The 60948-nt window shown below is 53.2% G+C and overlaps 2 protein-coding genes across 2 annotated transcripts in view; both read right to left on the reverse strand.

The window, feature by feature from the left end:
- vps51 (VPS51 subunit of GARP complex) overlaps positions 1-18195 on the reverse strand; it is a 29932-nt gene extending 11737 nt beyond the window's left edge. The window contains exons 1-7 of the mRNA XM_073031374.1: positions 17990-18195; positions 16001-16130; positions 12678-12824; positions 11142-11361; positions 9583-10312; positions 7813-8025; positions 2529-2747 (exon numbers count right to left, since the gene is read on the reverse strand). Of these exons, the coding sequence (XP_072887475.1) occupies positions 2529-2747; positions 7813-8025; positions 9583-10312; positions 11142-11361; positions 12678-12824; positions 16001-16130; positions 17990-18166 (1836 nt within the window). The 5' untranslated portion in view covers positions 18167-18195. The remainder of the gene's footprint in view (positions 1-2528; positions 2748-7812; positions 8026-9582; positions 10313-11141; positions 11362-12677; positions 12825-16000; positions 16131-17989) is intronic.
- A 9019-nt stretch (positions 18196-27214) lies between these two features.
- Positions 27215-59665, reverse strand: zfpl1 (zinc finger protein-like 1). Its single transcript, XM_073031375.1, has 7 exons — positions 59471-59665; positions 56569-56680; positions 45972-46165; positions 42301-42367; positions 40345-40500; positions 37066-37207; positions 27215-30059 (listed from the first exon to the last, which is right to left on the reverse strand). The coding sequence occupies exons 1-7, from the start codon at positions 59570-59572 to the stop codon at positions 29867-29869; spliced, it is 966 nt and encodes a 321-aa protein (XP_072887476.1). The 5' UTR covers positions 59573-59665; the 3' UTR covers positions 27215-29866.
- Between the last annotated feature and the right edge of the window lie 1283 nt (positions 59666-60948).

The raw sequence follows: 60948 nt of genomic DNA on the forward strand, positions 1-60948 counted from the left end.
CAACAGATCTTTGGTGAGACAAGCAGGCTCTGTCAGTAACCTGACTTTGTGTCTTTTTACAGGGCAGGGCACCTCTACAACCCCACACCTCCAATCTCATCTCATTGACTGGAACACCCGACTCCAAATAGCTTTTGCAGAAAGCATTACCCCTGAAGTTCACATACTTTTCTTGAGTCTAGACTGTGAATGTTTAAATGGTGTACTCAGTATTTATGAGATTTGCCTGTTGTGACTTTAGACGGATTGTGTGTGTCTTATTGTGATTTAGGGAAAGATCAGACCACATTTTATGAGTAATTAATGCAGACAACCAAGTTGTTGCAAAGGGCTCACAACTTTTTCTTGCAACTGTAACATCCGGGAATCTCATTCTTCTCCAAAGAACCTCCTTTCGTTCCCTTAAGTAATGAATCCACTACCACCACAGCTCGCTTCCCTTCTGAACGAGAGTCGGACTCAGTGCCAGGGACCTGACTGCTGGTAGGTCATTCCCCACAACAGTATCCTGATGAAGGGTCTCGGCCCGGATGCTGCCTGGCCTGCTGAGTTCTTCCAGCGTTGTGTACATATTCAGTATCCAAAGTATCCTGTTATTGAGGGGAGTGGCCACAGGGGTACTCTGCACTGGTTCTTTAACTCTTTACTCCTTGGGTGTAACTCCCTCTGTATATGTCCTATCTATCGCCCCCACCTCCCCAGCCTCCCGAATGATCCGGAGTTCATCGTTCCTTAACGAGGAACGCTAGATGCTGCAGCCGGATGCACTTCTTACAGTTGTAGCCGGCAGGGACACTGGAGGTCTCCGTGCCTTCCCACATCCCGCGAGAGAAGCATTCCACTATCCTGTCTGCCATCTCTGCCATCCTAACAGAGCAAACGTAAAGGGGGAAGGCAAAAACTCTACCTAGAGTCAGATGTGCCGGCATTGGAGTTAGTACAGAGGCACACGTGAATGAAAGGGTTAATGTACCAGGAGCGTTTGATGGCTCTGTGCCCGTACTCACCGGAGTCTCATCCAACACGTGGAACAACAATGCATCTTCCGCTGGCTGGGTGAGGTTCAGGGGAACGGTGGATATACATGCATCCGGACCCTGTGTTGGCCAGATGGCAACAGAGCAGAATTAGGCCATTCGGCCCATCGACTCTGCTCTGACATTCCATCACGGCCCATTTATTATCCCTCTCTTCCTCATTCTCCTGCCTTCTCCCTGCAAACTTTGACACCCTGACTAATCAAGAATCTATCAACCTCCCAATGACATGATCTCCACAGCCGTCTGTGGCCATGAATTCCACAGATTCACTACTCCATGGCTAAAGAAATTTCTCCGCATCTCTGTTCTAAATGGATGTCCCTCTACTCTGAGGCTGTGTACCCTGGTCCTAGACTCCCCCACTATAGGAAACATCCTCTCCACATCCACTCTATCTGTGTCCTCTGGTCCTAGACTCCCCCAGTATAGGAAACATCCTCTCCACATCCACTCTATCTGTGTCCTCTGGTCCTAGACTCCCCCACAATAGGAAACATCCTCTCCACATCCACTCTATCTGTGTCCTCTGGTCCACTTTGTCAAGGCCTTTCAATATTCGGTAGGTTTCAATGAGAGTTCCTCCCCACCCCCATTCTTCAAAACTCCAGTGTGTAGGCCCAGAGCCATTAAACTGCTCCTCAGTCCCTGCCAAGGAATTATGCACAGATCACACTGTCCTACTGCACACTTTTCTCCAGGAGACACTGTCAGGAAGTCGGGAGAATGTACAGTAGTCCTCATCAGGGGATCAGCAGAAGAGAGGGTGAGCAGATTCAAGTTTCTGCGTGTCAGCATCTCTGAAGATCTACCCGGAGCCCAACATGTCGATTAAATTATCAAGAAGGCACCATCCTTTGTCATTTAAAGTAAAGTAAAATTGGATAGGTATATGGACAGGAAAGGAATGGAGGGTTATGGGCTGAGTGTAGGTCGGTGGGACTAGGTGAGAGTAAGCGTTCGGCATGGACGAGAAGGGCCGAGATGGCCTGTTTCCGTGCTGTAATTGTTATATGATCCGGTACAGGGTGCACAGCACAGGTTCAGGAAACTGCAGAAAGTTGTAAGCTCAGTCAGCTCCATCATGGGCACCAGCCTCCCCAGTATCGAAAACATCTTCAAAAGGCGATGCCTCAGAAACCCGGCATCCATCATTAAGGACCCCCCTCACCCAGAACCTGCCCTCCTCTCATTGCTACCATCAGGGAGGAGGTACAGGAGCCTGAAGACACACACTCAATGATTATGGGACAGCTCCTTCCCCTCTGCCGTCAGATTTCTGAACGTCTATGAACGCTATAATCACTATTTGCTCTCCAGTTATTTTTAAAAATATAGTATTTTATGTATTGCACTTTACTGCTGCCACAAAACAAATTTCACGACACGTCAGTGACAATTAACCTGATTCTGATACCATAACTTGCGCTGGAGAGCCTGGTCTGCCTCTCTCCCGTCACTGTTTGGTTCCCATGGTGACCGCATCCTCACCTGCACGTCGATGGAGGTGATGTCCTCCACCACCCTCTTCATCACGGCCCGCACGTTGCGCGGTTCGATGGTGTTGATCCAGTCGCGCGTCTCCACGCTCTTGCGCAGCATCTGCGAGACGTTCAGTCCCTGCACCTTCACGTAGTGGTTCAGGAGCCGCTGGGCTGACTCACGGGCATCCGCACACAACACCGTCACCGGCGTCACGGGCGAATGGTCCTGCAAGGGGCGGAGAAGAGAGCCGGACAGAGAGTGAGGCTCCGTCCACACCGTCCCAACACTCACACAGACTCCACACCGTCCCAACACTCACACTCCCTCCACACCGTCCCATCACACATACACACTCCCTCCACACCGTCCCATCACACATACACACTCCCTCCACACCGTCCCAACACTCCCTCCACACCGTCCCATCACACACTCCCTCCACACCGTCCCATCACACATACACACTCCCTCCACACCGTCCCAACACTCCCTCCACACCGTCCCATCACACACTCCCTCCACACCGTCCCATCACACATACAAACTCCCTCCACACCGTCCCATCACACATACACACTCCCTCCACACCGTCCCAACACTCCCTCCACACCGTCCCAACACTCACACAGACTCCACACCGTCCCAACACTCACACTCCCTCCACACCGTCCCATCACACATACACACTCCCTCCACACCGTCCCAACACTCACACTCCCTCCACACCGTCCCAACACTCACACAGACTCCACACCGTCCCAACACTCACACTCCCTCCACACCGTCCCATCACACATACACACTCCCTCCACACCGTCCCAACACTCACACTCCCTCCACACCGTCCCATCACACACTCCCTCCAAACCGTCCCATCACTCACACTCCCTCCAAACCGTCCCATCACACATACACACTCCCTCCACACCGTCCCAACACTCACACTCCCTCCACACCGTCCCATCACACATACACACTCCCTCCACACCGTCCCAACACTCACACAGACTCCACACCGTCCCAACACTCACACTCCCTCCAAACCGTCCCAACACTCACACAGACTCCACACCGTCCCATCACACATACACACTCCCTCCACACCGTCCCATCACACACTCCCTCCACACCGTCCCATCACACATACACACTCCCTCCACACCGTCCCATCACACACTCCCTCCACACCGTCCCATCACACACTCCCTCCACACCGTCCCATCACACATACACACTCCCTCCACACCGTCCCATCACACACTCCCTCCACACCGTCCATCACACATTCCCTCCACACCATCCCAACACACACTCCCTCCACACCGTCCCATCACACACTCCCTCCACACCGTCCCATCACACACTCCCTCCACACCGTCCATCACACACTCCCTCCACACCGTCCCATCACACACTCCCTCCACACCGTCCATCACACACTCCCTCCACACCGTCCCATCACACACTCCCTCCACACCGTCCATCACACACTCCCTCCACACCGTCCCATCACACACTCCCTCCACACCATCCCATCACACACTCCCTCCACACCGTCCCAACACACACTCCCTCCACACCGTCCATCACACATTCCCTCCACACCGTCCCATCACACATTCCCTCCACACCGTCCCAACACTCACATTCCCTCCACACCGTCCCATCACACACTCCCTCCACACCGTCCATCACACATTCCCTCCACACCGTCGATCACACATTCCCTCCACACCGTCCATCACACATTCCCTCCACACCGTCCATCACACATTCCCTCCACACCGTCCATCACACATTCCCTCCACACCGTCCCAACACACATTCCCTCCACACCGTCCATCACACACTCCCTCCACACCGTCCCATCGCACATTCCCTCCACACCGTCCATCACACATTCCCTCCACACCGTCCATCACACATTCCCTCCACACCGTCCATCACACATTCCCTCCACACCGTCCATCACACATTCCCTCCACACCGTCCATCACACATTCCCTCCACACCGTCCATCACACATTCCCTCCACACCGTCCATCACACATTCCCTCCACACCGTCCCAACACACATTCCCTCCACACCGTCCATCACACACTCCCTCCACACCGTCCCATCGCACATTCCCTCCACACCGTCCATCACACATTCCCTCCACACCGTCCATCACACACTCCCTCCACACCATCCCATCACACACTCCCTCCACACCGTCCCATCACACACTCCCTCCACACCGTCCATCACACACTCCCTCCTACCGTCCCATCACACACTCCCTCCACACCGTCCATCACACATTCCCTCCACACCGTCCATCACACATTCCCTCCACACCGTCGATCACACACTCCCTCCACACCGTCCCATCGCACATTCCCTCCACACCGTCCATCACACATTCCCTCCACACCGTCCATCACACATTCCCTCCACACCGTCCATCACACATTCCCTCCACACCGTCCATCACACATTCCCTCCACACCGTCCATCACACATTCCCTCCACACCGTCCCATCACACACTCCCTCCACACCGTCCCATCGCACACTCCCTCCACACCGTCCCATCGCACACTCCCTCCACACCGTCCCATCACACATACACACTCCCTCCACACCGTCCCATCACACACTCCCTCCACACCGTCCCATCGCACACTCCCTCCACACCGTCCCATCGCACACTCCCTCCACACCGTCCCATCACACACTCCCTCCACACCGTCCCATCACACACTCCGTCCACACCGTCCCAACACTCACACACACTCCACACCGTCCCAACACTCACACACACTCCACACCGTCCCAACACTCACACTCCCTCCACACCGTCCCATCACACACTCCCTCCACACCGTCCCAACACTCACACACACTCCACACCGTCCCAACACTCACATTCCCTCCACACCGTCCCAACACTCACACTCCCTCCACACCGTCCCATCACACACTCCCTTCACACCGTCCCAACACTCACACTCTCTCCACACCGTCCCAACACTCACACTCCCTCCACACCGTCCCATCACACACTCCCTCCACACCGTCCCAACACTCACACTCCCAGGGTCAGACACAGAGTGAATCTCCCTCCACACCGTCCCGTCACACACTCCCGGGGTCAGACACAGAGTGAATCTCCCTCCACACTGTCCCATCACACACTCCCGGGGTCAGACACAGAGTGACGCTCTCTCTACACCGTCCCATCACACACTCCCGGTGTAATGTCTATTGTCTAGTTGTAGTGAAGTAATTGTGTTTACCACTGTTTTGTATATATTTTATAGCACCGATATTTGTAATAAAGGATTTTGTAATAAAAAAATAATTTTAAAAAAAAGGGGTCAGACACAGAGTGAAGCTCCCTCCGCACCGTCCCATCACACACTCCCGGGGTCAGACACAGAGTGAAACTCCCTCCACACCGTCCCATCACACACTCCCGGGGTCAGACACAGAGTGAAGCTCCCTCCACACCGTCCCATCACACATTCCCTCCACACCGTCCATCACACATTCCCTCCACACCGTCCATCACACATTCACTCCACACCGTCCATCACACATTCCCTCCACACCGTCCATCACACATTCCCTCCACACCGTCCATCACACATTCCCTCCACACCGTCCATCACACATTCCCTCCACACCGTCCCATCACACATTCCCTCCACACCGACCATCACACACTCCCTCCACACCGTCCCAACACACACTCCCTCCACACTGTCCCATCACACACTCCCTCCACACCGTCCCATCGCACATTCCCTCCACACCGTCCCATCACACACTCCCTCCACACCGTCCCATCGCACACTCCCTCCACACCGTCCCATCACACATACACACTCCCTCCACACCGTCCCATCACACACTCCCTCCACACCGTCCCATCACTCACTCCCTCCACACCGTCCCATCGCACACTCCCTCCACACCGTCCCATCACACACTCCCTCCACACCGTCCCATCACACACTCCGTCCACACCGTCCCAACACTCACACACACTCCACACCGTCCCAACACTCACACACACTCCACACCGTCCCAACACTCACACTCCCTCCACACCGTCCCATCACACACTCCCTCCACACCGTCCCAACACTCACACACACTCCACACCGTCCCAACACTCACATTCCCTCCACACCGTCCCAACACTCACACTCCCTCCACACCGTCCCATCACACACTCCCTTCACACCGTCCCAACACTCACACTCTCTCCACACCGTCCCAACACTCACACTCCCTCCACACCGTCCCATCACACACTCCCTCCACACCGTCCCAACACTCACACTCCCAGGGTCAGACACAGAGTGAATCTCCCTCCACACCGTCCCGTCACACACTCCCGGGGTCAGACACAGAGTGAATCTCCCTCCACACTGTCCCATCACACACTCCCGGGGTCAGACACAGAGTGACGCTCTCTCTACACCGTCCCATCACACACTCCCGGTGTAATGTCTATTGTCTAGTTGTAGTGAAGTAATTGTGTTTACCACTGTTTTGTATATATTTTATAGCACCGATATTTGTAATAAAGGATTTTGTAATAAAAAAATAATTTTAAAAAAAAGGGGTCAGACACAGAGTGAAGCTCCCTCCGCACCGTCCCATCACACACTCCCGGGGTCAGACACAGAGTGAAACTCCCTCCACACCATCCCATCACACACTCCCGGGGTCAGACACAGAGTGAAGCTCCCTCCACACCGTCCCATCACACACTCCCGGGGTCAGACACAGAGTGAAGCTCCTTCCACACCGTCCCGTCACACACTCCCGGGGTCAGACACAGAGTGAAGCTCCCTCCACACCGTCCCATCACACACTCCCGGGGTCAGACACAGAGTGAGGCTCCCTCCGCACCGTCCCGTCACACACTCCCGGGGTCAGACACAGAGTGAATCTCCCTCCGCACCGTCCCATCACACACTCCCGGGGTCAGACACAGAATTAAGCTCCCTCCGCACCGTCCCATCACACACTCCCGGGGTCAGACACAGAATTAAGCTCTCTCCACACCGTCCCATCGCACACTCCCGGGGTCAGACCCTACACACCGTCCCATCACACACTCCCGGGGTCAGACACAGAGTGACCCTCCCTCCACACTGTCCCATCACACACTCCCGGGGTCAGACACAGAGTGAATCTCCCTCTACACCGTCCCATCACACACTCCCGGGGTCAGACACAGAGTGAAGCTCTCTCCACGCTATCCAATCTGAGGAAGGTGGGTATCACCGACCTGGCCAAGGAACTGCTCGTCGGTCAGCGTGAGGATGTAGCTAATGGTGGATGTCTCGTAGTCGAGGCAGAGGCGGCTGAGCAGCAGCAGCAGGCCGGGCGGCGTTGAGCTCTTCTCGCCGGTCGTCTCGCAGAACTGCCGCGCCGTCTGGCACACGTGTCTGATGAAGGCGACGATGAGACCCTCGCGCACACCCTGGCTACAGAACTCCCCCTGCAGAGAGGGAGAGAGAGAGAGAGAGACATCAGCCCATCTCCCTGAACCTCCGACTTCCCAGAAGCTTCCAAAACCTTCCTGGTACTGCCTTCTCCCGGCACCCTCCAAATCTCAGCATGGGCCATAGGCCAGTAGGCAGGTCGGGGCAGCAAGCAGCTCCCCCTCCACACAGCCGATGAGTACAAAGGAACGGCAGAGACCGACACAGTTTGGCACCAGCATCGTCGCAGGAGTTGCCAGTCAGCGTTGAACTCAACGTAGGACTGCCTTAGAGACTCCAGCTCCGATTTTTTCCCTCGGGGTTCACTCCCAAAGCCTTCCCCGTGGGCGGGCATAGCCATAAAGCAGTGGAGGTTGGAGATCGGAGTTTTCCTTCTCCGAGATGAGCTGCCGACCAGCGCTGACGAGCCCCATCTACCCGGAGCGACTGGTTTCGAAGGGACCAGGAACCCGCCTTTGCCCCTTCTCCCGTCAGTAGAAACGGTTCCACCGGGCTTGGTAGCTAAGCCACACGTGAAGGTCAGGGGCTGGACTGGGTTGTCTGAGGCTATTTGAGACATTGGGGTATTTAATAGGCAATGTAGAAACATAGAAAACGTACAGCACAATACAGGCCCTTCGGCCCACAATGCTGTGCCAAACATGTACTTAATTTCGAGATTACCTACAATTACCCATAGCCCTCTATTTTTCTAAGCTCCATGTACCTGTCCAGGAGTCTCTTAAAAGACCCTATTGTATCTGCCTCCACCACCGTCGCCAGCAGCCCATTCCACACACTCACCACTCTCTGAGTAAAATACTTACCCCTGACATCTCCTCTGTACCTACCCCCCAGCACCTTAAACCTGTGTCCTCTTGTGGCAACCATTTCAGCCCTGGGAAAAAGCCTCTGACTATCCACACGATCAATGCCTCTCATCATCACAGTGGGAGTTCATAAGATCAGAGGACAACGGAGAAGAATTAAGCAATTCGGCCCATCGAATCTGCTCCAACCTTCCATCATGGCTGATTTATTATCCATCTCAACCTCAGTCTCCTGCCTTCTCCCTGTCGCCCTGACTAATCAAGAACCTTGAGCCTCTGCTTTAAATATACCCTTTGCCATCTGTGGCAATGAATTCCACAAATTCACCACCCTCTGGCTAAAGAAATTCATCCCCATCTCCATTCTGAAAGGGCGCCCCTCTATTCTGAAGCTGTGCCCTCTTGTCTTAGACTCCCCCCAACCAAAAGAAACGTCCGCCCCACATTCACTCTATCCAGACCTTCCACTATTCGATCAGTTTCAATGAGATCACCCCTCATTCTTCAAAACTCCAGTGAGTACAGGCCCGGAGCCATCAATCACTCCTCACGTGTTAACCCTTTCATTCCCAGAATCATTCTCGAGCACCCTCTCCAATGTCAGCACGTCAATCCTTCCTTAAGGGGCCCAAACCCCTCACCATATTCAAAGGACAATTGGGTTAGGGAGGGGCAGACAAACAGGGAGCGGGGGGAAACGGGGACTAGGATGTCAGCGTGAAGCTCCCCCTACGGTACTCTCACCTTGAAGAAGGGCTTATCGGAGAAGGTGATGTCCTTGGCGATGAAAAGGTGGACGGACGCCAGCACCGACTTGACCTGGTTGAGCAGGGAGGCAGAGAGGGTGGCGAGCAGCTCGGACAGGCCGGGTCCGTCCTTGCCCAGAACGCGGGGCGCGGCGAGCGACTGGCGCACGTCGGTCAGCGAGTCGGCCAGGAAGCCGCGCAGCGCCTCCAGGTACTGGCCAAGGCGCCCGCGGGCGGCGCGCGCCACGATCTCCGCTCCCTCGGCCCCCAGCCCCGAGCCGGGCAGCAGCCTCTCGACCGCCTGCAGCCGGCGGTGGACGCGGTCCAGGCCCCGGACCAGCAGCGAGTTGTCCGCCACGCCCCTCTCGGCCGCCACACGCCCCTCCACCAGCTCAAAGTAGCAGCCCATCAGCTGGCGGACGAAAGCCTGGAGCTTGGCGTTGGCCATGGGCGCCACATCGCTCCCGGACGCGGCCGGCCGCCGGACGAAGAGCTCCTGGTAGGAGGCGATGAGCAGGCAGGTGTCGCTGACGAAGCCGTGGCAGCCGGCGTCCACGAACTCCAGGAAGTCGGCGGAAGGGGGCGAGGACTCCAGGGCCCGCAGGTGCCCCTCCAGCCGGCTGCGGGCGTGGGACAGGAACTCGTCGCACAGCGACTCGGCCGGCTCCTCCAGACGCAGCAGCAAGTCCACGCACCCGGCCAGCTGCTGGGCGCTCGAGCCGCCCTCCCTAGGGTGGGGGTCGACAGGGACAGTGGTCAGCGGTCAGCCAGACGGACGGGGCAAGAGGGGAGAGGTTGACGGCTTGTGGGGGGACGAGGGAGGGAGCGGAGAGAGAGAGCACGACAGGCGGGGGGGGGGGGGGCAAGGGAGTACGTGAAGGACAAGAGGGAGAGGGACTGAGGGACTAGGGGAGGGAGGGAGAAAGGAAGCAATGAACTACTCCCTCACCCCCTACCCCCCAGCCCCAGCAAGTCCACACAGAGAAAGTTCTGTACTGAAGGCCATTCAACCCTTTGGGCTGTGCTGGCTTCCCTATAACCAAGCAGCACAAACCCTTTTCCAGTCGAATGACAACTACTGAGTCACTGAACGGGACGGCGCAGAAAGAGACCATTCAGCCCACTCACCCATGCTAACCCTGTGTGGAAAAACTCTTGCCTCAGATCTTCCCCCCTTAAACCTCCTTGCTCTCTCCTGCCACAGAGGGAAAAGTCTCTAACTGTCCATTAGACTTAGCAGCAGAATTAGGCCATTCAGCCCATCGAGTCTGCTCTGCCATTCCATCATGGCTGATTTATTTTCCCTCCCAACCCCATTCTGCTGCCTTCTCCCCGTAACCTTTGACGCCCTAACTAATTCAGAACTCATCAACCTCTGCCTTCGTGCGGAAACCAATTCCACAATGCACGGACGGGAGAGTTACGGGTGGCTATGGTTTGGGTGCAGGGCGATGGGTCTAGGCTACTACATCTAGTCCCTACTAGATGGGCTGCAGGCTCTATGAGTGGGAGTGGGCAGGAGGCAGGAGGAGAGGTCACGAGCGGGCGCTCCTGCACCTGAACTGGACGCGGAGCCGGTGGGCGAGGTCGGCCATGATCTTGCTGCAGTCGTTGTGGATGCCCTGGAAAGAGGGCATCAGCTGGTACTGCAGCAGAACGGAGCGAGCCTTGGTGTAGTAGCGCACCGCCTGCCCGTACGCCTCCAGCTCCACGCACTTCTTCAGCCGGGCAGGCAGCTCGAACAGGAACTGTAGCTTGCGCAGGAGAGCATGCACACCTGGAATACAAGACAATGGGGAACCGTCACTGAGCCGCTCGACCCAACCAGTCTACACCAAATGATGTTCCAATTCCCATCGGGTTCTAACACCTTCCCAAACCCCCCTCTCTTTCCTCTTCCCAGATCCTTTCCCCAAAGTCCACACCTTTCTCCCTGTAACTGTCACATAATCCCCAGCTCTCTGATCCGACTGTCCCACCTCTCCGACCCAACCGTCCAAATTCCCAATATTTTCCAAAACCTTGCTGTCACACCCCAATTTCTCCTCCTCCCAATTCCCAGCGCCTTGTAAAACTTTGTCCAGTCCAGCTCTCTCTCCTTCTAACTGCCCCAACACTTCCCCACCATCTCTCCAACCCAACCATCCCAATATTTTCTAAGACCTTCCAGTCACATCCCAATTCCTCCACTTCCCAATTCCTCCTCCTCCCAATTCCCAGCGCCTTGTAGCTTCTCTGGTCCACTCCTTTCCCCTTCTAATGGCCCCAGAGTTCCGCCCCAACCCCCATCTCCCCAACCCAACCATCCCATTTCCCAAGGGATTCCAAAACCTCACTGAAAAACCCCTCTTCCTCCACCTCCCCAACTCCCAGCATCCCCTTTCCCCTTGTAATAGCCCCACAGTTCCCAACCACCTCTCCAACCCCTAATCCCCCAGGGTTTCAAAACCTTTCCATCACACCCCACTTCCTCCAACTCTCCGCCCCACCACCGAATTTGCACTATTTGCAATCCTTTGCAGACCCCCACTGCCCTCCCCAAAACCGTCCCTGATCCTCATCCCTGATTTCCTCCAGAAACCAACCGTCCCAATTCCCATCAGCTCGTCAGTAACCTTCCTCAGGACAAAGATCTTGGTCCGAAACATCGACAGCTTACTCATTCCCGTAGACGCTGCCTGGCCTGCAGAGTTCCTCCAGCATTTGGTGAGAGTTGCTCTGGGTTTTCAGCTTCGCAGAAACGTTTTTGTTCATGGCAGATAAACCTACTCGAACCCTTCCCTCTGACATAGTCCTCCATTATTCTTTCATTCACGTGTCTCTTCAATGTCCCTGAAGTATCTGACTCGACGACCACCCCGGCTAATTCCAGCTTCTTCCCCCCTTCCTTTCCAGCCCTGATGAAGGGTCTCAGCCCGAAACATTAACTCTTTATTCCTCTCCAGAGATGTTGCCGAACCTGCTGAGCTCCTCCAGCATTTTGTACGTTCTCTGGATTTCCAGCATCTGCGGAACCTCTAGTATTAACGGCAGAGTGTATACGAGCTCCCCACACCCCCCTGACTCCACAGTTCCCCTCTCCTCCCCGAGCACCTGAGAGCTTGGTGATTTGCTGGTGCTGGTCCTGCAGAGTGTGACTGATACGGGCGCTGAACTCCGTGATGGCCGACATGTTGGTGGCCAGGCAATCCATCTCGTCCTCCATCTTCCTGAAGTCGTTCTTCATCTTCCGGATAGTGTCTGCAGGGGGGAGGAGAGAGAGGGGACATGGACGCTGGCCTCGTGATCAGACCGCACTGGGGGGAGGAGAGGGAGGGGACATGGACGCTGGCCTCGTGATCAGACCGCACTGGGGGGAGGAGAGAGAGGGGGCATGGACGCTGGGCTCGTGATCAGACCGCACCGGGGGGAGGAGAGAGAGGGGACATGGACGCTGGCCTCGTGATCAGACCGCACCGGGGGGAGGAGAGAGAGGGGGCATGGACGCTGGCCTCGTGATCAGACCGCACCGGGGGGAGGAGAGGGAGGGGGCATGGACGCTGGCCTCGTGATCAGACCGCACCGGGGGGAGGAGAGAGAGGGGACATGGACGCTGGCCTCGTGATCAGACCGCACCGGGGGGAGGAGAGAGAGGGGGCATGGACGCTGGCCTCGTGATCAGACCGCACCGGGGGGAGGAGAGGGAGGGGGCATGGACGCTGGCCTCGTGATCAGACCGCACCGGGGGGAGGAGAGGGAGGGGGCATGGACGCTGGGCTCGTGATCAGACCGCACCGGGGGGAGGAGAGGGAGGGGGCATGGACGCTGGCCCCGTGATCAGACCGCACTGGGGGGAGGAGAGGGAGGGGACATGGACGCTGGCCTCGTGATCAGACCGCACCGGGGGGAGGAGAGAGAGGGGGCATGGACGCTGGCCTCGTGATTCCAACCCTTTATGTCTTCCTCCTATCACCCTCAGCTCCTTCACCACCCCTCTCCCCCACCCACACACCTTCCCCCTCACCTGGTCTCACCTATCACCTCCCAGTGTCTCACTTCATCCCCCCTCTCCCCCACCCACCCACCTTCCCCCTCACCTGGTCTCACCTATCACCTCCCAGTAACTCTCTTCATCCCCCCTCTCCCCCACCCACCCACCTTCCCCCTCACCTGCTCTCTCCTATCACCTCCCAGTGTCTCACTTCATCCCCCCTCTCCCCCACCCACCCACCTTCCCCCTCACCTGGTCTCACCTATCACCTCCCAGTGTCTCACTTCATCCACCCTCTCCCCCACCCACCCACCTTCCCCCTCACCTGGTCTCACCTGTCACCTCCCAGTGTCTCACTTCATCCCCCCTCTCCCCCACCCACCCACCTTCCCCCTCACCTGGTCTCACCTATCACCTCCCAGTGTCTCACTCCATCCCCCCTCTCCCCCACCCACCCACCTTCCCCCTCACCTGGTCTCACCTATCACCTCCCAGTGTCTCACTTCACCCCCCCTCTCCCCCACCCACCCACCTTCCCCCTCACCTGGTCTCACCTATCACCTCCCAGTGTCTCACTTCACCCCCCCTCTCCCCCACCCACCCACCTTCCCCCTTACCTGGTCTCACCTGTCACCTCCCAGTGTCTCTCCTCATCCCCCCTCTCCCCCACTCACCCACCTTCCCCCTCACCTGTAACCTCCCAGTGTCTCACTTCATCCCCCCCTCTCCCCCACTCACCCACCTTCTTCCTCACCCGGTCTCACCCATCACCTCCCAGTGTCTCACTTCATCCCCCCTCTCCCCCATCCACCCACCTTCCCCCTCACCTGGTCTCACCTATCACCTCCCAGTGTCTCACTCCATCCCCCCTCCCCCCTCACCCATCACCTCCCAGTGTCTCACTTCATCCTCCCTCTCCCCCACCCACCCACCTTTCCCCTCACCTGGTCTCACCTATCACCTCCCAGTGTCTCACTTCATCCCCCCTCTCCCCAACCCACCCACCTTCCCCCTCACCTGGTCTCACCTATCACCTCCCAGTGTCTCACTTCATCCCCCCTCTCCCCCACCCACCCACCTTCCCCCTCACCTGGTCTCACCTATCACCTCCCAGTGTCTCACTCCATCCCCCCTCTCCCCCACCCACCCACCTTCCCCCTCACCTGGTCTCACCTATCACCTCCCAGTGTCTCACTTCACCCCCCCTCTCCCCCACCCACCCACCTTCCCCCTCACCTGGTCTCACCTATCACCTCCCAGTGTCTCACTTCACCCCCCCTCTCCCCCACCCACCCACCTTCCCCCTTACCTGGTCTCACCTGTCACCTCCCAGTGTCTCTCCTCATCCCCCCTCTCCCCCACTCACCCACCTTCCCCCTCACCTGTAACCTCCCAGTGTCTCACTTCATCCCCCCCCTCTCCCCCACTCACCCACCTTCTTCCTCACCCGGTCTCACCCATCACCTCCCAGTGTCTCACTTCATCCCCCCTCTCCCCCATCCACCCACCTTCCCCCTCACCTGGTCTCACCTATCACCTCCCAGTGTCTCACTCCATCCCCCCTCCCCCCTCACCCATCACCTCCCAGTGTCTCACTTCATCCTCCCTCTCCCCCACCCACCCACCTTTCCCCTCACCTGGTCTCACCTATCACCTCCCAGTGTCTCACTTCATCCCCCCTCTCCCCAACCCACCCACCTTCCCCCTCACCTGGTCTCACCTATCACCTCCCAGTGTCTCTCCTCATCCCCCCTATCTGTGCGAGGGGTGTATCGCTCACTCGCTGCCCGTCCCTCAGACATGCCCCTATCTGTGCGAGGGGTGTATCGCTCACTCGCTGCCCGTCCCTCAGACATGCCCCTATCTGTGCGAGGGGTGTATCGCTCACTTCGCTGCCCGTCCCTCAGACATGCCCCTATCTGTGCGAGGGGTGTATCGCTCACTCGCTGCCCGTCCCTCAGACATGCCCCTATCTGTGCGAGGGGTGTATCGCTCACTCGCTGCCCGTCCCTCAGACATGCCCCTATCTGTGCGAGGGGTGTATCGCTCACTCGCTGCCCGTCCCTCAGACATGCCCCTATCTGTGCGAGGGGTGTATCGCTCACTCGTTGCCCGTCCCTCAGACATGCCCCTATCTGTGCGAGGGGTGTATCGCTCACTCGCTGCCCGTCCCTCAGACATGCCCCTATCTGTGCGAGGGGTGTATCGCTCACTCGCTGCCCGTCCCTCAGACATGCCCCTATCTGTGCGAGGGGCGTATCGCTCACTCGCTGCCCGTCCCTCAGACATGCCCCTATCTGTGCGAGGGGCGTATCGCTCACTCGCTGCCCGTCCCTCAGACATGCCCCTATCTGTGCGTGGGGTGTATCGCTCACTCGTTGCCCGTCCCTCAGACATGCCCCTATCTGTGCGAGGGGTGTATCGCTCACTCGCTGCCCGTCCCTACCTGTAGCTGATATGAACTTGTTGTAGTTCTCGTAGACCAACGTCTGCATGTCGCTGTCGAGTGCCCGGATCTGCTTCACCATCTCAGTCTCACTGTCCATCAGCTCCGCCAGCGTGCTCTCACTCCTCAGCTGGAGGAGCCGGAGGGAAGGGTAGTGAATGAGTGTGTCTCTGTGTGTGCGCGCGCAGGGCGGTGCAGTGGAGGGTGGAGGGTTGTTGTAGGATGTTGTAAGGACTACCAGACTGGGTAACAGCTCGGACTCCGCAGACAGCCCCCCACTCTGCACCCCGGACCCCTGCAGACAGTTCCCCCCCCCCCACACCTGCAGACAGCCCCCCACTCTGCACCCCCGACCCCTCAGACAGTCCGGACCCTGCAGACAGTCCCCACCCCACACCCCCGACCCCGCAGACAGTCCCCCGCCCCTCACCCCCGACCCCGCAGACAGTCCGGACCCTGCAGACAGTCCCCCACCCCACACCCCCGACCCCACAGACAGTCCGGACCCTGCAGACAGTCCCCCACCCCACACCCCGCGACCCCGCAGACAGTCCCCCGCCCCTCACCCCCGACCCCCGCAGACAGTCCGGACCCTGCAGACAGTCCCCACCCCACACCCGCGACCCTGCAGACAGTCCCCCGCCCTCACCCCTGACCCCGCAGACAGTCCGGACCCTGCAGACAGTTCCCCCCCACACCCCCGACCCCTGCATACAGTCCCCGCCCTCACCTCCGACCCCTGCAGACAGTCCCCCCCACACCCCCGACCCCTGCAGACAGTCCCCCGCCCTCACCCCCGACCCCTGCAGACAGTCCGGACCCTGCAGACAGTCTCCCCCCCCACACCCCCCGACCCCTGCATACAGTCCCCGCCCTCACCTCCGACCCCTGCAGACAGTCCCCCCCACACCCCCGACCCCTGCAGACAGTCCCCCGCCCTCACCCCCGACCCCTGCAGACAGTCCGGACCCTGCAGACAGTCTCCCCCCCCCACACCCCCCCGACCCCTGCAGACAGTCCCCCCGCCCTCACCCCCCGACCCCTGCAGACAGTCCCCCGCCCCTCACCCCCGACCCCTGCAGACAGTCCCCCCCCCTCACCCCGGACCCCTGCAGACAGTTCCCCCCCCCCACACCCCCGACCCCGCAGACAGTCCGGACCCTGCAGACAGTCCCCACCCCACACCCCCGACCCTGCAGACAGTCCCCCGCCCCTCACCCCCGACCCCTGCAGACAGTCCCCCCCCCCTCACCCCGGACCCCTGCAGACAGTTCCCCCCCCCCCACACCCCCGACCCCGCAGACAGTCCGGACCCTGCAGACAGTCCCCACCCCACACCCCCGACCCTGCAGACAGTCCCCCGCCCCTCACCCCCGACCCCTGCAGACAGTCCCCCCCCCCTCACCCCGGACCCCTGCAGACAGTTCCCCCCCCCCCACACCCCCGACCCTGCAGACAGTCCCCCGCCCCTCACCCCCGACACCTGCAGACAGTTCCCCCCCCCACACCCCCGACCCTGCAGACAGTCCCCCCCCCTCACCCCCGACCCCTGCAGACAGTCCCCCCCCCTCACCCCGGACCCCTGCAGACTCCCCCCCCACACCCCCGACCCCTGCAGACAGTTCCCCCCCCACACCCCCGACCCCGCAGACAGTCCCCCCCCCCACACCCCCCGACCCCGCAGACAGTCCGGACCCTGCAGACAGTCCCCACCCCACACCCCCGACCCTGCAGGCAGTCCCCCGCCCCACACCCCCGACCCCGCAGACAGTCCCCACCCGCACCCCCTACCCCGCAGACAGTCCCGCCCACACCCCCGACCCCTGCAGACAGTCCCCCGCCCTCACCCCGGACCCCTGCAGACAGTCCGGACCCTGCAGACAGTCTCCCCCCGCACCCCCTACCCCGCAGACAGTCCCCCCGCCCTCACCCCCGACCCCTGCAGACAGTCCCCCGCCCTCACCCCGGACCCCAATTACTCGACCGCACCTTGTTCAGGTAAACCTCGGGATCAAAGTGGGCACCGTCGATGTCGGCGGGGTCTAGCGGGTCCCGGGAGCTCGGCTGCCGCCCGCCTCCCTCACTCAGCCCGTAGTAAAGCTTCAGCATCCCGTGGGCGCGTCGCTTCTTCCCCTCGGTCTCGGGCTCCGGCTCGGCCGCCGCCATCGGCCCGGAAAAGAGCAACGGCCGGGACAATAAAGTTACAGCGAAAGAGAAGGTCGGGAGCAATAAAGTTATATTGAGAGAGAAGGTCAGGGACAATAAAGTTACAGCGAAAGAGAAGGTCGGGAGCAATAAAGTTATATTGAGAGAGAAGGTCAGGGACAATAAAGATACAGCGAAAGAGAAGGTCGGGAGCAATAAAGTTATATTGAGAGAGAAGGTCAGGGACAATAAAGATACAGCGAAAGAGAAGGTCGGGAGCAATAAAGTTATATTGAGAGAGAAGGTCAGGGAGAATACAAACAAAGGGTTTTATTGTGGTTTACAGGAGGAATGGAGACGGGCTAACCCCTATTGACATCAATGGATCTGGGGTTGAGAGGGTGAACAGCTCTAAGTTCCTCAGCATACACATCACCGAAGATTTCATGTAGCCTGTACATACCAGCCGTGTGGTGAAAAAGGCACAACAGTACCTCTTTCACCTCAGACAGTTGAGGAAGTTTGGTATGGGCCCTCAAATCCTAAGAACTTTCTACAGGGGCACAATTGAGAGCATCCTGACTGGCTGCATCACTGCCTGGAATGGGAACTGTACCTCCCTTAATCGCAGGACTCTGTAGAGAGTGGAGCGGACAGCCCAGTACATCTGTAGATGTGAACTTCCCACTATTCAGGACATTTACAAACACAGGTGTGTAAAAAGGGCCCAAAGGATCATTGGAGACGTGAGTCACCCAACCACAAACTGTTGCAGCTGCTACCATCTGGGAAACGGTACTACAGCTCAGGGACAACTTCTTCCACCAGGCCATCAGACTGAATAATTCCAATTAAGATGGAATACAAAATTAAGCTGGCCAATAATATTAAAGAGGATACCAGAAGTTTTCTCAGGTACATCAAGTGTAAAAGAGAGGTGAGAGTGGACATTGGATCGCTGGAAAACAATGCTGGAGAGACGCTACTGGGGGACGTATTTTATGTCAGTCTCCACTGTGGAAGACACTAGAAGTATGGCGGAAATTCCAGGAGTCGGGGGCCACGAAGTGTGTGAAGTTACCATAACTAGTGAGAAGGCTCTTTCTAAACTGAGTAAGTCACTGGACCAGACGGTTCTGATCTTTCAGGAATCACTAGACTCTGGAATGGTTCTGGAAGACTGGAAAATTGGAAATGTCTCTCCACTCTTCAAGAAGGGAGGGAGGCAGAGGAAAGGGAACTATAGGACAGTTAAGTCGTCGGGAAGATGCTGGAGTCTGAATAAGGATGAGGCCTCCAGGTACTTGCAGGCACACGATAAAATAGGCCGTAGTCAGCATGGTTTCGTCAAGGGAAAAGTCTTGCCTGACAAAATTGTTAGAATTCTTAGAATAACAAGTAAGATAAACAAAGGAGAATTGGTTGATGTTGTGTACTTGGTTTTTCAGAAGGCCTTTGACAAGGTGCCAGACATAAGTCTGCTAAACAAGCTCTGAGCCCATGGTATTACTGGAAAGAGTCTACCACAGATAAAGCAGTGGCTGATTAGCAAGAGGCAAAGAGTGGGAATAAAGGGAGCCTTTTCTGGTTGGCTGCCGGTGACTAGTGGTGTTCCTCAGGGGTCTGTGTTGGGACCGATTCTTTTTGGGTTATATGTCGTTGATTTGGCTGATAGAATTGATGGCTTGGTTGCAAAGTTTGCAGACGCAGGGATGAGGTGCAGGGAAATTTGGGGGAAGTAGAGAAGCTACCAAAGGACTTGGACAGATTAGGAGAATGGGCAAAGAAATAACAAATGGAATACAGTGTCGGGAAGTGTATGGTCACGCACTTTGGTAGAAGAAATGAAAGGGTTGATTATTTTCTAAATGGAGAGAAACTTAAAAAATCTGAGGTGCAAAGGGATTTGGGAGTCCTTGTGCAGGATTCCCTAAAGGTTAATTTGCAGAGTGAGACTGTGGTGAGGAAGCCAAATGCAATATTAACATTCATTTCAAAAGGACTACAAGGATGTAATGTTGAGACTTTATAAAGCACTGGCGAGGCCTCGCTTGGAGTATTGTGAACAATTTTGGGCCCTTATCTTTAAAACGATATGCTGAAACTGGAGAGGGTTCAAAGGAGGTTCACAGAAATGATTCCAGGATTGAATGGCTTCTCATTTGATGCTCTGGGCTTGTATTCACTAGAATTCAGAAGAATGAGGGGAACTTCAATGAAACCTATCGAATGGTGAAAGACCTTGGTAGAGTGACTGTGGAGGGAGGATGTTTCCTCTGGTGGGAGAGTCTAAGACCAGAGGACACAGCCTCAGAAAAGAGGGGCGTCCTTTTAGAATGGAGAGGAGGAGTAATTTCTTTAACCAGAGGGTGGTGAATCTGTGGAATTCATTGCCACAGCTAGCTGTGGAGGCCAAGCCTTGATGTGTATTCAAGGCAGAATTTGATAGATTATTGAGTGGTCAGGGCATCAAGGGATACGGGGAGAAGGCAGGGGATTAGGGCCAAGAGGAAAATTAGATCAACCATGATGAAATGGCGAAGCAGACTCGATGGGCCAAATGGCCTAATTCTGTTCCCATATCTGATGGTCTTAAGGTCTTCATCGATGCTGTTACAGTTACTATTCCTGAGGATGCCCACAAGAAAATGAATCTCAGGGTTGTACGTGGCGACGTATCTGTACTTTGATAATGAAAATTACTTTGAACTTTGCAGCCAGAAAGTCATAGGTAGGAAAGCACATTGGCTGGTAGAAGGCCAGAGGTTTATGTTAGGAGCAATGGCAGTTTCTATCTGAAGCCATCCTGTTGTGTCTCCAGTTATATTGTTTGGAAAGGTATCAATAAAATTTTGCAGAGGTAGAATGTTATTTTTCAGTTTATTAGACACTAACGTAGACGTTAACGGTTTGCATATACTATTTACATGGAGCCGCTGTACATCGGGAGTCCTGGCGCAGATTGGGAGACGGCTTTGCTGTGGACCATCGCTCTACTTGTGGTGGGGTCTCCCGGGGTCCACCCATTTCAGTCCCACTTCCCGTCCCCATTCCAACAGGTCAGTCCGCAGCCTCCTTTGCCACGATGAGGCCCACACTCAGGTCAAAGGAGCAACACCTCGCATTCTGTTTGGGTAGCCTCCAAACTGGTGGCATCAACATCGGTTTCTTGAGCTTCTAATAATTGCTCACCCGCCCCTCGTTCACCATTCCCGTTTCCCTCTCTCACCTCATCTCCTTACCTGCCCATCACCTCCCCCTGGTGCTCCTGTGCCTTCCCTTCCTTCCATAGTCCTCACCTCTCCTGTCAGATTCCCCCTCCTCCAGCCCTTTATCTCTTTCACCAATCAACTTCCCGGCCCTTCACCTCCCCCCTCCTCCTCTCCCAGTTTCACCGATCACCTGCCACCTCGCACCTCTTCCCCACCTTCTTACCCTAAAGAAGGGTCTCGGCCCAAAACGTCGACTGTTTGCTGTTTTCCACAGATGCTGCCCGGCCTGCTGAGTTCCTCTGGCATTTTTTGCATGTGTTGCTTGGATTTCCAGCACCTGCTGATTGTCTTGAGTTCGTCTTCCTTACTTGTGTAGATTTAGTTGTGTGAACGGAACAACATGGCAACTGCTCTGAATTTAGTCGCTTTTCAGTTTCACTCCCCGTTCACTATGTGACGACACCGAGTCTGCAAGAGACCCAGGGAGCTGGGAGGTTACACACATGTCATTTTGAAACGGAGTTTGGCTGACTGTCCAGGCCCGTACAGTTACAACAGAATTAGAATTACAACTTATTTTATTTCTTGCATTCATCTCACAACATGAGGGAGTAAAGATCTCTATGTTGCGTCTCTGTCGCTGTGTACAAACTATAAGGAAGGGAGATGTGGAGGATATTGCCCAAACGCTAAGGATTGTATATATTATTGTTTGTATTCATGTATGTGATGCACCATCAATACCTCTCGGAGACGCGAGTCGAGATAGGCTTTTATTAGCTGGAAGATTATTACCGTCAGTAGCAAGAGACCACCACACAACATCCTGGAGACTGAGGGAGGAGCAGTGCCTCCAATCGCCTTTATACAGGGGTCAGTGTGAGGAGCCACAGGAGCAGTCAGCAGGGGGGGGGCGTGTCCAGACAGGTATATGTAGTTCACCACAGTATGTACAGTCAGATATGTAATCAGATCAATATTTATTGATAAACCTGATGGCCTGGTGGAAGAAGCTATCCCAGAGCCCGTTGGTCCTGGCCGTAATGCTGTGGTATTGTTTCCCAGATGGAAACAGCAGAAACAGTTTGTGGTCGGGGTGGCTGGAGTCCCTGATGATTCTTCAGGCCCTTTTTACACACCCGTCACTGTAAATGTCTTTAATAGTGGGCAGTTCACATCCAGGTCTGGTCCACTGGTTGAGATTCTAAATCGCAGAAAGGCCAATTTTGATGGTATCAGAAAGGATCTGGCTTGTTTTCCAGCAAAGGTGTACCTGGCACGTGGGAGGCCTTCAGAAACGAAATTTTGAGAGTAAAAAGCTTGTATGTGCCCGTCAAAATAAAAGGTAAAGGTAACAGGTTTAGGGAATAAAAACACAAAATGCCGGCAGAACTCAGCAGGCCAGACAGCGTCCATGGGAGGAGGTAGTGACGACGTTTCGGGCCAAAACCCTTCATCAGGAGGTTTAGGGAATCTTGGCTTTCAAGAGATAGTGAGGGCCTGGTTAAGAATCATAAAAGGAGGCGCAGAGCAGGTGTGGGCAGGTAGGAACAAATGAGGTGCTTATGGACCAAGAGGGCACTTCAGAAGGAAACGAGGAGGGTAAAAGAAGGCGTGAGTTTGCTGTAGCGACAAGGTGAAGGAGAACCCTAAGACGTTCTACAGATGTGCTAAGAGCAAAAGGATTTGCAAGGCACAGAATTGGTCCCCTGGAAGATGAGAATGGTAATGCGTGTGCGAGCCAAGAGAGACGGGGGAAATCGTAAATGCTTTCTTTGCATTTGTATTTTCTCGGGAGACAGAGACAGAGTCAACAGAAGTGAGGCAAAGCGGCATCGGCTTCGTGGACCCTGTACAGATTACAGAGGAGGAGGTGTTTGTTACCCTGAGGCAAATCAGGGTGGATAAATCCCCAGGGCCTGACAAGGTGTTCCCTCGGACCCTACAGGAGGCAACTGCAGAAATTGCCGGGATCCCAGCAGAAATATTTAAATCATCCTTTGAGACAGGTGAGGCACTGGAGGATTGGAGGACAGATAATGTTGTTCCACTGTTTAAGAAAGGCGCTAAAAATAAACCAGGACATTATAGGCTGGTGAGCCTGATGTCAGTCGTAGGAAAGTTATTGGAAGGTATTCCAAGGGACCGGGTATATGAGTACTTGGATAGACAGGGTCATAGTTGGGAGTTGAACATACTTTGTATTGAAAGGTCAGGCAGGAAATCTTGGGCTCTGTTGGTAAGAGATGGAATTACATCTTCAGAAAGAGGTGACATTGGGTCAGAAAATGCTGAATCTTTGTGGTTGGAGTTAAGAAACTGCAAGGGTTAAATACAAAACATTATGGGATTCATACGTAGGCCTCCAAAGAGTAGCCAAGATGTGGGGTTGAGATTGCGAAGGGAGCTGGAAAAGGCACGTAATAAGGGTAATGACACCATTGTAATGGGTGATCAATTTGCAGGGGGATTGGCAAAAACAGGTTGGCGTCGGATCGCAAGGGAGGGAATTTGCTGAATGCCTATGAGATGGCTTTTTAAAGCAGCTTGTGCTTGAGCCTGCTCGGGAAAGGCTGGATGTTGTGTGATAACCCAGATCATATTAGTCAGCCAAACATAAAGGAACGTTTAGGAGGCAGTGATCATAATATGATTGAATTCATACTGCAATTTGAGAGGGAGAAGCATAACTCACATGTATCAGTATCCCAATGGAATAAAGGGAATTACAGAGGCATGAGAGAGGAGCTTGCCCGGGTGGATTGGAGGAGAATACTGGTGGGGATTACAACAGAGCAGAGATACTGAAGTTTCTGAGAATAGTTCACAACACACAGGATAGATCTGTCCCACAGAGGAAGTTCTCAAAAGGCAGGGGTATGCAACCGTGGTTGACGAAGTAAGTTAAGGACTGCATTAAAGCCAAGGAAAGGGCATATAAGGTAGCAAAACTGAGTGGGAAACTGAACGACTGGGAAGCTTTTAAAATCCAACAAAAGGCAACTAAAAAGGCTATAAGGGAAAAGGTGAAATATGAGGGCAAACTAGCCGATAATATAAAGCTGAACAGTATAAGTTTTTTCAGTTATATAAAGAGTAAAAGGGAGGTGAGAGATCATTAAAAACCCCTCACACCCTCTCCATGAACTGTTTGTTCTTCTGCCATCAGGTAAACGTTACAGGAGCGCTCTAGAATTAATAAAATCCACCTCCAAAAATCTAAAAAAAGAGGGTGGCATGGCTTTACCTAACTTTCGCGTATATTACTGGGCAGCTAATATACGTTGTGCTGCCTTCTGGTCTTTCTTCCACGGCCAACCCGAGTGCCCTAACTGGGTGGCAATGGAGCTGAGCTCCACTAAAGAATTATCTATATCTGCACTCCCTAGCAGTCTGCCCAGATCAATAGCTAATCCTCTGGTTAGACACACTTTGCGTATATGGGCTCAGTTCAGGAAATGCTATGGTTTCCAGGGGTTTTCCATTTCTAGCCCTGTCGCACATAATCACCTTTTTTTACCTACCACGTTCAATTCAGCATTCCATGTTTGATACAGGAAGGGCATTAGACATTTTGAAGATCTCTTCATTGATAACCACTTCGCTTCTTTTCAACAGCTCTCTGTTAAGTTCAACCTGCCTAACGCTCACTTTTTCAGATATCTCCAAATCCGACACTTTACTGCTCCTTTAATTCCTAACTTTCCTGAAATGCCTGCGAAAAATGCTATGGACCTATTTCTCTCCATTAATCCACTAGGTAAAGGTTTAATTTCAATTATCCAAGATAAACTAGCAGCCTTACGACGGGCCCCTGTGGATAAAATTAAAATGGCCTGGGAGCAGGATTTAAATATCTCCTTATCCGAGGAGAGCTGGGACTCAGTTCTCAAATCGGTTAACTCAACCTCTCTTTGTGCTCGCCATTGTCTCTTACAGTTTAAGATTGTTCATAGAGCCCATATGTCTAAATCTAAACTATCTCGATTCTACCCTGGCATTAGTCCGTTCTGTGATAAATGCAAGAGGGGCGTGGCCTCTCTCATCCATATGTACTGGTTCTGTCCTAGTTTGGAGAAATTCTGGAAAGATGTCTTCACTACACAATCGGGTATTCTGAATCAGCACCTAGAACCTAACCCCTTAATTGCTCTGTTCGGTTTTTGGGGCGAGACAGATTTATGTCTGGGTCCGACCAAATGCCGAATACTATCCTTTGCCTCTCTCCTGGCGAGACGCTTGATCCTCCTTAGATGGAGAGATGTTGCCCCGCCCACTCTTGCGCAATGGCTTAACGACATTATGGCCTGCTTGGACCTCGAAAAAATTCATTATTCAGTTCTCAATTCGGATTTAAAGTTCCATAAGGTCTGGGGACCTTTTATCGAGTACTTTCATAACCTTCCTCTTGACTAGGGTTTTTTTCCTTCTCGGTCCCTTGCTTTCAGCTCCCTTTTTTTTTCTGGTAGTAGGCATTATTATCCTCTGTTGCTAAGTGTATTCACAGTCCGGGAGTTTGACTGTCCGGACTTATACTCTCTATATTGTGTGGTGGTTGGTCTGGAATTGTTGTTTTTTTTCTTGTGTTGTGGGGCTTGGGGAGGACACTAAGCTCACTTGTCTTTAATTTAGGTGCTTTTTTGTTAAATTCTCTTCCTTTGTAGCATATTGTTATTGTATGCTTAACCTTGCTCTGTATTAATGCTCCTCATTGGGATTTGGGGTTTTTAATTTTGTAAAATGTTTTGAAAAACTAATAAAAAAATTTAAAAAATAAAAAAAAACATTACAGGAGCATCAAAACTAAAACTCCAAGGCTACTAAACAGCTTCCTCCCACAGGCAGTCAGACTGCTAAATAGCTGCTCTACCTGACTCTGCTTTGGACACTTTTAACTTGCACTGGACACTTATAACTTGTTTTTAACCGACATGTGGCTGTTGTGTTTTACTATTTATTGTTATGTTTATTATTTAGTGTTGCGTTTGTTATGTTATGATTGCATTGCTCCCGGGAAACGCTGTCTCATTCTGCCCTGCAGAGCTGATGTACGGTTAGAATGACAATAAAGTTTTTGAATCCTGAATCTTGATTTGATATTAGACCACTGGAAAACGATGCTGGTGAGGTAGTAATGGGGGATGAAGACATGCTAGAGCAACTTAAGAAGTACTTGGCTTCAGTGTGCGGGTGAGGGACTGAAACTGTGGGTGGGTGGGGCAGGGAGGTATTTCCCTTCCCTCTGTCAGTACCGCTTTAAACCCCACCCCTCACCCCCAGGCCTTCCCCTGCCTGCCCGCCGCGTGTCGCTCTGAGGAGCCGCATCACAAACCGGGGCCCCCATGGTTGTCTCGGGGTTCCGGTCGCCATGGGGACCCTGGGTTCTACACCCGGGGGGGGGGGAGGGAAGGCAGCCCCGCGTCCACAGCATGAGGCTGACCGTCGGCCGCCGCGTGAAGAGACATGGCTTCGCCATCCTCTCCTCGGCCTCCTGCGTCCTGCAGACGGTCCTCCTCGGCCTCGACCTGGCCTCCCACTTCCTCCTTGAATCCGGCTCCAGGTCCACTTACCACTTCACCATCATCGTGCTGGTAAGTCACGGCGGCCCGGGAGGCCACTCCGCCCCTCGGAGCCTTGCTAGATCCCTTTACGGGGAATGCGGGATGGAATCTGGCCGAGCTTCTACCCACAGACACACAAAATGCTGGAGGAACTCGGCAGGCCGGGGCAGCATCTACGAACCCACACAGTTCACGAGAGAGACGCACAGAGGACACCGGAATTAAACCCCAAACGCCCTGACAACCATCGCGCCCGAGCACGGCGCAAAACGATACACTCCACCACGACAACTCTCTCAATTTCGAGGGTCAGAATCCAAGCCACACGTTGCAGCGGTGGTGACCGACCATTTATTTTCAATCGTCCACAGATAGAAAAGAAAGGGTTTTATTCGAGATTCATAAATATAAAGTTTGAGAAACTGTAAATTACACAAATTGCACTTTCTATAGAAACTCTTGAGATAAGTGTTACGTTCACGTCTTCTGATGGTGCCTCTCTCCTCCACACCACCAGCGAGTCGGGAGCACGCCTCAGGGTGTCGGGCAGGGATTGTGTGGGGGTGGTGGGGAGGGGGAGTGGGGACATTCACGTCTTCTGATGGTGTCTCTCCCCCCCACCCCCACCAGCGAGTCGGGAGCACGCCTCGGTGTCGGGCAGGGATTGTGTGGGGGTGGTGGGGAGGGGGAGTGGGGACGTTCACGTCTTCTGATGGTGTCTCTCCCCCCCACCCCCACCAGCGAGTCGGGAGCACGCCTCAGGGTGTCGGGCAGGGATTATATGGGGGAGGTGGGGAGGGATTGTGTGAGGGGGGAGTGGGGAGGTGGAGAGGGATTGTGTGGGGAGGGGGAGTGGGAAGGAGAGAAGGTTGTGAGGTGGGGAGTGGCTGTAACGGACTCCCTCCTTCCCGCACACGGCAGGTGTGGAGAGGGATTGTGTGGGGAGGGGAGAAGGTTGTGAGGTGGGGAGTGGGGAGTTGGGGAGGTTGTGAGGTGGGGAGGGGGAGTGGGAGTTGGGGAGGTTGTGAGGTGGGGAGTGGGGAGGGGGAGTGGGGAAGGTGAGAAGGTGTGAGGGGGGAGTGGGGAGGTGGGGAGGGATTGTGTGGGGAGGGGGAGTGGGGAGGGGAGAAGGTTGTGAGGTGGGGAGTGGGGAGGGGGGAGTGGGAGTTGGGGAGGTTGTGAGGTGGGGAGGGGGGAGGGGGAGTGGGAGTTGGGGAGGTTGTGAGGTGGGGAGGGGGGAGGGGGAGTGGGAAGGTGAGAAGGTGTGAGGGGGGAGTGGGGAGGTGGGGAGGGATTGTGTGGGGAGTGGGGAGGTTGTGAGGTGGGGAGGGGGAGTGGGGAGGTGAGAAGGTGTGAGGTGGGGAGTGGGGAGGGGGAGTGGGAGTGGGGAGGGGGAGTGGGAGTTGGGGAGGTTGTGAGGTGGGGAGGGGGGGAGTGGGGAGGGGGAGTGGGAGTTGGGGAGGTGAGAAGGTGTGAGGTGGGGAGTGGCTGTAACGGACTCCCTCCTTCCCGCACACGGCAGGTGTTGCACGTGACAAGTTTCCACTGGGCTCTCCTGGCCACCATGTCCTCCATGCTCCTCGGACGCCAGTCCCTGCAGGTCACCGCGTTGCTCATTGTCGGTGAGTGTGCGGGCAACGGGAGGGGCAAGTGGGACAGAGTCTGCGGGCGGGGGAGCGAGACAGAGGGGGGGAGGGGTATAGGGATAGGGGAGTGGGGAGGGGAGGGGGTAGAGGAAGGGAGTGGGAGGATAGGGTGGAGTGAGGGGTGGGATGGAGAATGGGGGTAGGGTGGAGGGGAGGGTGGAGAATGGGGGTAGGGTGGAGAGGTTGGAGGGGGGTGTGGGGTTTGGACAGGGTGAGGGTGGAGGGAGAGAGAAAGGAAGGAACGAGGCAGAGGAGATGAGATGGAGGGGAGAGGCCATCCCTCCCCCCCTTCACGCCGACTGACTCCGAGGACACCTGGGTGAATCCTCCACCTCAGCGCGGTCTGGCCAGTGAGCCTGTAGGGGTGGGTGCACGGGGCTCTCCCAGTGGGAGACCCTCTCACCGGAGGAGGACAACTGATCCCCTCCCCTGCCTGCAATGTGTCCACTCACCCCACTCTCTCTGTCCCCTTCCCTCCCCCACTCTCTCCCTCGAACCCTCTCTGCCACTCACCCGTCTCCTCCCTCATCGCTCTCCCTCCTCCTCCATCTCTCCCCCGCCCCACTGCTCATCCCTTTCCCTCTCTCTGCCCCCTCCCCTCTTCCCCGGTCTCTCCCCTCACCCGGCAGTGCTGAACATGAGCCTCTTCATCGCTCGGACCTGGTTCGAGTTGTTCATTGTGAAGTTTCGGGCGGAGAACTACTGACCCTGCTGACCCGCGACACCCTCCCGCTTCCCTGTTGTCTGGGACCTGGCAGACACCTGGAGCCCACCTCCGAATCGGCTCGGGGACTGTACCCCCCCCCCCCCCCCCCGCCGTGGGAAGGGTCACGGCGGTCGAAGTTCAGCAGGTGGAAATAAAGTGCGTTGTTTGTTACAGCTTCGTCTTCTCATTCAGAACACTTTCCCCGACTGCCGGCCGGGGAGGGGAGGGGACAGGAGTCCAGGAAATACTCCGAGACACCCGCTAGGACTCCCCGCATGCCAGGGAGGTCGGTCTATTCCACGAGGGGCGGCGTCGCGGAAAATCTCTTCCTCCCACGCACGCCAAGGGTGACAGTCTTCGCAACCGGGCCCATCCCGGAATCTCAGACCGCCTCGCTGGGAAGGGCACAATTCCGAGGGAGGGGCACCGTTTAACAGCTGGCTCGGAGGGAAATGAGTACGGGGGGGGGGGGGGGAGGGAGGCAGGGGAGAGAATTTTGGGTCCAGTTACCAGTGGAGCCAGAGAAGCAGAGTGGCTGGTGAGGAGCGCGGTCCCTCCCGCAGACTCCCATACGGACGCAGCTTGCTTCGAGGGCTCTACTCAGCCCCCACCTGGACGTGGGGGTTCTGCATGAGGTCCCAGCTGGGATCGTTCTCCACGGACGCGCGGCCGAGCCGCGACATCACCACCAGGAGCGTCAGGAAGGCCAGGACGCCCAACACCAGCACCAGCAGCAGGCGCTGCATCCGGGTCAGCGAGCGCCTCTTCGGTCCCGAGCCCGTCGCGTTCCTGCGAGAAGCAGAGGAGTGAGAGGTGTGGAGGCAGCTCCAGGGCGGAGGGAGCTTCACTCTGTCTGACCCCGGGAGTGTGTGATGGGACGGTGTGGAGGGAGCTTCACTCTGTGTCTGACCCTGGGAGTGTGTGATGGGACGGTGTGGAGGGAGCTTCACTCTGTGTCTGACCCCGGGAGTGTGTGATGGGACGGTGTGGAGGGAGTTTCACTCTGTGTCTGACCCCGGGAGTGTGTGATGGGAAAGTGTGGAGGGAGCTTCACTCTGTCTCTTACCCCGGGATGGTGTGGAGGGAGATTCACTCTGTGTCTGACCCCCGGATTGTGTGATGGGACGGTGTGGAGGGAGTTTCACTCTGTGTCTGACCCCGGGAGTGTGTGATGGGACGGTGTGGAGGGTCTGACCCCGGGAGTGTGCGATGGGACGGTGTGGAGGGAGATTCACACTGTGTCTGACACAGGGCGTGTGTGATGGGACTGTGTGGAGAGAGGGTCACTCTGTGTCTGTCCCAGGGAGTGTGTGATGCGACGGTGTGGAGGGAGATTCACTCTGTGTCTGACCCTGGGAGTGTGTGATGGGACGGTGTGGAGGGAGTTTCACTCTGTGTCTGACCCCAGGACTGTGTGATGGGACGGTGTGGAAGGTCTGACCCCGGGAGTGTGTGATGGGATGGTGTGGAGGGAGATTCACTCTGTGTCTGACCCCGGGAGTGTGTGATGGGATGGTGTGGAGGGAGCTTCACTCTGTGTCTGACCCCCTTTTTTAACAAAATCCTTTATTACAAATATCGGTGCTATACAATATATACAAAACAGTGGCGAACACAATTACTTCACTACAAATAGACAATACACCAGAATGTTCCCATCTCTATCCACGATGGCATTTACACCCCGCGGAGCCCAACGGTCTCGAAACTCCTCTAACGTCGCCGTGGACTGCGCGTGTTCTTTTTCAATATTTACTCGGGCACAAACATACCCTCTAAACATTGCCAGGCAGTCTGCCTAGGGAGATCCTCCCGCCACCCGTTTCCACGAGCCCTGAATGGCGGATTTTGCCAGCCCCAGGAGCAAGTTGACAAGGACATCCTCATCCCTCCATGCCCCCTTCCTTACTGGATGACCATATATAAACAGGGTGGGGCTAAAATGCAGCCAGAAGGCGAGAAGCAGCCCACGTAAATACGCAAAAAGGGGCTGCAGCCTCGCACACTCCATGTACGTGTGGTACACGGTCTCCTCCAGCCCGCAGAAGTGGCATGCGGGTGGGAGATCCGTGTACAAACTAAAGAACTTATTGCAGGGCACCGCTCTATGCAGCGCCCTCCAGCCGAGATCCCCCAGGTGCATGGGAAGAACCCCCTCGTAAAGGGACTTCCAGTGGGGACCCTCCTCACCTCCGGGTGGAAAGACCGACCGCCATGGCGTGTCGGGATGGTGGACAAGGGCAAGGAAGTGGAGGGTGTGGAGCAGCAGCCCGTACAAATACCTCCTACTTGCATCCCTGAATGGGACTGTGGGTATCGATGAGAGACGGCTCAAGTTGTGTGGACACGGCTCCCGGAGAAGATCGCGGGGCCTGGGCCCGACAAGCAGCTCGGCCTGAGTTGGTTCACACACCTGAGCCGCACCGACACCCACTGAGGTAGGACAAGGGTCGGCCAAGACCTCGCCCTCTGCCTGAGGAGGGGATTCCCGGCCTGAGGCGACCATGTTCCAGACTCTCAGTAGGTCCTGATCGAAGCCAGGCAGACTCCGCAAAGCAGTACGGCTGATGCCCGCCGGTGATAGCCGCATGTCTTCGTGAAGACAGCAGCCCCTCCGGAGGAAGAAAGTCGCCAACACATACCACCTGGGAGGGTGCTCGGCGTCCAGGAATCTCTGCAGAGTCCCTGAGGCGGAGAGCCGCCAGTCGCGTTCAAACGCACACCAGCGACTGTACGCCCTCTCCCACTGGGAGACTCTAGACCGCTGCAGAGACCCAGTGTTTCCCGTTGCCCCAGAAGAAGTCCACTAACTTCCTCTGCATTCTAGCAACAAACGGGGCAGGAGGGGCCAAGGTGACCATCCGATACCACAACATGGAGGCCACCAGCTGGTTTATGACCACCACCCTGCCTCGATAGGAAAGCACCCCGAGAAGGCCTGACCAGCGCCCCAGCCGGGCCATGACTTTCGTCTCCAGGTCCTGCCAGTTCGCCAGCCAGGTCTCCCCAGAAGGACTCAGGTAGACTCCCAGATAGAGGAGACGTCTAGTGCTCCACTCAAAAGCTCTCATCTCCTCCGGCAGGGAGTCCACCTGCCACTGACCCACTAAGAGTCCGGAACATTTCGCCCAGTTGATCCTAGCAGAGGATGCCAGCGAGAAAACTTCTTGGCATTCGCGCATCCTCCGCAGGTAATTGGGATCTGTCATCATGAGGAGTACATCATCGGCGTAGGCCGAGAGGACGACCTCCATGTCCGGTTCACGCAGAACCAGACCCGTCAGCCTTCGCCGTAGGAGGCTCAGGAATGGCTCGACACAGATCGCGTACAATTGACTGGACATGGGGCACCCCTGACATACTCCTCTCCTGAAGGGAATGGGCGCTGCCAGTTATCCATTGACCTTAACAAGGCACTCTGCGGCAGAGTATAGGAGCCGAACTTGGGCCACAAAATGTGGTCCGAGCCCAAAGGCCTGCAGAGTGCCCACCAGGAAACTGTGGTCTACCCGGTCAAACGCCTTCTCCTGGTCAAGAGAGAGAAACGCTGCCCGGGACCCAGTCTCCTGCTGCAGGTGGATCAGGTCCCGTACTAGGTGGACATTGTCCTGGATGGAGCGGCCCGGGACCGTGTAAGATTGGTCAGGGTGAATCACCTGTCTCAGTACTGAACCAAGACGGTTGGCCATTGCCCGGGCGAAGATCTTGTAGTCCGCGCACAAGAGGGAGACCGGGCGCCAGTTCTTTAGCAGGCGAAGGTCTCCCTTCTTGTGCAGTAGGACCACAACAGCTCTCCGCCATGAGAGGGGCATTTCCCCAGTGGCTAGGCTCTCCCCTAGAACAAGGCTGTAATCAACCCCCAGGACATCCCAAAAAGCCTGATAAAACTCTACACTCAGACCATCCAAGCCAGGGGACTTACCCCTCCGGAGTTGCCGAAGGGCAGTAGACAGCTCCTCCCGAGTCAGGGGAGCGTCCAGATGCGCTGCGTCTTCTGGGCTGACCTTTGGCAAATCTTCCCAGACCTCACTGCACGCCCCCACATTTGACGGATCTGGTGAGAATAAGGACCGATAGAAAGTGCGGACTTCTTTGATAATTTCGTCGGGATCCGTGATGGAGGAGCCATCAGCAGCCAGTAGCTCCACCAGCTGCTTTTGAACTCCCCGCCACTTCTCCAACGAGTAGAAGAAGGGTGAGCCGCGGTCCAAATCTTGCAGCATTTGGATCCGCGACCTCACATATGCACCTTGGGACTGCTGAAGCTGCAGATTCCTTTGTGCGTCCTTCTTCTCCTGGTATTCCTGCCACAACTGTTGGTCTCCACCGGTCAGACCAAGACAGGACTCTAGGTCAAGCAACGCTCTCTCAAGCCACTCAATCTCAGAGCCCCGCCTCTTTGTCGACCCCCTAGTGTACTCCCGACATAAAAACCGGATGTGGGCCTTGCCCACATCCCACCACAGCCATAGGGAGCTGAACTCTCTCCGTCTCTCTCTCCAGGTGGCCCAGAATGCTCAGAATGAATCCTGGAATCGGCTCTCCTCCAGCAGCCGGTTGTTAAAGTGCCAATACCCGGATCCCACCCGAGGGTGCAGAGGAGTAAATTCCATCCACACAAGGTGATGATCCGAGCACGACACCGGCCGCATGGAGGACGCCGACACGTGGGAGACATAAGCCCGAGAGATATACAGGCGGTCTATCCAGTAACCCCCCTCTCTAGATCTTCTGGACAGCTGGCGGAATCTTCACCAAGTCAAAGGAGCCGACTAGCTCCTTTAACTTTTTCGCCGATGCTGGGTCGCGTTGGAGACATTTGAAGTCTCCCACGAGGATGACGCAGTCCCCAGGATCGATGGAACTCAGCAAGGTGGACAGCTGACAGAATAGGCACGTCTGCAGCACCCCGCGCCTCGGAGCATACACGTTGATAAAATGCAACAGTACACCATCGAGGCGCACAGCCAGGTGGAGCAGACGGCCGGGCACAACATCTTGGACTCCTACGATTTCTGGCCGAAAGGTTGGGGCCAACAGGATCGCCACCCCCGCTAGAGTTGGAGCTAAGGTGACTCATGTAGACCCCGCCCTGCCACTCCAGGAGCCAAGCGGACTTGTCCCCCGGGGTGGTATGGGTTTCCTGCAGAAAACTCACCGCGTATCTCCCATCCCTGAGGACTGAGAGATTGTTATATCTGCGAAGAGAGCCCCTGCTACCATTTACATTAAAACTAGCTATGGTAAGTTTCATGTCGGGAGCACACTAGGCCTCAGCACCAGTACCTTTCCCACTGAGAGCGGTGGCGCCCTCAGCCGCACTATCCCGAAGAAAACCAAGAATATTCTTCGCTTTCCGGGCCCGACTGCTACCATCGCTACCCTGTGACCCACCATCTCCCGAAGGACCGAGGCTGCTTTTCACCCTGATGTCTCTCACCAGGTCATCCAGGAAGGATTTCAGCTGCCGTCTGTCATTCCCTGACACAGCATTCTTCCCTTTCCCCTTCCCCTTCCGTCCGAGGATGACTCGCAGGGACTTCACCAGCCTCGGCATGTTAGGCCAGCGAAGCGAGGCTAGTTTAGGCCGGTGCTTTGCACCCACAGAGGAGTGAATGAACTCTCTGATCTCCTCCACAGGTATCAATAGGGATTTTTCAGCAGGGGTGAGGATGTCCATTGTCTCGCTATCAATAGAATCTCCCTCCAACCCCTCACTGCAGACAGATTCCCCATCTTCCTCCTCATGTGGTGTATAAGGTGGCTGCACTTGTAACCCACACTGCGCAGCGGGTACTTCCCTCATACCTTCCCGCTCCACTGTCGCATCAGTCTTATCCACGGTTGCGACGATGGAGGGAAAATCTCCAGGGACTCCCTGCAGGCCATTAGTTGATGGGGTTGGCATGCAGGTTATATCACCTTACCCAGGAGACAGGCATGAAGGGGGCCCCAGCAGCTCTGGTCCAAGGGATTCACCGGCAGCCTGATGCTGACAGTGAGAGAGCTTGGTCTCCTCTCCGCTTGTACTATTTAATACACTTGCCTCCAGGGAGGCGCTTACTGCTAAGTCCTGGGTGGAGGGCTCCAGGTCTGTTTTAGTTGTGCAAACAGGCCTAGCACTAGTTTCCTGTACAACCACACCACCTACCACAGGACTGGTGGCTAGATCTGGGGATTCAGGGTTAGACACAACTTCCACCCGGATTCCCACCCCTTTCTGGGACTCCCCCGCATCTACATTCCCTGCCCTCTTGGAGGAACATTCCCTTCTCCTCTTCAAGCCGGAGGAGCACACAGGTGCGGGATTCACCGATGGAGCGTTACTCTCCGCTTCCAACACCCCGTCCGACTGTGCACTTCCCCGAGCTTCCCGCTCCACTTCAGGGCAAATGGGCGTGAGCTCTGCGGTCTCGGGGGCCGACTTCTTCATGTGTTTGGATTTCTTCCTCACTTTCCTTCTCCGCACAGGCTCCACCCCGTCCCTCGCCTGAACCTCCCTGCACGTAGCCTCAGGAACAGTCGCCTGAACCACAGGGGTAGGAGCAGAGACTGGAACTCCCCGAAGGTCTGCGACTCCCTGTAGACCGGTCCGGCATGTTGCTTCAATGTCCGAATCGAGAATGATACGGTGGTGGTGCTGCTTATAAAGTCCTGGAGCGAGTTGAGTAACTGGCCGGAAAAGTTTGTACTCGACAGTACCTTGCTGGCTCAGTGCCAGAAATTCCAACACCAGGAAAGGCTCCGTTAGTCCTGCAGAACTTCCAGGCTGTGAGAGGTCGCGACGTCTCAAACGATGCTTCGGCTCCTACACCGAACATGAGTCACGACGATAAAGATGGAAGGAGGTTGTCCCGATGTCAGTGGGGGAACAACCGCGTTTGTCTCCGGTTTTTGGAGCGACCCGGCTTCCTGGCGAGTTGCCAGCGGCCACAGCAGGGTGCTACGCAGTTCGTAGCCGTCAACAAACCCCCGTCCAAACTGGTAGAAAAACTCCAAACGAAGCTTCCACACTAAATCAGCCGCTCACTTAGATGTCCAAGAGACCTTTCAAACCAACTCCAAGTAACTCACGACCTTAATACAGCAGTTTTTCCTCGATTTCTCTCAGCGCAATCAGAACAGCTCCTCTCTGTGTCTGACCCTGGGAGTGTGTGATGGGACGGTGTGGAGGGAGTTTCACTCTGTGTCTGACCCTGCGAGTGTGTGATGGGACAGTGTAGAGGGAGTTTCACTCTGTGTCTGACCCTGCGAGAGTGTGATGGGACAGCGAAGAGGGAGCTTCACTCTGTGTCTGACCCTGGGAGTGTGTGATGGGACGGTGTAGAGGGAGTTTCACTCTGTGTCTGACCCCGGGAGTGTGTGATGGGACGGTGTGGAGGGAGATTCATTCTGTGTCTGACCCCGGGAGTGTGTGATGGGACGGTGTGGAGGGAGCTTCACTCTGTGTCTGACCCCGGGAGTGTGTGATGGGACGGTGAGGAGGGAGCTTCACTCTGTGTCTGACCCCGGGAGTGTGTGACGGGACGGTGAGGAGGGAGCTTCACTCTGTGTCTGACCCCGGGAGTGTGTGATGGGACGGTGTGGAGGGAGCTTCACTCTGTGTCTGACCCCGGGAGTGTGTGATGGGACGGTGTGGAGGGAGATTCACTCTGTGTCTGACCCCGGGAGTGTGTGATGGGACGGTGTGGAGGGAGTTTCACTCTGTGTCTGACCCCGGGAGTGTGTGATGGGATGGTGAACGGTGGCTGTGCCCTATCTCGAATCCCTGCCCTGCCCCCATCTTGGTACCTACCTGACCCACCGGGCAAACCAGGTGAGAGCCGGCCGCCTCCTGTACTTGTCGTCGTCGAAATCGAGCTGCATGGCGGTCGACCTCGCGGCGTCCTGTGCGATGGTATCGTACACCTTCCTGGGCGAGGCTACCTGGGCCGTCCCTGTGTCGGGGGTTGTGGGAAAGAAGACGGATGAGGAGATGATCGTTATGTAACCGCCACAGGTCGAGGGATCAGCAGAGTAGGTGAGAGCGATGGGCCGAATGGCCTACTTTTGCTCCTGTGTCTTGCAGACTGGTTATATGTGCCCTTTGTGATTTTACACACCTCCTTACGGTCACCCCCCAGTCTCTGACACTCCAAGTCCGATTTAAACTACGGTCCACAGTCCAATCCATACATCACAAAACTGCGGTACCATCCTCCAACAGCATCGGGAGGGGGAAGGGGAAGGGGGAGTCTTCTATGTTCTAAGGAATTAAGTTTCTGGTGGGTTTTTTTTATTGTTATTTGGGACAATTTTGAATCGGACCACCCTGCAGGTAATGAACGCTGAGCTGAACCAACTATGCCTGGACTCTTTCAGCCTTGTGTTTGATCATTTGTGTTTTCCGTTCATTCTCCTGTTGCCGTTTGTGTGATTTGTTTTCTTGCGCATGGGGGAGGGGGGGTTGGATGGTTTTCCTTCGTTCCGTGGCTGTCTGTGGGGAGGACGGATCTCAGGGCTGTATCCTGTATAGAGACTTTGATAATAAACGTACTTTGAATCTTTGAATTTTGAATTTAGGCAAGAAACCACAGTTGTTTTAGCACCGATGTGGCTTTGCCACCAGTAGAAATCACGGTTATTTCTAGTAACTGTAATGTGATATGAAAATATCTCAAAATATCATTTATTAGTTACTTTTACTGTCCATCACTTCTCGTTATTTCATGTTAATAGAGAAGTACATATATTACTATATCACAAATTGGTATTTTTATATATTTTGGTAACGGTATTACAATATATTATTTTTTGTAACTCTGTGTATTTTATTTTGCATATTTAAATACATTACCATCCATCGGCGACACTTATCAGGAGCGCTGCGTGCGCAGGGCCCTTAGTATTATCCAGGATCCCACCCGTTCATCCAGCATCCTCTCTGACTTTCTACCCTCAGGCAGGAGACTCCGATGCACAAAGACAGGAACGGTCAGGATGGGAAACAGTTTCTTCCCCCAGGCCGTCAGGCTTCTGAACTCTCTGCCGCATTGCATTCGGTGTCACTGGTTAATCTGTTCTGTACCCCACAGAATTTAATTTAGATAATGTAGATTTCATCCTTGCTTTCATACGTTATCGTGCATTACGCATACGACTGAGCTTTCCACCGTGTTTCAGACGAAACGTCTCATTTGACGGAACACGTATATAATTAAATGACAATAAATAACTTGAGCTGATTACTCCGAGAAGGGGTCCATAGGCTTCACTGGACTGCCAAACCGGACCACGGTATAAAAAATGTTAAATACCCCTACTCTTGTCGGTTATGCAAAGTACAGTTCTGGAAAGCTCCGGAAGTTTCTTTGTTCAGCATTATTTGAATAGGTGCTTTCTAACTGCTTAATTATTATCTATAAACTTAAATGAAATTTTTCTTCTCTGTGGGTATAAAAATAGCTGCTCTATACTAGGTTAGTCCTGACGAAGGGTCTCGGCCCGAAACGTCAACAGTGCTTCTCCCTGTAGATGCTGCCTGGCCTGCTGTGTTCCACCAGCATTTTGTGTGCGTTGTTGCTCTATACTAGGTGTCATCTTTGTTCCTTTGCCTCTCTCTTTGCTGAGTACATCTCCATCACTGTCAGTCCAATGTCTCTCTCTCTCTCTCTCTCATAACCGGAGCACCAGTCGTGAGCTGGGGAGCAGGGAAGGTTCAGGCATCAGAGGGAGCGGTCAGAGTCAGAGTGGTAGGGCTTTGGCTCATTCGGGCTTCAGCGAGTTAAGTGGGGAAGTGGATCTCATTTTTTTTTTGAGGAACAGAGAGCCAATAGTAGGGTTAGTGTTTTGCTCTGGGTGTCGGATGTGGGAATGCTGGGAAACTTCCAGTCTCCCAGATGGCCACATCTGCGCCAAGTGCACTGAGACGAGGATCCTGAGAGAGTGTGTTAGGGATCTGGAGCTGCGGCTCATTAAGAAGGCAGGTGCAACGGCCACATGCATTTCTAGAGGTATAGAATATCAGAACAGGGATGTGACGTTGTGGCTCTATAAGACACTCGTGAGACCACACTTGAAGTGTTGTGTGCTGTTTTGGGCTCCTTATTTTAGGATATACTGACATTGGAGAGGGTTCAGAGAAGATTCGCGAGAATGATTCCAGGAATGAAAGGGTTACCGTATGAGGAACGGCTGGCAGCTCTTGGCCTGTATTCCCTGGAGCTCAGGAGAATGAGGAGGGGATCTCATACAAACATTCCAAATGTTAAAAGGCCTGAACAGATTAGATATGGCGAAGTTATTTCCCATGGTAGGGTAGTCTAGGAGAAAAGGGCACGACTTCAGGATTGAAGGACATCTCTTTAGAACAGAGATGCGGAGAAATTACTTTAGTCAGAGGGTGGTAAATCTGTGGAATTTGTTGCCACGAGCGGCTGTGGAGGCCAAGTCATTGGGTGTATTTAAGGCAGAGATAGACAGGTTCTTGATTAACCAGGGCATCGAAGGGTATGGGGTGAAAGCAGGGGAGTGGGTTTGACTGGAAGAATTGGATCAGCCCATGTTTGAATGGCAGAGCAGACTCGACGGGCCGAATGGCCTACCTCTGCTCCTATTTCCTATGGTCCTTTATCTGAGTAGAGCCCTACCCCTGTCAGTCCAACGTTCCGCTGTTTTATCAGACGATTGTGAAGCATCAGGTTTTGTGCCTCTTTCCTGACTTCTGAAAGAACCTTGGATCAAGGATATTTGAACTCAACAGGAAAAGATCCTGAGCATTTTATCAGCAGTCCTCACTCGGGCGTCGGAGGGCCGGAGATTTGTGATTTTTTTCAAATTGAGATTGAGCGTGGCGTGATTCCTTCGGGTCCATGAGCTGCGCCGGACCACGATCCCCCGAATTAATCCTCATCACAGGACGATTTACAATGACCAATTACGGTACGTCTTTGGACTGTGGGAGGAAGCCTACGCGGTCACGGGGAGAGCGTACAGACGATGGTGGGAATCGAACCACCGATTATGCTACTGTGCTGACCAAGATGGGAGAGTGGGTGTGCGGGGATCAGTCCGTGCCCGGCTCTCTCAGACTCACCCACATTCACGGAGAACGACTCGCTGCTGGGCTCCACGTCCTGGGAACGCTGTGCCTTGCTTTCTCCGCCAGGATCGTCCACGTACTCCTGCAGGGAGGAGAAGCCGTCGGAGGGGAACGCCGGGGTCCTGGCTGGGTGCTCATCCACGCTTGGAACTGTGGGGGGGGGGGGGGGGGTGCGGAAACAGAGGACGGGGCGTCAACCTGGTGAGTGCAGGTGGAGCGGTTCTGGGCTCCTTGTCTTAGAAAAGACGTGCTAAAACTAGACAGGGTTCGAAGGAGGTTCACAAAAATAATTCCAGGACTGAAAGGTTTGTCGTTTGATGGCTCTGGGCCTGTATTCACTGGAATTCAGTAGAATGAGGGGGGATCTCATTGTAATCTATCAAATGGTGACAGGCCTTGATAGGGTGAATGTGGAGAGGATGTTTCCTGTGGTGGGAGAGTCTAGGGCCAGAGGACACAGATAGAGTGGATGTGGAGAGGATGTTTCCTATAGTGGGAGAGTCTAGGACCAGAGGACACAGATAGAGTGGATGTGGAGAGGATGTTTCCTATAGTGGGAGAGTCTAGGACCAGAGGACACAGATAAGAGTAGATGTGGAGAGGATGTTTCCTATAGTGGGGGAGTCTAGGACCACAGGACACAGATAGAGTGGATGTGGAGAGGATGTTTCCTATAGTGGGGGAGTCTAGGACCAGAGGACACGGATAGAGTGGATGTGGAGAGGATGTTTCCTATAGTGGGAGAGTCTAGGACCAGAGGACACAGATAGAGTGGATGTGGAGAGGATGTTTCCTATAGTGGGGGAGTCTAGGACCAGAGGACACAGATAGAGTGGATGTGGAGAGGATGTTTCCTATAGTGGGAGAGTCTAGGACCAGAGGACACGGATAGAGTGGATGTGGAGAGGATGTTTCCTATAGTGGGAGAGTCTAGGACCAGAGGACACAGATAGAGTGGATGTGGAGAGGATGTTTCCTATAGTGGGAGAGTCTAGGACCAGAGGACACAGATAGAGTGGATGTGGAGAGGATGTTTCCTATAGTGGGGGAGTCTAGGACCAGAGGGCACAGATAGAGTGGATGTGGAGAGGATGTTTCCTATAGTGGGAGAGTCTAGGACCAGAGGACACAGATAGAGTGGATGTGGAGAGGATGTTTCCTATAGTGGGGGAGTCTAGGACCAGAGGGCACAGATAGAGTGGATGTGGAGAGGATGGTTTCTGTGGTGGGAGAGTCTAGGACCAGAGGACACAGCCTCAGAATAGAGGGGCGTCCTTTCAGAATGGAGATAAAATGGAATTTCTTAAACCAGAGAGAGGTGAATCTGTGGAATTAATTGCCACAGATGGCAGTGAAAGCCAAGTCATTGGGTATATTTAAAGAAGAAGTTGATAGATTCTTGATTAGTCAGGGCATGAAGGGACGCAGGGAGAAGGCAGGAGATTGGGGCTGAGAGGATCAGCCATGATGAACTGGCGGAGCAGACTCGATGGGCCAAATGGCCTAATTCTGCTCCGAATCTTACGGTCTTATAGAATGAGAGGTGTGGGAGGTAACGGGATGGAGAGGGAATGGGTGGGGAAGATCGGGGAGTTGGGGAGAGGTAGATGTGGAGAGTAGGAAGGTAGAGGGGAGGGACAGGGGAGGGACAGGGAAGGGAGGGGGAGGGACGGGATGGGGACAGGGGAGGGGAAGGGAAGCGACATGGGAAAGGGGGGGAGAGACGGGGAAAAAGGAGGGGGAGAGAGGGGGTAGTTGAAGGGGTGGGGGAAGAGCAGACAGGGCATTGGAGGGAGGGGTGAGATGCCAGGGTGGTGCAGAGGGGCAGACAAACAGGAACATCCCACCACCACCCCCCCAAATGAGCACTGTGACAGAACAGCCCTCTGCCCACCCCGCACCCCCCCCACACCCCAACTCCCTCTCCCCCTCCCCTGCCCCTGTACTCACCAGAGAAACTGGACCAGTCAGTGGCGTCAAGCGACCCCTGTTCCCGTGACGTCTCCTCCTCTTCCACCTGCAGGGAGGGGCAAGGTGGTGGGTGGGGGGGGGAAAGAGACACAAAATGGGGCACCGTGAGTTTGAGGCATGAGGGCCGGTTCATGACCCTGTTCACAGGGTCCATGGCCTCCTCCTGCCATGACGAGGCCTCACTCAGGTTGGAAGAGCAACACGTTCTGTCTGGGTAGCCTCCAACTTGTTGGCATCAGCATCAATCTCTCAAACTTCCAGTATTTCCCCCTCCCCCTCTTCCTCATTTCTCCACTCCGGCCTCTTTCCCTCACCTACCTATCACCTCCTTCCTTTTCTCATGGTCCACTCTCCTCTCCTATCAGATTCCTCCTTCTTCAGCCCTTCAGGTCTTCTACCTATCACCTTCTAGCTTCTTACTTCATGCCCAATTCCCCCCACCTGGCTTCATCGATCATCTTCCTGCTTATTTATCCTGGCTCTTGCCCCCCTCCCCTTCCTCTCCACTCCAGACGAAGGGCCTCAACTGTTCAAGTTGCCGGACCTGCTGAGTTCCTGCAGCATTACCTGCGTGTTACTCACGTGGTGGGGAGTGTGGGGGTGTCACACACCGGGTGTGAGTTGAAGCACACACCCGCCTGGCCTCCCCGAGTCTGTGAGTTTGAGGCCACAGACAGGCTGTTCAGCCAAACCTACCTCAAGGACGTGTGCTTGGCCCACTGCTCTCCTCTCGCTACACCCACGACTGTGTGGCTAGGCCCAGCTCAAATGCCATCTATAAATTTGCTGATGACCCAACTATTGTCAGTGTTTCAGATGGAGACGAGAGGGCGTACAGGAGCAAGATAAACCAGCTGGTTGAGTGGTGTCGCAGCAACAACCCTGCACTCAACGTCAGTAAGACTAAAGAGCTGATTGTGGATTTCAGAAAGGGAACACACACCAGTCCTCATAGAGGGATCAGAAGTGGAGAAAGGGAGCAATTTCAAGTTCCTGGGTGTCAAGATCTCTGAGGATCTAACCTGGTCCCAACGTATTGATGCAGACACAAAGAAGGCACGACAGTGGCTATATTTCATTAGGAATTTGAGAAAAGAAAACAGAAAATCTACAGCACATTACAGGCCCTTCGGCCCACAACGCTGTGCCGACCATGTAACCTACTCTAGAAACCGCGTAGAATTTCCCGACCGCAGAGCCCTCTATTTTTCTAAGCTCCATGTACCTATCCAAGAGTCTCTTAAAAGACCCTATCGTACCTGCCTCCACCACCTTCGCTGATGTTGCATTCCACACATCTCCACCGCTCTCTATGTGAAAAAAGTTACCTCTGACATCCCCTCAGTACCTACTTCCAAGCACCTTAAAACTTTGCCCCCTCATTTTAGCCTTTTCAGCCCTGGGAAAAAGCCTCTAGCTATCCACACGATCAATGGCTCTCATCATCTTATACATTTAATATATAAGATTTGATATGTCACCAAAAATACTCGAAAATTTCCACAAATGTATTGTGGAGAGCATTCTGACAGGCTGCATCACCGTCTAGTATGGGGGTGGGGGCTACTGCATAGGATCGAAATAAACCACAGAGTTGTAAACCCAGTCAGCTCCATCACGGGCACCAGACTCCGTAGTATCCAGGACATCTTCAAGGAGCGATGCCTCAGAAAGGCAGCGTCCATCATTAAAGAGCCCTAGGTGATGCCCTCTTCTCCCTGTTACCATCAGGGAGAAGGTACAGGAGCCTGAAGACACACACTCAGCAATTCAGGAACAGCTTCTTCCCCTCTGCCATCCAATTTCTGAACGGACACTGAACCCATGAACACTACCTCACTACTTTTTTATTTCTATTTTTGCACTACTTATTTAATTTAACTATTTAATATATAAACTTACTGTAATTCACAGCTTTACTCTCTATAATGATGTATTGCATTGTACTGCTGCGGTAAAGACAACAAATCTCGCGATATGTGCCGGAGATATTAAACCTGATTCTGATTCTGAGCTAACCTAAAACTTCCACCTCAACTCAGCCCTCCCGAAATCCTCCTGCCCCCTTGGATTGTGTGTGGAGTAGGAGGGGAAAGGTGGGTATCAGCCTGTGTCTCTCTATACGCGTGAGCCTGCGTCTTTCTCTGCACGTCTGGGCGTCTCCGTGTTCGCGCGTGTGCATTGGGTATGTCTGTGTGCGCGCGTTCTGAGAGGTAAGTCACTTTATGGCCAATCTCGCTGAACGGCTATTTGAGAACTCGGTAGAGCAGCTGCCCGGGTGAGAAATCCCCTCCACCTCCGAGTGAGAGCAGGCGGAGTCCGTCCAAGCGCAGCTCGAGGCTCGCCTCGCGGACCTGCCGCACCCACAAACTCGGGGCGAACCCCCTCTCCACACTGGCACCGCGAACTCCCCTGCGTCCCCCACCACCAACAGTGCAGGCTCACACTCACAGAAACCCGTGCACACACACTCGCAGAAACCCGTGCACACACACTCAGATACAGCCGTGCGCACACACTCACAGAAACCTGTGCACACACACTCGCAGATACAGCCGTGCACACACACTCGCAGATACAGCCGTGCACACACACTCGCAGATACAGCCGTGCACACACACTCATAGATACAGCCGTGCACACACACTCAGATACAGCCGTGCACACACACTCGCAGATACAGCCGTGCACACACACTCACAGAAACCCGTGCGCACACACTCGCAGATACAGCCGTGCACACACACTCACAGAAACCCGTGCGCACACACTCACAGATACAGCCGTGCACAGCTATGAGACAATGAGACACACAGGAGCAGAATTAGGCCATTCAGCCCATCAGCCAACACCAGAGGGCATAGGAACAAAATTAAGGGAGGGAAGTTTAGGGGAGACATCAGGGGTAAGTTTTTTTTACACAGAGGGTTGCGAGTGCCTGGAATGACTTGCCAGCGCTGGTGGTGGAGGCTAAAACATTAGGTGTATTTAAGAGCCTCTTGGACAGGCACATGGATGAAAGAAAAATGGAGGGTTATGGGGTAGTGTGGGTTTAGTACTTTTTTTTAAAAGGATTATATGGGTCGGCACAACATGGAGGGCTGAAGGGCCTGTACTGTTCTATGGTTCTATGATTCTGCTCTACTATTCCATCATGGCTGATTTATCATCCCTCTCAACCGTTCTCCTGCCTTCTCCCCGTAACCTTTGACGCCCTGACTAAACAAGAATCATTGTTCTCTGTTTAAATATACCCAATGACTCGGTCTCCTCAGTCACCCATGGCAACGAATTTCACCGATTCACCACCCTGTGGCTAAAGAAATTCCTCCTCATCTCCGTTCTAAATGGATGTCCCTCTATTCTGAGGCTGTGCCCTCTGGTCCTTCACTATCGGAAACACCACTCACACACACCCCTCCACCTCCAAAGAGAGAAGGCATGAAAGAGTGACTCATGATGGAATAGCAGAGCAGAATCAATGGGCTGAATGGCCTAATTCAGCTCCTATGCCTTAAGGTCTCACACACACACACACACACGATTCAGGCACCTCAGACCTCCCCTCTCTCCCGACCCAGTCGTTCCTGACAGCCATGGCCACTCTGGCACCCGCGACCCCACCCCCAGCGATCACAACCCTTCCTCACCAGCGGGAGGCCGAGGCCGGCCCTGGCCCAGTTGACGGTGGCGAGCCTCTCCTTCAGCACACTGGCCACCGGACTGACCATGTTGTCCGGGGGGAAGATGGGGCCACTGCAGCTCGGGCACTGGTACCCCGCCGGCGCTGTGTTCCTTGGTAAACGTGACGCCAGATTGTTCAGACACGACCAGTGGAAGAGGTCTGAGGGGCAACGAAGAGAAAGGACACAATACAGTTACGTGTGTGTGTGTTGTGTGTGTGTGTGTGTGTGTGTGTGTGTGTGTGTGTGTGTGTGTGTTTGTGTGAGAGAGTGTGTGTGTGTGTGTGTGTGAGAGAGTGTGTGTGTGTGTGTGTGTGTGTGTGAGAGTGTGTGTGTGTGTTTGTGAGAGAGAGAGAGAGAGAGAGAAATTTCTACAGATGAACTACGGAGAGCATTTTAACTGGCTGCATCACTGTCTGGTCTGTTGGGGGTGGGTAGGGGCTACTGTACAGGATTGAAATAAACCGCAGAGAGTTGTAAACTCTGTCAGCTCCATCATGGGCACCAGCCTCCATAGTATCCAGGACATCTTCAAGGAGCGATGCCTCAGAAAGGCAGTATCCAACTATAAGGACCCCCATCACCCAGGACATGCCATCTTCTCATTGCTACCATCAGGGAGGAGGTACAGGAGCCTGAAGACACACACACAACGATTCAGGAACAGCTTCTTCCCCTCCGCCATCTGATTCCTAAATGGACATCGAACCCATGAACACTACCTCACTACTTTTTCATTTCTATTTTTGCACTAGTTATTTAAGTATTTAATACAAGTATGCTTACTGTAATTCACATTTTTACTATTATTTCTTTTTTCAACCGTTGTATTGATTAAAAAAGTGTGTATACATAGAGGAGACTATCTGTCAACTGCAGTACATACAGAAGGTAAAACAAACAATATCAGCACCACACAGTGTTAATCTACAAAGTATAAATTTGATATAGAATGTATAATTCTCCTCTTATCAATTTATGAAGAAAGGAAGGTCTATTAGAAATTTTATATAGAAGAAAAGAGAAAAACACAGTATTCTAAACAGGAAAAAAAGGACTGGGCTGTCCATCCTGAGAGAGAACCCAAAGGAAGAGACACTGTCTGAACAAACCCATGGTTCTGAAAAAATAGCTGGAAGAGAATCAGTACAAAAATCAGTTCATTAGAAAATATTGAATAAAAGGTCGCCAGATTTCTTCAAATTTAAAGGATGCATCCAATGTCCGACTTCTTATTTTCTCTAGACAAACAGGACATGGTAGAGGAAAGCCCGTAAAAGGCGGTAGGAGGGTTAGGGTCTTTCCATTTAAGTAAAATGGCTTTCCTAGCCAATAAGGTTGAAAAGGCTATCATCGCGCTGAGCGGAAGCAGGAATATATCCTGCTTCTGATGGAATAATCCCAAAAAGAGCTGTAAATAAGTTTGGTTGTCAATCCAGATCCAGCACTTTTGATAAGGTTTTAAAAGCACCTTTCCAAAAATTCTCCAACTTTATGCAAGACCAACATTTTTTGTATTATTATGTATCGCACTGTACTGCTGCCACAAAGAGAAAACAAATTTCATGACGTGTGAGTGATGATAAACCTGATTCTGATCTGGGTCTCTATTGTGGACTGAGAGTGGGAAGGGGGCAGAGAGAGGGGAATCATGGTTGGGGAGAGGGAAGTGCCAGAGAGACATTCTGTACTGATCAATAAACCGATTGTTTGGAATTAAATGACCTTGCCTGGTGTCTCAGGGCTGGGTGTATCTGCACCTGTACCACTTCCACCCACTATCCCCAGTACTCCTCTACCATCTGTCCCACACCCCTCCCGCGGCCCTCCACCCTCTCCATTCCCAACATCCTCTGCTCCCGCCAGACGTACAAACTCGCTCTCCGCTCCTCGACTATCTGTAGAGAAGTTTGTACAATGCAAAACTGTAAATTGCAAGAAGTATATATTCAAAATCAATGCAGTAGCGCCAAAAAGTGAGCAAAGAATGGTGAGATAGCGTTCTTGGGCTCATGTACCGTTCAGAAATCGGACAGCAGAGGGGAAGAAGCTGTTCCTGAATCGCTGAGTGTGAATCTTCAGGCTCCTGTACCTCCTCCCTGATGGTAGCAATGAGAAGAGGCCGTGTCCCAGGTGGTGAGGGACCTTCATGATGGATGGGAGATGTGAAAGTGAATTCCAAAGAGTTAGTACCGTCAGGGAGTAGAAATTTGTCTGAAATGGCAACCCTCAACACTCAGCAACCGCACGCACAGACTGCCAGGGGAACTCGGCTGGCCAGGCAGCATCTGTGCAAAGGAGCAAACAGTCGCCATTTCAGACTGAGTCCCTCCAACCTCCATCATGATCTCCTGAACCCAAAAAACTGTGTGTTCCTGGTCTTCTGCTGTTGAACTCCAAGGTCAGAGATGCTCTTCTGCACACCACTGTTGTTATTGAAGATACTGTCACCTTCCTGTCAGCTTGAACCAGTCTGGCCGTTCTCCTCCGACCTCTCTCATTAACGAGGCATTTTCGCCCACAGAACAGCCGCTCACTGGGTGTTTTTCACACCATTCTCTGTAAACTCCAGAGACTGTTGTGTGTGAAAATCCCAGGAGATCAGCAGTTTCTGAGATACTCAAACCACCCCATCTGGCACCAACAATCATTCCACGGTCAAAGTCACTTAGATCACATTTTCTCCCCCATTCTGACGTTTGGTCTGAACAACAACTGAACCTCTTGACCATGTCTGCATGCTTTTATGCAGGGAGTTGCTGCCACGTGATTGGCTGATTAGATATTTGCATCGACGAGCTGGTGTACGGGTGTACCTAATAAAGTGGCCACTGTGTGCGCGTCCATATTTGTGGTGCCTGTCCCGTTTTAATAAACGTTTATCTTTTCTTTTAATATATCGAGAGTTCTCGTCTGCGCCTCACTGGACACGTTCAGGTATCAATTCCACTCAGAATCACACAGTAGTCGGCCCACAAAAATGTACAAAAAACCTTTTAATCTACTCCAAGATCCATCTAACCCTTCCTCCCATATGACCCTCCATTTTTCTACAATCCATGTGCCTATCTAAGAGTCTCTTAAATGCCCCTGGTGTATCTGCTTCCACCACCACCTCTGGTAGGGTGTTCCACACACCCACCACTCTGTGTAAAAAACCTACCTCCGACATCTCCCCCTATACTTTTCCCCAATCACCTTAAAAATGACCCCTCATAGTAGCCATTTCCACCCTGGGAACGAGTCTCTGGCTGTCCACTCAATCTATGCCTCTTACCTTGTTAACCTCTATCAAGTCACTGTTCACCCTCCTTCGCTCCAAAGAGAAAAAGCCCTCACTCACTCAACCTTTCCTTGTAAGGCACGTTGTCTAATCTGGGCAGCATCCTGGTGAATCTCCTCTGCACCGTCTCTAAAGCTTCCACATCCTTCCTATAAGGAACTGAACACAATACTCTAAGTGTGGTTTAACCAGGGTTTTATGGAGCTGTAACATTACCTCACGGCTCTTGAACTCAATCCCCTGAATGATGAAGGCCTACTCAGCCAACACCACCCTAACCACCCTATCAACGTGCGGCAACTTTGAGGGCTCTGTGGACTTGGATCCTGAGGTATCACTGTCCCTCCACACTGCTGAGAATCCTGTCATTAACCCTGTACTCTACCCTCCAGTTCGAGTTTCCAAAGGGAATCGCTTCCCACTTTTCCGGATTGAACTGCATCTGCCACCCCTCAGCCCAGTTCTGCATCCTGTCAATGTCCCGTTGTAACCTACAACCCTCTGCACCGTCCACAGCGCCTCCAACCTTCATGTCATCTGCAAACTTACCAACCCACTCTTCCCCTTCCTTATCCAAGTCATTTAGAAAAATCAGGAAGAGGAGGGGGCCTAGAACCGATCCGTATGGAACACCATGGATGACGGATCCCTGGTCACAGATCTCCAGACAGAATACGCTCCACCTACTTTGAATATTGTTGTTTTGCAACTCGATTCCCCCGAGTACCAGCACGCCACAGGCCTTCTTAACCACCCTGTGTGGCATCTCCCTCTGACAATCACCAGCATTTTTTGTGAAATCCGTTGTATTTGTGGCAGCAGTACAATGCAAAACATTATAATAGGGAAAAAAACAGTGAATTACAGTAAGTATATGAATATATTTAATAGTTAAATTAAATAAGTAGTGCAAAATTAGAAATAAAAAAAGTGAGGTAGTGTTCACGGGTTCAATGTCTATTCAGAAATCAGATGGCAGAGGGGAAGAAGCTGTTCCTGAATCGTTGAGTGTGTGTCTTCAGGCTCCTGCACCTCCTCCCTGATGGCAGAGGGGAAGAAGCTGTTCCTGAATCGTTGAGTGTGTGTCTTCAGGCTCCTGCACCTCCTCCCTGATGGCAGAGGGGAAGAAGCTGTTCCTGAATCGCTGAGTGTGTGTCTTCAGGCTCCTGTACCTCCTCCCTGATGGCAGAGGGGAAGAAGCTGTTCCTGAATCGTTGAGTGTGTGTCTTCAGGCTCCTGCACCTCCTCCCTGATGCCAGAGGGGAAGAAGCTGTTCCTGAATCGCTGAGTGTGTGCCTTCAGGCTCCTGTACCTCCTCCCTGATGGCAGAGGGGAAGAAGCTGTTCCTGAATCGCTGAGTGTGTGTCTTCAGGCTCCTGCACCTTCTCCCTGATGGCAGAGGGGAAGAAGCTGTTCCTGAATCGTTGAGTGTGTGTCTTCAGGCTCCTGTACCTCCTCCCTGATGGTAGCAATGAGAAGAGGGCATGTCCTGGGTGATGGGGGTCCTTAATGATGGACACTGCCTTTTTGAGGCATCGCTCCTTGAAGATGTCCTGGATACTACGGAGACTGGTGCCTATGATGGAGCTGACCGAGTTTACAACTCTCTGCAGCTTACTTCGACCTTTTTTCAGTCAGATCATCTCTCTTTGATTGATCAGTTTCCCCAGGCACGAGTCCCTTCGTCACAGGGATCAACCTCTGAAACTTCTCCCAACTCCCTCTGCCGCAAGGGGCTGCCGACCTCCCACACCAGTCAGGAACTGGCCTTCTGGCCCACTCAGGCTGTGCTAGCCCCTGAGCACCCATGCCGATCATATTCCATTTCCTATCAGATCTCTCCAGATTCTACCCTATAGGAATGCAGGTCAACATGGGGCCAAGCTGGGAAACCGCTAGTCACTGGGAGAGCGTGCAAACTCCACTCAGACAGCGCCAGAGGTCAGAGTTAGAGCATAGAAAAGTACGGCACAGAAACAGGCGCTTTGGCCCATCTAGTCCCTGCTGAACCATTTAAACTGCCTCCTCCCACTGAGCAGTGCCGGGACCACAGCCCTCCGTCCCCCTCCCATCCATGTACCCACCCAAACTTCGCTTCAACCTTGGAATCGAGCTCGCGTGCACCACTTGCGCTGTCAGCCCGTCCCACACTCTCACCCCCCTCCGAGTGAAGAAGTTTTCCCTCACATTCCCCTTAAACTTTTCACCTTTCACCATTAACCCATGACTTCTGGTTGTCGTCCCACCCAACCTCAGTGGAAAAAGCCTGCTTGCATTTACCCTAAATATACCACTCAGAATTTTGCATACCTCTATCAAATCTCCCCTCAATCTTCTACGTTCTAAGGAATAAAGTCCTAACCTATTCAATCTTTCCTTGTAACTCGGGTCCTCCAGATAGATAGATAGATAGATAGATACTTTATTCATCCCCATGGGGAAATTCAACTTTTTTTCCCAATGTCCCATACACTTGTTGTAGCAAAACTAATTACATACAATACTTAACTCAGTAAAAAATATGATATGCATCTAAAACACTATCTCAAAAAGCATTAATAATAGCTTTTAAAAAGTTCTTAAGTCCTGGCGGTAGAATTGTAAAGCCTAATGGCATTGGGGAGTATTGACCTCTTCATCCTGTCTGAGGAGCATTGCATCGATAGTAACCTGTCGCTGAAACTGCTTCTCTGTCTCTGGATGGTGCTATGTAGAGGATGTTCAGAGTTATCCATAATTGACCGTAGCCGACTCAGCGCCCTTCGCTCAGCTACCGATGTTAAACTCTCCAGTACTTTGCCCACGACAGAGCCCGCCTTCCTTACCAGCTTATTAAGATGTGAGGCGGCCCTCTTCTTAATGCTTCCTCCCCAACACGCCACCACAAAGAAGAGGGCGCTCTCCACAACTGACCTATAGAACATCTTCAGCATCTCACTACAGACATTGAATGACGCCAACCTTCTTAGGAAGTACAGTCGACTCTGTGCCTTCCTGCACAAGGCATCTCCAGACCCAACAACATCCTTGTAAATTTTCTCTGTGCTCTTTCAACCTTATTTACATCTTTCCTGTAGGTCGGTGACCAAAACTGCACACAATACTCCAAATTAGGCCTCACCGACGTCTTATACAACCTCAGCATCCCATCTCCTGTGCTCAGTACTTTGAATATGAAGGCCAACGTGTCAAAAGCTTTCCAGACGATCTAGATGCACAGAGTTTGCCAGCCTGTTGAAACCCAACCTGTTGGCAGCACTCAAGAGACGTTTGCACATGGATGGTTTGACGTAGCATCCACACCAGGACCAGCAGACTCAAAATCAGTTACTTTCCCCAAGCAGCAAGGTTCCTCAGGGTTGTTATGGCCAGTGGTGGTAAGGGGGAGAAGCTCCCACTACCTATTAAACGCTCCCAATGACGTGCGCCTCAAACAGTCCCTGACAACCAGGTCCAGCTTCCGGCCTTCACGTGTGGCTTAGCTACTAAACCCAGCGGAACTGTTTCTACTGACAGAAGGGGCAAAGGCGGGTTACTGTCTCTTTAAAGCCAGTCGCTTCGGGCAGATGGGGCTGGTCGCCGTGGTTGGCAGCTCCTCTGGGCGAAGTAAAACTCCGATCTCAAGCCTCCACTGCCTTGCGGCTGTACCTACCCACGGGGAAGGCTTCGGGAGTGAACCCCGAGGGAAAAATCCGGAGCTGGAGTCCCTAAGGCAGCCCTGCGCTAACCGGGTACTCCTGTGGCACCACGGGTGCTGAACTGTACCGGTCTGTGCTGTTCCTCTGGGCTCACCCGCTGCATGGCGATTGGGAGCAACAGCTCATTCTCCGTATCATCCTGCCCAGGCCCGTGTAGACAGCGAGGATGCAACAGCCTGACCACCGGAGGCCCTCTCTTCAACACCTCACCCGCCTCTCCACACACCCCCAACCACCACCGCTTTATCATCACAACACACACAGAACACTGCAGCAGCTACAGTCGACGTTTAGGGCTGAGACCCTTCCTCAGAACAAGAAGGGAAGGGAGAGATGCCAGAATACTTCGTCTATGAAATACTATGGCACCTAATGTATGGCAGTCCTGTGGTAAGCATCACTTTAGGGGCGTGCAATCAGTCTGTGACCAAAATGGCTTTTCATACGAAGAGCATTTGATGGCTCTGGGATGCCGCTCATGAGAATTCAGAACGAAGGGTGGCCTTACTGAAACCCAACGAATATTGAAAAGCTGTGACAGAGTGGATGTGGAGGGGATGTTTCCTATAGTGGGGGAGTCTAGGACCAGAGGACACGGATAGAGTGGATGTGGAGAGGATGTTTCCTATAGTGGGGGAGTCTAGGACCAGAGGACACAGATAGAGTGGATGTGGAGAGGATGTTTCCTATAGTGGGGGAGTCTAGGACCAGAGGACACAGATAGAGTGGATGTGGAGAGGATGTTTCCTATAGTGGGGGAGTCTAGGACCAGAGGACACAGATAGAGTGGATGTGGAGAGGATGTTTCCTATAGTGGGGGAGTCTAGGACCAGAGGACACGGATAGAGTGGATGTGGAGAGGATGTTTCCTATAGTGGGGGAGTCTAGGACCAGAGGACACGGATAGAGTGGATGTGGAGAGGATGTTTCCTATAGTGGGGGAGTCTAGGACCAGAGGACACAGATAGAGTGGATGTGGAGAAGATGTTTCCTATAGTGGGGGAGTCTAGGACCAGAGGACACAGATAGAGTGGATGTGGAGAGGATGTTTCCTGTAGTGGGGGAGTCTAGGACCAGAGGACACGGATAGAGTGGATGTGGAGAGGATGTTTCCTGTAGTGGGGGAGTCTAGGACCAGAGGGCACAGATAGAGTGGATGTGGAGATGATGTTTCCTATAGTGGGGGCGTCTAGGACCAGAGGACACAGATAGAGTGGATGTGGAGAGGATGTTTCCTATAGTGGGGGAGTCTAGGACCAGAGGACACAGATAGAGTGGATGTGGAGAGGATGTTTCCTGTAGTGGGGGAGTCTAGGACCAGAGGACACGGATAGAGTAGATGTGGAGAGGATGTTTCCTATAGTGGGGGCGTCTAGGACCAGAGGACACAGATAGAGTGGATGTGGAGAGGATGTTTCCTATAGTGGGGGAGTCTAGGACCAGAGGACACAGATAGAGTGGATGTGGAGAGGATGTTTCCTGTAGTGGGGGAGTCTAGGACCAGAGGACACGGATAGAGTGGATGTGGAGAGGATGTTTCCTGTGGTGGGGGAGTGTAGGACCAGAAGGGACAGCGTCAGAATAGAGAGACGTCCATTTAGAACAGAGATGAGGAGGAACCTTTGTTGTCAAAGAGTGGTGAATCTATGGAATTCTTTGCCACAGGCAGCTGTGGAGGCCAGATCTTTATGTTTCTTTTTAAGGCAGAAGGGATATGGGGGAGAAGGCAGGAGATTGGGACTGAGAGGGAGAATGAATCAGCCATGAGAGCAGACTCGATGGGCCAAATTATGCTCCTATGTCTCATGGTCTTACAAGCTACCTGATGTATTCATATTTATTGTGTTCTTTTATTATTGTGTTCTTTATCTTACTGTGTTTTTTGGTGCTGCATCGGATGCGGAATAAAAATTTGGTAACTGTTACTCCACATCTGCTAATGAAATTGACGACACTACACTGATTGGCCTAATCTCAAATAATAACGAGGCAGCCTACAGGAAAGAAGTCATCTCTCTGACACAGTGGTGTCAAGAAAACAACCTCTCCCTCAATGTCGCAAAGACAAAGGAGCTGGTTGTGGACGACAGGAGGAATGGAGACAGGCTAACCCCTATTGACATCAATGGATCTGGGGTTGAGAGGGTGAACAGCTTTAAGTTCCTCGGCATAAACATCACCGAGGATCTCACATGATCTGTACACACCGGCTGTGTGGTGAAAAAGGCACAACAGCGCCTCTTTCTCCTCAGACAATTGAGGAAGTTTGGTATGGGCCCCCAACTTACTATAGGGACATAATTGAGAGCATCCTGACTGGCTGCATCACTGCCTGGTATGGGAACTGTACTTCCCTCAATTGCAGGACTCTGCAGAGAGTGGTGTGGACAGCCCAGCGCATCTGTAGATGTGAACTTCCCACTATTCAGGACACTTACAAAGACAGGTGTGTAAAAAGAGCCCAAAGGATCACTGGGGACCTGAGTCACCCCAACCACAAACTGTTCCAGCTGCTACCAGCCGGGGAAACAGTACTACAGCATAAAAGCCAGGACCAACAGGCTCCGGGACAGCTTCTTCGACCAGGCCATCAGACTGCTTAACTCCTGCTGTTATTGAGAAATATACCTGACATAACACTATATATACCTGAAATATAACCACTATGAACTAGCTATTTACGACACTATGTAATCACTCCTATGTACTGAATATTACTATGTATTAGTTTACTAGACACATTTTGCTATGTATTGTTTTAACTAGATACTTTGTACTCTCTTTGCTACATACTGTGGCAATTAAAGAACACCTGTTTAGCTAGCAGCACTAATTAACTGAAATGTACTCCATGTATTACACTCAGCCTTTGTTTATTAAGAGATAACGGTGGCGGACAGGATGGTACGAGCAGAAGATGTAATGTGAGGGAGGTTAAGGGAGGCTGACTGAGAAACAATCTTGGCCAGGAATAGGGCCCCAATGCGAACTGGAAAGAAATACTGGTGGCGCACCGAGAGCTAGGCAAGAGCGATTGATTAGTTAATGAATAGATGATATGCAACTAAAAATTGATTGGGTATGCTGATGAAACCGAAATGTAACTGAGATAAGAAATTACTATAAAGAATGCTGTACACCGGAGCTCGGTGGGCTTTCGGTGACAAGTTCATTGATTGCCTCAGCCTTTGTTTGCAAATAAAGGTTTAAACTTCTCGAAGAATTGTCTGCGTCTCCTGGTCATTTCAAGTAACCACGACACGGACACAACTGTATTTCTATGTTATATTGACAATCCTGTTATACGTAATATTTACTATAAATTACTATAAATTGGACTTTGCACATTTAGACGGAGACATAACGTAAAGATGTTTACTCCTCATGTATATACTCCTCCTTCAATTATTTTGTTCTCCTTTACACTTGCGTACGTACTGGAAATGGCATTAAACAAACTCGAAACTTGCAATGATTCCCTGTGCAGTTTGGACTGGCCGTTATCCTGTCACCTTTGCTACTTGCCTCAGCACCCGAGAGGCGGTGCAAAAGAGAGAGCTGAGCAGAGGAAAGCAGCGCTCACCGTAACAGACCAGCCGGACCGTGTCATCATCGGCGAGCGGCGCACTGCAGAGACGGCAGCTGGGGCTGTAGTCGCTGTCCTGGAGCCACTGGAGGTACGACTGAACGATGCACTGTCGCGGGGGGAGGCAGACAGGTTAAATGCCGCAGATCCCCGGCACAACCCTCCCACCAACAACGGCGTGCGCCTGACCGCCACGGAGTCGGGCCTCGGGGATCCTTCCGATCCCTTCCTAGGTTCATTCCATGCGAGCATCCCAACATAGTTTCACAGAGACACCCAGCATTAAAACAGGCCCTTCAGCCCATCTCATCCATGCCGACAAAGTTCCACTGGCCTGCAGTCCTGTTCAGAAGTCTTAGTTATGCACATATTGAGAGCTAGGGTGCCTCACACTTTTGCACAGTACTGTATGCTTGAACCTTATCCCTCTAAATCAAGGATTCTCAACCTTTTTTAGGGATCAATAACATTAAGTAAAGGGTCTGTGTTCTAAACCTTTCCTATCCACGTGTCCTTTGAATGTTCTGAATGTACCTGCCTCAACCACTTCCTCTGGCAGCTCGTTCCATATACTGACCACCTTCTGGGTGCAGAAGTTGTCCCTCAGATCCCTGTTAAGTATCTCCCCTCTCACCTTAAACCGTGCCCTCTGGTTCCTGATTCCCAGACCCTGGTGAAAAGACTGCTCACATTCACCCTATCTGTGTCCCTCATGGTTCTACACACCTCTATAAGGTCACCCTTCAGTCTCCTACACCCTATCTGTGTCCCTAATGATTCTACACACCTCTATAATGTCACCCCTCAGTCTCCTACACCCTATCTGTGTCCCTCATGGTTCTACACACCTCTATAAAGTCACCCCTCAGTCTCCTACACCCTATCTGTGTCCCTCATAGTTCTACACACCTCTATATGGTCACCCCTCAGTCTCCTACACCTTATCTGTGTCCCTCATGATTCTACACACCTCTATAAGGTCACCCCTCAGTCTCCTACACCCTATCTGTGTCCCTCATGGATCTACACACCTCTATAAGGTCACCCCTCAGTCTCCTACACCCTGTCTGTGTCCCTCATAGTTCTACACACCTCTATATGGTCACCCCTCAGTCTCCTACACCTTATCTGTGTCCCTCATAGTTCTACACACCTCTATAAGGTCACCCCTCAGTCTCCTACACCCTATCTGTGTCCCTCATAGTTCTACACACCTCTATAAGGTCACCCCTCAGTCTCCTACACCCTATGTGTCCCTCATGGTTCTAAACACCTCTATAAGGTCACCCCTCAATCCACAAACTCCAGGGAATAAAGCCCCAGCCTGCCCAATCTCTCTCCATAACTCAGTCTCTCAAGTCTTCATAAATCTCCAGCTGAAAGACTTTTTGCCCTTCACAGGATGAACAGTACTGTTACTGTTACGACATAACAATGGACTCAGTTATGGGCTGGACTCCTGGTACTGACTCGGTGGTCTAAACAATCCCCGTCAGACACCTCACACTCTGGATGGCTAATCCCTGACCCACTGGCCTGATTCCAAATACAGAGTCGTACAGAAGTACAGCTCAGAAACAGGCCTGTGGGCCCATCCAGTCTATGCCGAACCATTTAAACCTCCTACTTCCATCGACCCGCACGGGGACCACAGCCCTCTGTACCCCTGCCATCCATGTACCCACCCAAACTTTGCATTAACATTGAAATCGCGCTCACATGCACCACTGGTGCTGGCAGCTCATTCCACACTCTCACCACCCTCTGGGTGAAGAAGTTTCCCTTCATGTTCCCCTTAAACTTTTCAGCTTTTACCCTCAAACCATGACCTCGGGTTGATGTCCCACCCAACCTCAGTGGAAAAAGCCCTCTTGCATTTACCCTACCTATACCTCTCATAATTTTATATACCACTTCTCTCATTCTCCTACACTCCAGGGAATAAATTCTTAACCTATTCAACCTTTCCTTATAACTCGGGCCAAATTCCCAGCATTACGTACACCAGATCCCTCACGAACTGGACCACCAGTGGGTCCCCTAACTTACAGATCACTGCCAAGGTCACCTAACTAACCCTTGACACTGGATCACTGGCTGGTTCCCCAATTCATTGGATCACCTCCCAATCACTAACGTGACCTCTAACTCACTGGATCACTGGTGAAATCACGAACTGGACTGCAGTCGGTCTCCTAACACACTGAGTCTCCGGATCTCCGCGACACTGGATCACTACTGGGATCTCTCCCACACTGGGTCACGGGTCACTGTATCCCTCACACACTGGGGAGCTGAACCGCTGGGATCTCTCCCACACTGGGTCACCGGTCACTGTATCCCTCACACACTGGGGAGCTGAACCGCTGGGATCTCTCCCACACTGGGTCATGGGTCACTGTATCCCTCACACACTGGGGAGCTGAACCGCTGGGATCTCTCCCACACTGGGTCACGGGTCACTGTATCCCTCACACACTGGGATGTTGAAGCGCTGGGATCTCTCCCACACTGGGTCACGGGTCACTGTATCCCTCACACACTGGGATGTTGAAGCGCTGGGATCTCCCCCACACTGGGTCACTGTATCTCTCCCACACTGGGATGTTGAAGCGCTGGGATCTCTCCCACACTGGGTCACGGGTCACTGTATCCCTCACACACTGGGGAGCTGAACCGCTGGGATCTCTCCCACACTGGGTCACGGGTCACTGTATCCCTCACACACTGGGGAGCTGAACCGCTGGGATCTCTCCCACACTGGGTCACGGGTCACTGTATCCCTCACACACTGGGGAGCTGAACCGCTGGGATCTCTCCCACACTGGGATGTTGAAGAGAATCACTCCCACTCTGGGCCCCCGGATCCCTCCCACCGGGTCCCCGTCGCGCCGCCCACCTTGCTGTGCTTGGAGATGAGGCAGTGCTCGCACACGTTGACGCGGTGTTCGAAGCAGAAGAGGTTGGTGACGCGGCGCTTCGGGCACTTACAGAGCCCCATGGCGTCCACTCGGCCCGTCCACCGCTGCCTCTCCCTCCCACTGTTACTGCCGCCACCGCCGCCGCTGCTGCCACGTCTCTTCCGGGTGTCGGCGCAAACTGATGACGTTCAGGTCCAGCCGCCGTCCCCTTCCCTCCCGCCCTGCCCACGGGAAGCAAAGTGACCGAGGCATTTTAGTTCCTAGGCTTCTGCCCTCCACCACAACAGAATCAGATCAGGTTTTATTTACATAAAAACGGACGTATGTCGTGAAATCTGTTGTTTTGAGGCAGCCGTACATTACAATAGAGAATATAAACTATAAGTTGCAATAAGAAACATATACGCAAAAAGAGAATAACAAAAGAAAAAATGGAGTGAGGGGTGTTCATGGGTTCAATGTCCATTCAGAAATCGGATGGCAGAGGCTGTTCCTGAATCGTTGATAGCATCAATGAGAACAGGGCAGGTCCTGGGTGATGGAGGTCCGTGATAATGGACGCTACGTTTTTGAGGCATCGCTCCTTCAAGGTGTCCTGGAGGGCAGAGCCCATGGTGGAGCACAACTCTCTGCAGTTTATTTCCATCCTGTGCAATAGCCGCAAGATGGAGCTGAAAACAGACTTACATGTCCAGAGGGATCGGGTGGGGGAAACTCCCTGCTCAACGGTCATGTCTGCCGGGGCTCTCTGTGCAAAGCAAGATCCCACGAACAGCAAATACGTACACAACGCTGGAAGAACTCAGCAGGTCAGGCAGGATCCCTGAAAAAAGAGTAGCCAACGTTTCGGGCCGAGACCCTTCATCAGGAATGGGGGGGAAGAGAGGGCCGAAGCCCACGAATAGACATAGCGCTGTTTCGGTGACTTGTGCAGGTTCAAGATTCAAGATTCAAAAACTTTATTGTCATTCCAACCATACATCAGCTCTGCAGGACAGAATGAGACAGCGTTTCCCAGGAGCAAGTGCAATCATAACATAACAAACGCAACAATAAATAGTAAAACACAACAGCCACATGTAAGTTAAAATCAAGTTATAAGTGTCCAGTGCAAGTTAAAAGTGTCCAAAGCAGAGTCGGGTAGAGCAGCTATTTAGCAGCCTGTGGGAGGAAGCTGTTTAGTAGCCTTGTGGTTTTAGTTTTGATGCTCCTGTAACGTTTACCTGATGGCAGAAGAACAAACAGTTCATGGAGAGGGTGTGAGGGGTCTTTAATGATGTACAGTGTCTTCTGGAGGAATCGACTCTGACAGAGGTCTTGGACAGAAGGTAGGGAGACCCCAATAACCTTCTCTGCTCCCCTCTGCAAGGCTTTTTTGTCGGCAGCACTGCAGCTGGAGTACCAGGTTGTGATGCAAAAGGTCAGCACACTCTCAACAACGCCTCTGTAGAATGTA

This window comes from Hemitrygon akajei, chromosome 28 (assembly GCF_048418815.1).
Source record: "Hemitrygon akajei chromosome 28, sHemAka1.3, whole genome shotgun sequence".
In the NCBI taxonomy this organism is placed as follows: Eukaryota; Metazoa; Chordata; class Chondrichthyes; order Myliobatiformes; family Dasyatidae; genus Hemitrygon; species Hemitrygon akajei.

What these genes read in the sequence shown, in the direction of transcription:
- zfpl1 (XM_073031375.1), bottom strand. Translation starts at nt 59,572, where the DNA reads ATGGGGCTCTGTAAGTGCCCGAAGCGCCGCGTCACCAACCTCTTCTGC. An exon ending in TCATCTCCAAGCACAGCAAG is followed by an intron (nt 56,681 to 59,470) that starts GTGGGCGGCGCG and finishes CCCCCGCGACAG; the next exon opens with TGCATCGTTCAGTCGTACCT. An exon ending in TGGTTTGCCCGGTGGGTCAG is followed by an intron (nt 30,060 to 37,065) that starts GTAGGTACCAAG and finishes TGCTTCTCGCAG; the next exon opens with GAACGCGACGGGCTCGGGAC.